The 63,707-nt window shown below is 39.7% G+C and overlaps 1 protein-coding gene across 1 annotated transcript; it reads left to right on the top strand.

Annotated features, from left to right (window-relative positions):
• Nucleotides 1-7,560: 7,560 nt before the first annotated feature.
• On the top strand, nt 7,561-43,061 carry LOC145414860 (protein tweety-like). Its single transcript, XM_080284283.1, has 11 exons — nt 7,561-7,704; nt 12,091-12,251; nt 13,739-13,850; nt 17,245-17,427; nt 20,005-20,159; nt 20,544-20,616; nt 23,417-23,638; nt 24,149-24,288; nt 24,901-25,002; nt 36,030-36,179; nt 42,752-43,061. The coding sequence occupies exons 1-11, from the start codon at nt 7,561-7,563 to the stop codon at nt 43,005-43,007; spliced, it is 1,698 nt and encodes a 565-aa protein (XP_080140409.1). The 3' UTR covers nt 43,008-43,061.
• The last annotated feature ends 20,646 nt before the right edge of the window (nt 43,062-63,707 follow it).

Here is a 63,707-nt window from a genome sequence, read left to right as displayed (position 1 = left end):
TCATCATCAGCAGCAACAGTAACAACCCGTCCTCCTCCTCCTCCTCACCTAACAAAAATTTGCTTTACCAAATCGACTGCTGAGCCATTCTAGGGAGATGGATAGTTGAATATGTTGTTATCCATGAAGAGATGTTAAGGAAATTATGTATGTCAGGTACGACCAAACTGACTGTATCACAAAAGTGGGTACGCGAGAGGGTTTCTAGGTGGATGGTTTAAAGGCGGGTGAAAATCAATATAGAATACGGTCGAAATCTAATAAATGTCAGTATTATGCGCATCACTTTACCTGCACGTAGAAATGCCATCTGTCTATGTTGAATATTGAGTTATAGCACATGACTGACAGTAGATGATGATGCTAGTTACGAAGTTCACTGGGAAAGATGCTTAGCCGTTATATTGTCATATTCTGTCACTGAACTACGGGAAGTAAGTTGCAAAAAGACGAAAATATCCACCTAGTTTTTTTTTTTTTTTTTTTTTTTTTATGTGTCCGACTCTGGGCAAAGGCGTCAGGGCCTACATCTCGGGGGCAGTAGCTTATCCCAAGGCCCAGTAGTCCTCCTACACCTCCACATATCACCACTTCGGCGCTAACACCCACCGTCCATAGTTACATTATCATCATCATCATTAGTCATCATCGTCATCGTCATCATATCATCATCATCATCATCATCATAACCTTTATTATACCCACCTACAGGGAAATAGTAAAATATTCCGTCCTATTACCCTTAGGCAAATATTACTTCACATAAACCATAGTGAAGTATTTCCTCCACATAACCTGGCGTTACACCATATTTCCCCATCAGAAGCGTAGGAGCCCGGGGTTAGGTTACAATATCTCTTTACTCAGTCTGATATTCATAGGCATTACCCGCAGTGATATTTTCCGTCACCCGTCACTCTACCCACAGTGACAATACTCAGTGAAATATTCCGTCACCCGTCACATAACCCACAGTGAAATATTCCTAGACATTATCTGGATATTCCCTCACCCGTCACACTACCCACAGCGAAGTATTCCTAGACATTACCCTCAGAGATATATTCCGTCAGATCACCCGAGGGCAAATATTCCCTGACATTAAGGTATCTGAGGTGAATGAAGCTACGGTCCTGCGCGACGCCCACCAAATGACGCGGCAAATTAGATGCAAATGCCGGCCCCCCTCTGCCACACACGCGCCTCAGCCTAGTAAGCCACCCTGCTGCTTGTATGGTGAATCTGTTGTTCTTTTTCCACGGACGAAAGGAAACCACATGGCCGCGAATAGAAATGGCGTGCACATTTACCCCCGCCTCGCGTTTTATGGCATCATCGACTAGCCGGACTGGTGTAGAATTCACTCCCATTTCTCAAAGCATAGGAGGGACACTAACGTCGCTTTTTTCTACCTCTCTGTAAGTCTGTTGGCATTTGGTGTATCCCTCCGCGGAAGTTGGCGAGGAAATGAGGCTTATCAGAGGCGTTACTGGAGGGGAGTGCCGAGAGGGGAAAATTTGTGCCAGAAGTTCGTACTGTCTAGGTGCCATAAGAGACTTCGTAGCACATCTACTTTGGCGGTTAATTTGGCATATAACACCTTTTTTTCCCCGTCTTGTACGTTACTGAGACATTTGGTCGTTACTACAAATTAATATATGACATAAATGACAGTATCAGGGTATAACATGCATAAGACCCAGAGCACTGGAACCTAAGGCGGGAAATTTTAGAGTAAATCCAGTAGATATAAACTGAATCCAGCATCGCCATTTCCTGTATCGAGTGAACCGTTTCTCTTCAGAATCACTATAAACCAGTATATATTTCTTTATCTCGAGTGAATCGTTTACTCTGAAAATCACTTTAATTATGTGTTTATATGTAGACTAGAGAGATGCTGTCGACAGGAGGTAATTTGTGATGTCTTTAGAAGGCGTCATGCGGAGGGCGGGAAATTTCCGAGTAAATCCAGTAATAGACTAATAGTAAATCTAGTAGTGCCATTTTCTTTATCTCCAGTGAACTGTTTACCTCCAAGCTTAACACCAGTATGGGGGAGTTGCCGAGAGGAGAAAGTCAGTGCCAAAATTAGGGGAGGAAACAGATATACCGTATCCAGTTTTGCCTCATTTCAGCGATATAGGCGAATAGTTACGTACACACTGGCTAACACTTTGTACTGTAAAACTAAATTTTACTGCATTTATTTCTCCCTTAGTTAACCCAGGTTTTCTTCTCTCTGTAGTTTATCTCATTTAACTAGGTGGCATAAAAAGATTTTGTTCCCCTTCCACATCCTTTCCATAGCACAATTTCGTGGCTAGCATAGTGTCCTAGTGTTAATCTGTTGTTATAACTCACCATTCAAGATGAAGAGATAGCAGTTCTAGGCTGATTTAGAGTAAAAAGAGTATAGTTGCTCAGATTCTGAATTAAGATTAGTCCCAGTACCCATTCACCAATACTGCCAAGTATACTGAACGTCAGTGTTAAAGAAATAGGAGAGAGAAAACTGAAAGAAAAGAAGTTAAAGAGACAAAGGAAAGAAAAGAAAAGATACTAGTAAGAGGGGAGAGAGAAATTGAAAGAAAAGAAAGAAGAGCTAATAAGGAATAACAGGGGAGAACGGAAAGATAAGGAAGGTAAGGAGGGAGAGGCGGAGGAGGAGAGAGATCCTGGGGACAGATGGTGAGCGAAGGTAGCAAGGGTACGGAGAGGGTGGAAAAGGAGGCATGGTGGAGATAAATATTTCGACGGAAACTAGACTGATGATTATTAATGGAGAGAGAGAGAGAGAGAGAGAGAGAGAGAGAGAGAGAGAGAGAGAGAGAGAGAGAGAGAGAACGGTGGAGGGACGTGTAAATGAAGAAGGGAAATTGGAGGAAAAGAAAGGAGGGAGAAATGGAGAAGCTGGAGAGAAATGAAAAGGTGAAGGGAGTAGGTGAGAGGGAGGGAGAGGAAGAGGGAGAGGGGAAGAGGAAGAGGGAGAATCTTAAGACGAGAGCATAATTAAGAAAAAAACTAATAAAGGGAGACTAAAAAGAGAGGAAGAAAGCAAATAAAAAAGGAGTGAGTGAGTGTGAGAGAGCATTGCACGTGGGGTAGATTGTGTCTGTTCTTTGTGAGGTGGAGGAAGGGTGCTGGTGAGAGAGAGAGAGAGAGAGAGAGAGAGAGAGAGAGAGAGAGAGAGAGAGAGAGGGAGGGAGGAAGAGGAAGAATAATGAGAAGAAACACAGGAGAGAGCGAGGAGATGTAGGAAGAAGAGGAAAGGGTGTAAGTAAGAGAAAAACAAGGAAGAGGGAGGTGCAGAAAGAGAGGGAGGGAGGGTGGGAGAGGAGAGGGATAAAAAACAAGAGGAGTGGAGTAGATTAGAGGTTGAAGAAGAGGAGAGAGGGAGAGAGGACGTGGATAAGAAATGAGAGGGTGAGTCGAGAGAATGGGAGGAAGAGAGGGAGAAGAAGTAGGAGGGGGATTGGAGAGAAGAGGAAGCGGGAGGGAGCGAGGCGGGTGGAGAAGGAGGCTTGTATAATGCATTAGTAAGCTGTGGCCCTCCTTCACTTCCCCACCCTTCCCTCTCTCCTCTTCTCCTCCTCCTCCTTCCCCATCTTTATTTTTTCTTCTTCTTCTTCTTCTTCTCCTCGTCGTCGTCGTCGTCATCCCTCTCTTCGAGTATACATACATACATACATACATGCATACATACATACATACTCGTGTGTGTGTGTGTGTGTGTGTGTATATATACTGTATATATATATATATATGTATTGTTTTCGTCTAGCATTATTTAATCTAAGACCTTCACTATCAGTTTCCTAACTAACTTGCTTGTCTACCTTACACCACAACCTCAGGTTTTGAGAGAGAGAGAGAGAGAGAGAGAGAGAGAGGAAGGGAGAAATATGAGGATAAAAAGGTATTGAGAATAACATTAAAAGGAAAGTTTATGCAAGAAAAGGGTGCTGATCATATAGCTAAAAAGGGGGTTAGAGAAGCTAAGAATAATGGAAGCCGGAATAATGAATATAACGATCTAAAAATAAGGGAAAATAGTATAACATAAGGATAAAGAATGTATAGGAGGAAATAACAGAACCCAGAGGAGAGAGAGAGAGAGAGAGAGAGAGAGAGAGAGAGAGAGAGAGAGGTCAGGAGGAGTAAGTAACTTTTTCTGTGCAGTTTATGGAAGCATGTGGGTGGGGGAAACTAAGTTAGGTTGGTTCCCTTACTCCCACAGCCCCCTCACCCTTCCCTCTCCAACATCTCCCTCTTTCCCTATCTCTTCCCACCTACTTCTTCACCTTCTCTCACCGTCCCTACCCACTCCTCACCATCTCCCTCTCCCTCTCCTTCCCCCTCCCTCCTCTTGCCTTACCTCGCCCAGTCCCTTCACCTCTTCTCGTTTGCAGACTCCCCCCACCCCGGTAGCAAGTGTCTTTGTGATGATGTATATTGTGGTTATGAGTATTGTGCTTGTTGAGTACTGTACCTGCGTTGCAAAACACCAGGTATATGAGGACGACGTCTGCTTACTCTCTTTTTTTTTTTTTTTTTTTTTTTTTTTTTTTTTTTGCTAAGTCCTTACGGTTCATTAAAAGTGTGTGAAGAACCTCCCTCCCCTCATGTAGTTAATTGGCTTAGTAATTGTGGAAAAGGAAAATGCTACGGCTCTGACATAATGCAATTCCATATATAAATACAGTGTATGTTATTAGCTTAGTAATTACGGGAAAGAATAATGTTCTCGTGACATATTTCAGTTCCATTTAATTATCTTGCATGTAGCCATTTTCTAACAGCCGCCCTCATCATCAAATAGAATAAAGCTTTGTTCCCTTGGTAGGAGATTATGATGGTAATGAAAATAACAGACATGAACAGTAAATGTCTTGAAATTGTGTTTTTGGTACCATATAGTGTTCATCCAGTCACAACTTGGAAATCACGTAGGGGGCGTGGCTCAGTTTTACCAAGTTACAGTAAACTGACTGTTGGCAGTTTCGTTATTTACTACGAGATTAAGAAACAGAATAGGAAGTATCCCTCTTTGTCCACCAGATCATTTGAGCCATGCAGTGTAGAAATCGGTGCTATATAAGAAAAGGTGTATGGAAGAAATTCACTGCCGTATTGTAATGTGAGAAATTTGTCAGTGGGTGCCAGCATATATCATCAAGCATACGAATGCATACGTATTATATTGGTCCCAGCTTCACCTGGCATGAATCCAGTGGGCCGAGGACTGAAGCTTCCCATCTTCGGCAGCCACCATCCTCCTTTTGGGATACAGGGAGGCAGTTGAGGGACGCTTGTATGATTAAATTGGTGCCACCAGGTGAAGGCGTCTATCTCCAACACCCGTGCTTATACATGATGAGAAACATGGAGAGCTGCAACGTCCTGGGGCTGTGGGCTTTGTAAACGGATGGATTGGCTAAGGGTAATTGTTGGCTGTGTCATTATTATATTGTGATATGATTGTTCCCGTAATGGTAAGGGTGTCACTGTTAACTCTAATGATGAGGACAACGTTGGTATTTTATTGTGGCTAACGTTATACGAATCTCTTCACCAGAGAGTGGTTTTATTAGAGCTGCAGTGATAAGTCCTTCAACCCAAGGACATCATTTTAAAAATATTTTTATCACATCGAGATAGTTCCTTTCATATAAGTCTTTCCTTGGCGGAATAAATCATGTGGTACGAAGGAAAAAATGCAAACTGCGTCACTATTGTAGGAATTAACATTACGCGGTTATTATTCGTGGATTTTTTTTTTTTTTTTAAGAAAAACGTTAACATTTGACTCTGCCGAATAAAATCGTCTAACGTTAACTCTACTAGAGTTATCGCGGCCATGAGTGTTTAGTATGGTTGCGGAAGCAATTGTAATGAAGAAATAAACATACTGGGCGCTTTGGTAAGAGGAAATATTCTCTCTCTCTCTCTCTGGGTTGTGTGAAGTAGCCTAGCATTAAAGAAGCGCTTGCATGTTGCACGCTCTACCCTTTATCGATCCGTGCACAGGGAGGGAAGAAAGGAGGGAGGGATGAGAAAGGAGGGAGGAAGAAAAGACGAGAAAGAAGGAGGGAAGTTAAAGGAGGGTGGAAGAAAAGGAGAGAAAAAAGGAGTGAGGACAGAGGATGAATGAGAGCTAGAGGGGGGGGGGAGAGGAAATGAATGAAAATTTCCAAAGATAAGTAAGAAAGAGGGGAAAGGGAGCGAGGAAAGGAAGGAATGGCAGACAAGAGGAGAAAGAAAAAGAGGGAAGGAGGAAAGGGAGGGAAAACAAGGGAGAAGAAAATGTCGAAGGAAGGGTGGGAGGGAGGTATGAAGGAAGGAAAGGAAATTTGAAAAGAAACAGTGAAAGTAGGGAGGTAGGAAAGAAGGAAATAAGAAAGAAAGGGGATGGAGAAGGAAGAAAGAAGAAAAACAGGTTGTAAGGGATGGAAAGTTGGAGATTGGGTGGAAGAAATAAGGGAGGAAAGCTGTGTGTGTGTGAGAAGCGTTTTCGTCTGTTATCCATGTGCTAACTGCCTCTTTCAGCTGATTCTGTCTCTCAAGCATCGTCCGGCGGTGCCAGCTGGTAAGTGTGAGGTCAGCTGAATTTCATTTGTAGTAAATACAGTCGTGTCAAGAGTCCGATGTGCACCGATAATTTACTAGCAAGGCAGCCCGGTGTTGATGGGATTAGCATTGTTAAGGAACTTATGATCAGAAAATCAATAATGATCAGAGAATCAATTCTTTTCATCCAGTATGCTCACTTTAAACATTTCAACGATTCTCCCTTCCCCCTTATTCCCCAGACATAAATAAATAAGCTGGACAAAACCTGACGCCAGCCCGCAGTGCAGTTGCAGGATAAGAATGACCTCTCTTTTAAAATGGTAGAGTTAAAAAAAAAAAAAAAATGGTGAGGGCAGAGCGTCCTCCAAGCCCCCAGACAATATCCGTCTACTGCTCGTATCTACTGGGTACTTAAGCAAATTTTAATCTGCACGCAACGAACACATTCAGTTAATTATTGTATTGATGTATTTTATTTAGATACACCTATCAGTAATTTAGATATATTTGTATGTGCCAAAGTATTATGTATAACTAGCTTTAAGGATATAGTAAATCATCGTAGCTCGATAGACTGGTATCGTTCTTTAGGCCAGTGCAATATAAACAGCCGAGTCCTATATACCTCTTCTATTTATTTCTCATTTTCAATTCAGATTTATGTTTTACCATTGCAAAGGACCAGTATGGCTATTAACGCTTGTTATTTTGAATGCTGATTGAAAGTAACAGTATCAGTTATAATGCAGGCAGTGTTCTGGTTTCTCATATATGAGTAGCAGTAATCTGAAGTGCCACTTTGGTCCAAGTACTCCATGGAAGCAGTATTGCCACTCTTTTGGGGGGAATTTTTCACAACTGTACATATTTGCATGATTAGCGCACAAATCTAATTACTTTCTGTTTCCTTGCAGATTAAGGATGCTCCTGGGTGGGTAGAGGGGGGCGGGGGGTCAGAGAGAGACGTAGAGATCGGGAGGCAGCGCGATGGAGGGGTTCAGCGAGGTGACTCAGGAGGCGGTGGTGAGGAAGGTCTTCTGGGTCGACTGGTTCCATCTCACACCTCACATCAACCTCACCCTCCACCCTGTCAACTCAACCTTCAACCCTTTCTCTCCCATCTACCAAGAGGTTAGACACTAAGGCAGCCAAAAGTGGTGTGTGTGTGGGTGTGGGTGTATGTGTGGGTGTGTGTGGGTGTGGGTGTATGTGTGGGTGTGGGTGTGGGTGTGGGTGTATGTGTGGGTGTGGGTGTGTCATTCCAAATGAGCTTGCATTTCATCACGAGAAACTATTTTGTACTTTTCCATAACTTTAGAATTGCAGTAATGTGGAATAATGAATGTTCATTTGGATATGAATGGAATATTTAAAATGTCTCATTTATATCAGCTAAGGCTTTAGAAAGACTGAATAATGTTTTTGTTATTTTAGAAGTCTGTGCAGTATGTAAGATTCAGCAACACACATTAACCCCTTCAACCGTATTATTTTATGTAGCAAGGAGGGGTTCAAAACACTTTCCATTAATCCCTTCAGCCCGAGGGATCTTTCATATCCTGAATAAATCATCATCTCCCATTTCTAGTGGTAAAATATATTCATGTATAACTAAGATTCCCTTGGGCTAAAAGACAGATATGCAGGCTTTCTGAACACTTGCACAGTAGGCCAACGGCTGTACAATCTATCTATCTATATATCTATTGCCAGACGCCTCAATCCCGTTTGGGGTGGCCACAGACAAATCGCCCCCAAGTCGCCCTGTCCCCCACCATTTCACTGCCCTGCTCCCAGCTCACACCCCCCTCTCTCATATACCTCTCCACCCCATCCCTCCATCTCATCCTCGGCCTCCCCCTCCCTCTTCCCTCCTCCACCTCACTCACATACACTCTCTTCGTCAGTCTTTCACCCTCCATCCTCTTCACATAGCCAAACCACCTCAGTGTGTTCCTCATAACGCTTCCTATCACATCCACATCCACACCACAACGCTCCTTTATATCCTCATTCGTCAGCCTGTCTCTCCATGTGACTCCACAGGCTCCTCTTAAATAACTCATTTCCACTGCTCTCACTCTTGACTTGTGTCCTTCCAACAACGTCCAAGCTTCACTTCCATACGTTAGAGTTGGTATCACAATACTGTCATGTAGTAACTTTTTCACTTCCATGCTCACTTCCCTGTTTCTTATCACTGCTTTCAAGATTGAAGAAAATGGAGTGTGAATGAAGTTTACAATTTTTCACCATTCCAGTATTGTACATCTAGGGACAGAAGTTCACCTATTACTGTGTCATCCCCTCTACTTCTCACTTTCCTTTACAGGCAGGCATGTGTTTGCTGACAGAAGCTTGGTATATTTCTCAGTTTGTAGATGATCCTTTTTGATATATTGCAACTGGGTGAAAAGAGATGAACATCTGAGTGTGAAGTAAATGCAGTGAATTAATAGGTGAACTTTTGATTCTACCTGTGTCATTATCTCTAGTATCTTATACAATATGGGTTTGTTATTGATAATATTGTGACACATAGTGGTATCCACATATCTATCTATCTATCTATCTATCTTTCTATCTATCTGTATACACACACATAGTCGGCTCCAAGTGTCTTGTTACCCCCTGCCACCCCGCCCTCACTCATGGCAGTGATGCATTACTTGTGTGGGTAGGAGGCAGACAGCAGCAATTTTCTGTATAGTTTGTGTTATAATTTTCCTAGTCCAGTGGGGTCCTTCTAAACAGGGAGGAATGCCAAAACAGGACTTGATACACCTTAAGAGTACAAGGTAAACACAAAAGCTCCAGATAGCAAGGCAAAAGATATATTACAAGTATTACACTAGCCTTTACACACAGCTTTACACTGGAGATCATGAGATCTATCTGGAGGAAATGGCCGCCGTGTATTCTCTGGAAAGGGAAGCGGGCTGGGGTTTAACTCTGCATCTGTATGGGTGTTGTAGTGTGGTGATTTAGTGGTGATAAGGCTAAGTGGGAGATTGGGTACAACTCTGGCTCTGGAAAAGTGGAGGCCTGACATCTGGCTCATTCTCTCTCTTAATCTGGTGATAGGGTTGTGTGATTTGTGCCCAGAGTGGGTCTAGCAGTGAAGTTAGAAGGGACCCGAGACAGTCAGGACAACAAGTTTATGTCACCAAGCCTGGGATTCCATTACCAGGGGTAGGAAGACACTTGCTACCTGTGGGAGGGGATGTGTGTGTTGGGGGTTTGAGGGGAGAGATGCTCCAGCTTCAGCATCACGTTGGGGAAGCCTGCCGGACTCCAGGAAGCGCGTGGTCTGGAACTCCTTCTATGTTGCCAAGCTGCCTCTAGCAAGCTCTGGGGTGCTGCATCTGGCAAGCACACTAGAACACAGGAACTCATTCTGTGTTGCCAAGCCACCTCTAGCAAACCAGGTTGTGCTTCCTTTAGCAAGCACTAAGTTGACAAGCCTTCATCACTGCTGGTACTGGTGGCTCGATCGGCAATGTGGGCGGTGTGGCAGTTCTGGGCTAGAGGGATTTTCGGCTGTGAGGTGTGCCAGCTCCCTGTGTCCTTCTTGGGTGGACACTCGTATCCCCGCAACTCGTATCTCATGACTTGGGGGTGGCTGCATGTATTTCCTCCTACCCCCTTTTGAGCCAGAACCGTGGTAGATCTTTTGATCTGTCATGTTGGGACCCCTGGTATTTTAGTTTGATATGGTAAATCGACATACAGTATTAACATGCAGTTGAATGATCCACAGAGGATACATCATAATATGGAATATGTGTAAGGGCACTTGCAGTATGGGAAGGGAGAGGGGAGAGAAGTCAGGAGAACGGGTATGCCGAAGTGAGAATGAAGTGGCAAAAAACTGAACTGCAAGGATATGAACACCCTATAGTTTGTGACCGCTAAGGCCTTTTGAGAATTTAGGGCCTAGTTGTCCCCATAAGCTCCTACTCTTTTCCCCCTGGAGTCATGTAAGACAGTGACTGAAGTGAGGTGGGATAATATCACCATTACCCATAATAACTCAGTTGATACGTGAAACATCTTCATTCCCTTTCCCCTCCTCTGTTTGTCTCCTGCTCACAATACTTTGGTGCATCACCACCACCTTTGACATTCCTGTTCTTCTGACTTTCTCCCCTCCCCTCTCTCCATTCCTTTACCCCATCCCCTCCATTGCCCTACCTCTTCCACCCCACCACTACATTCTTCATAAAAGACAATATTATATACATCAAGCAACGCCACATACACTCATTGAGAGTCCACATTATGTCATATCCTCTGTGGATCATTCAGCCACATGTTAATATGTCAGTTTACTGTATCACAACTCTTAATAAGAAAAATCTGTGCTGTCTGCCTCCTACCCACATGAGTAGTATGCTGTTGCCACATGAGTGAGACTGGGATGGCAGAGGGTAACAAGACTCTTGGAGCCGACTGTACAATAATAGAACTAAGTAATCTTATATCAAATTATGTTATACAGTGGTGGTAGGTGGTGGTGACCATCATCCACTCACATGATATAGTGCAGCCTACTTCTTCCTTCACCTTATCATTCTTTTCCTGTGTCTGCCCTCCTCTCTTCCTACTTCTCCCATTTTTCCTGTCATTTTTTGTTACTTTTCTTTCCTCTTCATGTGGCATTACATTGAGTGACAAGCCTAGTGGTTTTCTGTAAGCCAGGAAAGCATTTTCAGTGCTGGGTGGTAACCATATAACTAATCCATACATGTTCCCTATGTGTCAACAAGTGGGTTGGCGGAGGGTTAGTGCCCTTCCTCGTAAAACAATTGACGATGACAAACAGCCACTCCTTCCAAGATTGTGACAGCTGACAATAGAGAGATATGATGTTATACAGTACTGTAATTGTTAAACGTAAATTGGAGAAAAGCACCTCTGGCTGTGTTTGTGATCAGCAGTATCATGTCCTTAGTTATATTATGGCTGCAGTATTTGAATGGTTCCTTTATCGAATCCCTTTGCTTTGATGAAACTACTGGAGAGATAACCATGCAATGGCACTGATGTAACCAAGTACCAGAGCCATTGATGTGGACAGATTATAAACTTGTTATTCACAAAATTTTACCATTACCTGCATTCAAACCATGCAAGTGAAGTGTTGTTACCCAATATTCAGATCTCAGGTATCATTAATGAAGCCTGTGAAGCCCATCCTCCAGTAATCTCTGTATGTTATGGGTCTTTCCTGACATGTACTTTGTACATAAAATTTGACCATTATTCAACCCATGCAAGTGAAATGTTGTTTACCTGTTTGCAGACCTTGAATATCATGGCTAAGTAAAACTGGGCAGAGTTTAGCTGCTGTATGCAAAATCTAACCATCATTCACACCATGCAAGTGAAGCACTGTTTCCCTCGTAATGCAGAACTTGGATATTATGGCCAAGTGAAGATGGACAGAGTATACTTACTATATGCAAGTTTGTCCCTCATGTAACCCATACTCATGAACTGTTTCCTTATATGCAGAGCTTGGGTATCATTGGGTCAGTCCCGGCGGGCCTGCTTATCATAACACTGTTGGTGCTGCTGATGTACCTGCTGACCAGATGCTGCGACAACCGACCACGCAAGCCTGGATCCATCACCTGCCTCAAGATCACCCTGGTCTTCTTCGCTATACTGACGCTGTGAGTTGCATAGTTGCAACTATGGTGTTATCTTTATATATTAGTTCTGTTTTGCAGCATAAAACAAAGTTACCCTAAATGGCAGATCCAGAGGAGGGCCAAAAGAGTTTATGCCATTCCAGTAGTGCAAACAGCTTATAAAATTCATGTTGCCTAATAATAAGGGAGTTAGTCTGCTAAAAAATGGTGTTTTCCCAAGACAGATTAAGAAATAAGTGTTATTATTTACTGTGATTCTAATATCAGTCATTCATTGATACCAGTATTTTGTTAATCTTTGGACAGACACTCATGGTATGACACACTCTTACATGTGATTGCCTAGTCTCCCCTTCCGTAGATGCTCTAGCTTAGTCTACTTCATCTGCACTCACACTGGCCTTCTACCCCTCACTTTGCTCTACTCAAGAGCAGTAAAATGCAACTAATGAAAAAATCACTGAACTGTCACTGTAATACAGCCCCTCACACAACAGCGTACTTACTTCATGCACCTCACTCTCACAGCACAGGCAGTCTTTCAATGTAACCTCAACATAAGATCTCTTGGAGCACTCTGCTTCATTGGCCATTTTCCTGCAGTCCATTAGATTCACCTCCAAATGAACATGGGACCACAAAAACAAGTCTCATGATGTGACTGTAGCACTACAATAATCACACTACTTTGCCCACTTTAATTTTATTTCATATTACTGTCCCTACCGGTACACTAATCCTCCCAACATCTTGGTAATCATCCCACCTTCACAGTACCTCATCCTCTATCACAGTGATCTCAAACTATGGGATGCGACCCAAAGGTGGGTCGCGAGAGGAATTTTGATGGGTTGCAGGGACATAGAATAGGCCTAATGCTTTCAATGTATTTTATTTACCTAATTGAAATTTTAATTATCCTTATTACACTATTAGCATGTTCATAATAACAATGATAGGCTATATACAGGTTGCTCTCTCTCTCTCTGTCTCTCGGTGCCTGGGCAACAAAAAACGTTCGGTAGAGAGGCAGACCGCTGCTGTCACAGAACATGTACTCGTGGCTTGTAGTCTGCATTCAGTGCATTGTGGCAGTTGGGAAAGACATAGCTAGGTGACCGCACAACTTTGAACATTCGGTGGGGATGCATACTGATGTTTTGCCGTCGTTTGTGGGTTACAGTCATATTACTCGGGTACTGGATGTTCGTAGGGAGTGATCAGATGAGTACAGTGTACATGACTTTGACTATTCAGAACAGGGGCGGACGGATATTTTAGCACAGGTTGTGCGTTACGGCCTATTTCCTGCTAACAGCTCGAGCCCAGCGACGGGCTTGATAACAGAAAACTTCCCCGAAATGTTTATTGCTACTTTTAAAGTGTGTCTTTGATTTACTGTATTCCTGTATGCCTCATATCTTCCGATGACTGTTCAGGAAGTAGACTCTCAAAACACAAAATGTATTGATACTGTACTTTTCATGTATTATGTGCATTTATTGCAGGGGTGCACTTGGTGTGAGTGTGTGGGGCAATGAGGAGGTGCATGAAGGTGTGACACGAACTGTTCATTCACTGGACAACATTAATAGCATGGTGCACTCTCTCAGCAACCAGGTATGTATGGTATTTTGTGAGTCCCATATGTGTCAGCCCAAACATGGGACCATCACATACATTTCAAAGTTGTGTTTATCTGTCTATCTGTTGCCAAACACCTTAATCCCGTAAAGCGGGGCCCCAAGCACATCGCCTCCATGTCATCCTGTCCTCTGCCATTTCACTGCCTTTCCCCCAGCTAACATACCCCTCTTTCATATACCTCTCCACATCATCCCTCCATCTCATCCTTGGCCTCCCTCTCCCTCTCCTTCCTCTCCACTTCACTCACATACACTCTCCTCATTAGTCTCTTGCTCTCCACTTGTCGAAACCACAGTGATGTAGCTATTTCTCCTAACACTTCCTGTCACATCCACATTCACACCATAACGTTTCTTCACTTCCTCATTTGCCAGTCTGTCTCTCCATGCAACTCCACATGCTCCTCTCAGATAACTATAGTCGGCCTTGCGCCCGTAAGCGCCTGTGGTGTGGCTCGCACCTGTTTACAATGGTGCCACGTTTCCTCAACTTGCGATGTGAAACGGAAGCTATTTATGTACAAGGCATCACAAATTCGATAAATTCAGATGAATAAAACTTACACTTGTGTATTTTGATGGATGAATCAACAGTAATCTAATTATGCATAAAATATTTATACAGTAACACAGAAACATGGCATACATATTGTACAGTGTTGCTAAAAGAAATAGCAGTCACTTTTAATGTTTTTTAGCGTAGTTTTAGGGTGGTTAATAATATTACAGTTATGGATATAATAGAATGAGCCTGAAAAAAGAAGAAATATGCCAATATCCAAAGTAAAAGAAATAATTCATATAATTCTTGTGAGTGGCAGCACTGACAGATAGCTTCCCTACAGAGAGAGAGAGAGAGAGAGAGAGAGAGAGAGAGAGAGGCAGGAGAGGGGCATGCATTGAATGCATTGTCGGCATCACTAAATATAACAAAACCAAATTAACAAATGAAAGCACAATTATAAATAACTTATAAAAGAATCAAAAGTACTCAGGGTGGCTCACATTTCCCGCCATGTGGTAGGTGAATCCAGCCCCCTTCCCCTTCCCTCCCTTCTTAATCCCTCCTGGGTGTCTCAGGTCAAATCCCCCTTCACACTTCCCCTCCCCCCTGGACCACCACCCCAACAAACCCACATCCACACTCCCACCCACACCTACACCCACACCCCACTACGTCGGGGTGTATGAATCAGTAACGTAACAAACCTCTCAGCAGACAGTAACTTTGACACTCCATCTACTACTAAATATAACAAAACCAAATTAACAGATGAAAGCACAATTATAAATAACTTATAAAAGAATCAAAAGTACTCAGGGTGGCTCACATTTCCCGCCAGGAGAGAGAGAGAGAGAGAGAGGGAGAGAGATAACGGTATAGAAAACGTGGCAACACTGTACACAGGTGCGGACCACACCACAGCCGCAAACGTGCGCGAGTCCTACTATAATTTCCACTGCACTCTCTTGACTTGTGTCCTTCCAACAAGGTCCAAGCTTCTCTTCCATACATTAGAGTTGATATCACAGTACAGTACTATCATGCAGTGACTTTTTTATCTCCAAGCTCACTTCCTCATTCTTATCACTGCTTTCAAAGAATCAGCCACATTTCTTCCTTGTTGTACCCTTTCAAGCACTTAATCCTCCAAACTTCCATCCTTACTCTGCACACTACCCAAGCACTTAAATGCACTCACATTTTCCATTCCTCCTCCTCATATTTTCCATTTCCTCATCTTCCCATCTCACTGCACATTCAGTGATATCATTTCACTCGAAGACCATAATTTTTCACTTCCCTACCTTCACCATTAGATTCCATTTCTTACACACTCCCAAACTCATTCACCAAGCCTTGCAGTTCCCCTTCATCTTCACCTAACAGTACAGTATCATCTGCAAACAACAGTACAGGAAGATTCCAAACGTTGCCTTGTCTTATTAGGGCCGCTCCAACATCCACTGCTCTACCTTGTATCTCTTTTATGTCCCCATCCATATACATGACACATCCCTGTTTCACTCCAACATGCAGATAAAAAGATTCACTCAGTTCACAATTCATACGCACTGCAGCCTTAGTACCCTCATACATACTCTTCATGGCATTCAACAACTTTCCGATTACTCCGTATGTTCTTAATATTTTCCACAGTCCTTGTCTATCCACTCTGTCACATGCTTTCTCCAGATCCATGAAGGCCGCATACAACTTCTTTCCCTGCTCTAGAAACTTTTCTACCTTAGGATGAAAATCTGATCTACACAACCTCATCCCATCCTAAAACTTCCCTATTCTTCTCCAACTAATTCCTGTTATTTCCCTAACTCTGTCAGTAAGTATCCTTCCATATATATTGCCTGTTATACTAAGAAGACAAATGCCCCCATGATTACCACACATTTCTTTTTCCCCTTTTCCTTTGTACAGGGGAATCATCATACAGGTACCTGACTTCCAATCCTGTTTGGATTGTGGGACTCTACCTTCCTCTCAGGCCAATCTGCCCGTCTTTCTATCCATTCTACTATTATCTCTCCCCCATGCTTCATTTTTTCACCACACACACCATCAATTCCTGGGTCTTTCCCCATTTGTGACTTTCTTTTGTGCTTCCATGACTTCCTCCTACTGATCTCGTCCTCCCATCTCACCACCCTCCTCCCCCCAGCCACTTATACTCGCATTACTTTCATTCTCTGTGTTTAACAAAGTTGATGGAACTTAATCTAAATGGATTCCAGTGTAATCACAAAGAACTACATTAACATTAGTTGACACCAGCAAAATGATCATTGCAGTAGTATGACATCTTCACTTACTAACATCCTGAATGCAAACTTGTTTGACACATATGCAGTACTTAAAGTATGATATTTCATCTCATCATATTAAAAAGTGTCTTTGATGAAAATAAAAATTTTGTATTTTTTCAACATTGGACACACACAACACAGGAAAGCTGAATTTAACTGCATGGTGATTAAACAAAGAGAGTTATTGACTTCATATTAGACATACACATATTTTAAAATGTTCTCTTTCATATCTAGGAAGTAAAACTGGTTTCTGGTGTTGTTAAAAAGCCGATGATTTTTCCACACCGCAGGATGGTTGGGAGTCGCTTATGCCACAGTTTCTGGGCTAATCTATTGATCTCAAAATTGAATCCTTCTATCCTTGCCTTACCCTAAACCCTTCCATGCAATTAAGTCTAAACTGGATAAAAATTGTCTAAGTTGTTGTGGCATGTGACCTTGACCTTAGACCTTCTGTTCACAAATTAGGAGGTCAACTGCTTGACTAATTGTCAATTCATCCACCAGGTCTGATCCCTTACCCTTTCTTTCTGCTTCAACAGACAAAGCTGTTTGATGAAACCATTCGCCGAAACCTGCAGCCACAACTCAGCTTACTGAAGGAGAGTATCCAGTCAGGCAAAGTAAATGAGACAGTAAAGATGTCTCTACTAGAGAGCCTTTTCTTCATGCAGGGTAACATCTCTGAGGTCCTCCTCATCAATGTAGAAGACATCAATGCCATGGTATGTTTTATTAGACTGAGTACAGGTTGCTTGATTACTTTTGAGGCAGGTTTGCTTGTCAGAAAGTATTTGAAATGCATGAAGTTATTTCATACCTGGTATCATATTACTGTATGCTTCTTGCTATGCCTCAAGAAGTGTCCCAGTGTGCCTTGTGCCTGGGGGGGGGAGGGGGGGAAATATCATAGTTTTAAATACTATATATTTCAAATGAACAAGATAACATTTATTCATGTATCATCACTGTCATCATCCATACCTCTTGCACCATTGGGCTGGGTGAGATAGCATCCAGAGAGCCAGAAGGAACTTGAAGGAAAGAGTTACTTGGATAACCAAATTTTGCATACTTGAATGTGCCAAACTCCCACTCACTCACCATTCAAGCCCGTAGAATCCTGACTCCATATGATATGTCATTCTCTGGGAAAATGGGAGAGAGAGAGAGAGGAAAAAAGAGAACATTATAAATTTATGATGGTCTGCAGTTTTAAACTGGAGGAAAGGAAACGTGATTCTTTTCATTAAAAGAGTTCATAATTAGTTTGGATGAAGTATCAGTATTTAGATAAAATAAGAATCATGTTATGCATCCATTTAACAAACCTATATAATGGGATTGGCCATGGTATGGGTAAGGTTTTCTAAGGTCTCAAAGCTTAAAAGAGTGTCAAACTAGCAAATTATATATCGTACTGTACAGTAGTGCAATGAATATTTGTGCTGTTTTTAGCTGGTTTTAGGTTCCCCTGATGGTTTCTAAGGGCTTACAGAGGTAATAGGCTACCATAGTGGCATTTTGGGGGGTGCATCAAAATTATGCAGAAATTCCAAATTCACGGGGGTCTGTGTCCCCTAACCCCCGCAAAATTGGGGGGTTGCCTGTACAGTAGGGTCTCGGGTTACATCAGAGTTCCATTCCTGAAACGTGATGTAAGTCAATTTTGTATGTTACTCGAGGTTCGGACTGTACTTCGTACATTTATACCTTACATCAGTGCTTAGGTTACGTCAGTGCATATGTGGACTTTTCAGCCATAATTCGTATCCTGTACACATAATACTCTTATGATAACAGGTATGTATATGAAACACAGACTTTTGAACTTATTTTTATTGAGTTAAAAAATGTGTTGTACTCCTGGTCCGCCACATCACCCCTCAAGAGCCTCTCATGCATCACAGTCGTGGTGGTACCAGCAAGTGTTATTGTTGTCATGGCAACGGCTGTGGCAGCTGAGTTAGGCTGCTGCTTCCTCACTCTTCCATTGTCTTCACACTTGTACACACTACCAACACACATTTTATTCCTGAACATAAATGTACCCAAGTAGTTTTGTTTCTGTGTGATACAATAAACTTTACTGTATATTATTGCCTATTAAAAAGAGAGGGAAAAACAGAAGAAAAGGCAAGGGAACAAGGAGAAGATGGTAGAGTGGCAAGAGAAGAAAAAATATTAAGGAAACACAGGGAGTGAGAAAAGAGACTGGAGGGAGAGGAAAAAGAGAGAGAAAGAAGGGAAGACACAGGATGGGAACAGAGGGAGAAAGAGACAAGAGAGGAATGGAGAGAGGAGGCAGGGAGGAAATGGAGGAAGAGGGAAGAAGGTGACGAGATGCAAGACAAGAGATAAATGAAGTAAACGGGAGTCAGTTATGGGGTGGGGAGGTGATATGAAATATGAGGGACAGGGAATGCAGGGTGGACAAGATGAGAAGGTGATGAATGGAAGAAGGGAGACGGGAGATAGGAGTGAGTGAAAAGGGGAGAAATGAGAGAAACTGAAAGAATAAGAGATGACAGAGAGAAAAAAGGAGAGGAGAGAGGAATGGAGAAGGGGGAGGGTACTGTATATTAAAGGAATGGGAAAGAAGAAGGGAAGGAAGGAGAGAAAAAATGGGGGGAAAGGAAGATTGTGATATGTGGAGGAAAAGAAGGATAAATGGGCATAGGAAACTAAGAAAAGAAGGGAATAACAGGAGGCGGAAAAAAGAGAGGAATGGGAAGGGGAACGAGTAACAGATGAGGGACTAAGGATTAGTTGAGGGATTAAGGATTAGTTAGGAAATGCACGGGAAGAAAAAAGAATGAAGACAAGAAGGGGGGATAATAGAGGGAGGAGGGAGTTAAGGAAGGAAACAGTAATGGGGAAACAACAGGGGATGAGTGAGGGAGGAGAGGAAATATGGATGGAGAGATGAGAAGAGAGTAGAATGGAAAGAGACATCTTGCAGCAGACAGCAATACTTCAAAACCCATGCATTATGTTTATTTCTTCATTACAGGGTATTTATTTTTAAAAATTTCTTTGTAGCAGATTGTCATAACCTTGAGATCGATGCAAGTCAAGAGTGATGTAACCCGGGACCATACTGTACAGCGTTATATTTTTGTCCATTTGAGTCCTGCTGTTGTCTCCTAACAGAAATGAAATGATGTGGTAGTAGCCACAGTAAAATGAAAATGATTATGGGGTTTGAATTGGTTAAACAAAACTGAGTTTTTTTTTGTGTTCCCATAACACACATTTGTGCCATAACCTGTGATTATTGTGGTGTGGTATGGTGCCTTCAGGTTTCAGGTGCAGAGATGGGTGGCCTGGTGCGGGTGGGCAGTGTGTGTGAGCTGGGACGGTGGGTGAGCACACTGGGGGTCACCGGGGTGCTCATGATGATTGTCCTGGTTGTCATTGTTGGAGTGGCACGACATTCACGCTGCACTCTCATCACGTGAGTGAAACAAAAATTATTGAACTGGGCTTGTAACTACAGGTATGCTGTTTCTCAGTGATGTTCAGCAATTTCTTTTTAATAGCAGCACGAAATACATTATATACCATACACTGTCTAGTACTGTATATATGATACTATTTTCTGATACAGCGATGACTTGTAAAATAGATTTAGTGAAGTCAGAATAAACATAATTACTAATGAGGGCAGAATACTAGGCATTTTTTATACTTACTGTTTCCTGTTTTGCTTTTTGCCACATAAGCTTTCCAGATCTGTAATTATTCTTTCAGTGAAAAATTTTCCTTCTTATGAATAAGGTAATTACTACAGTTAGTCTGTTCATAATATTTTCATTCACTTATTTTCATTGTGCATCAGGTTCTCTGTGCTGGGTCTGCTGGCCATGATCCTGTGCTGGGGCCTTACGTCGCTCTACCTTGTAGCTTCTGTTGTGAGTACTGACAATTTACAGCAGGTTCCTAAATGTGTTGATTATTTTATAATTGGTCTTAGCTGCATTTCAGATATTAGTGTGTGAGGTGTGGGAGGGGGGGGAAAGCTGCTGTAATGGGATTGAACCTGTGTTGGTTTATATCCAAAGGGTGGTTGGGGTTTCTTGCTCATGTAATGCCATTCAGGGATGAGTGAGGCTGGTCACTTTCATCTTAAGTGTCAGGACCAACTTGCCTAGGCCCGGGCTCCTACGCTTCTCATGGAAGGGCTAGGCTTATGATGGAAGAGTTACGAGGAAGGATGGGAATATAGTGTACTGGTGTTGTGATGAGGAGAGGTAGATTGAGATAGTAGATTGTGATGGGGGATGGCTTTAGGGTGCAGAAAGTGGGAAGTGTGAATGATGTGGGTGAGGTTGTGAGAGGCAGACCAAAAAAAGACCTGGGATGAGGTCATAGAGTGTGACCTCAGGGATAAGGGACTGGATAGGGAGGCTGCCAGAGATCGAGCAGCATCGCGAGCTGCCGTTAGGTGACCAAGGCTGATGCCTGCAAGCATGTTGGAGCCTTTATAAACTAAACAAAACCAAATGAAATGACAACTGCTGTCCGAGATTTCTCAGACACACAACTTAAGGAGTGAAAGAGCATCATCACAGATCGCATAAAAATGCAAGTCATTAAGCAGTAGTGCATGATCAGCTGTGTCAAAAGCCACAGACAGATCCAACGACCAAGAGAGAGGACATTCTGCTGCAGGTGTTCAGAACCAAGTCATCATGAATCATCATTAATGCAGTGTCAGTTGATTGGTCATCATCATCATCTTCATCACCACCACCACCACCACCTCCACCACCACCACCACCACCAGTCATCCGGACCTGGAGCGGTGGTGTCTTCATTGTGGGTCCACTCCCCAGAGGCTGCTAAAGTGGAGGAGGAGGTCAGCATGGAGGCCAAACCACTGCCACCCCCTCTGGCCCCTCACGGGAGAGATGTAATTGCAGCGTCCATCCAGGAACCACACCTCCACACATTTCTCTGCATTTTGCTGTGATGAGGCTTTGTCAGTCACAAAGGAGCATTAGTTCACTGCATGGGGTGGCCCTGCAGGAGTGAATGGTAGTCTGCGATTGGTGGGTGTGCTTGGCCAGACAGACTGGGGTTGCTCAACAACAACAACAACTCTTGCAGTTTATAGTGCTTATTTATAGGGAATTGACAAGAGTATCTTGTATAATTGGTAGGTTTTCTTTAACCACCCTTGTTTAATATCCCTACTTGCTAGTTCATGGGGGTCTTCTCTACCTTGCATTATGTTTTTAATAGGCCATGGGAGTGGAATGATATCTTAAGCAGCATTAACTCTGATTTCTGCTTATATAACACAGGATCAGTGAAGGTTTTTGACAGTTGCCCTTGATGTATTGGAATTCGTTACCTTTTTACAAATGCTGGTGAGTGCTGTAGTGATCGCTGTCAAAGATGAGTCCTTGTTTAAAGTTGTTTATTATGTTGCTGATAGACTCACACCTTTTATTCTCTTAAGACATTATGATTTATTATAGAGTGGTGATTTTTTAGAATGTTGTTTAACTCTACTATCTTGAGTTTAATTTGTAGTTTAACTCTACTATCTTGAGTTTAATTTGTGTTTCATCTGAGGTTGTTTCTTTTCCTCAAGTTAGTTATGATTTATTATAGAGTTTATGTGATATGTATGATGGTTTGTCTGGGGGCCCTCGAAGTGTTTGTTAAATCTGATATTTGGTCTTGTGGGGTTTGGTAAAACAAGGGTTACTGTAATAATAACTTCATTCCAGACACTTATATTTACTGAACAGTATTATTGGTCCATATCTTAAAAACTGCCCTATGATGCAAAAAGTATATACTGTATTTTTTTTACAGTGCATTATAAGTGCTCCGCATGGAAGAAGATGGAGAGTTAGAGACTGACAATGAGAGTGTATGTTAGTGAGATAGAGAGGGGGAGACTGAGGATGAGACGGAGGGATGGAGTAGAGAGGTGTATGAGAGAGGAGAGTTTAAGTTGGGGAGAGGGCAGAGAAATGGCAGGGGATAGGGCAACATGGAAGCAGTTTGTTTGTGGCCACATCTTCTGGGATTAAGGCATCTGGATGAAGATAGATAGATAGATGGGTTTATAAGCAATTTTATCTCTCTGTCTGTCTATGTACAGTGAGACACCACAATCCCTTAAGGGATGGCCATTTGTCTTTGAGGCTGTTGTTTTATGGGAAGGGGCACTAACTCTTCACCAACCCACTTGTACAAGTAGGGAAAACATAAGCGATTTTAACTGTACAGTATAATATTGAGTTTAAATTGTGTTTCACCTAAAGTTGTTTTGCTTAAAGCAGCATTTTATCCAGCACACATCTTAAGACTTTAAGTGAGGACTGGCTGTATATTGCATAAGTAAACTTTGTACAATATTCTGCTACTGTATTTGTAGTGATTACTGTAAAAAGTTAAATAATCTCTCCTTGTTTCCCCCACCTGAAAAGTGAGATAACTCATCCATCCTCTATGTAAAAAGTGTAATAAACCCTTCTTTTCTCCCTCCCATGTGTAAAAATTGAGATGCCCTAATATCTTCCTTTTCCTTTGGGAAAAAGTGAATATACTTCTGCTTCCCTCCTCCATGTAAGAAGTGAGGTAATACCTTCCACTCCTTCATTAAAAATGAGATTGCATCTCCCTCCGTTTTGTAAAATGTAACAAAATTCTTCCTCATTCACATAAAAAGTGAGAAAATTCTTCTTCCCTCAGGGCTTGTCTGACTGGTGCACAGACCCTAATCCATTCTTGGAGGACCAGCTTGGTGGAGTGGTGTCCCGGGAGGTGGTGAGGTACTACCTGCGCTGTGACCCACATGTCCTACCCTCACCCTTCACCCGCTACCTCACACATGCACAAAAGGCTGCTGACTTTGTTTTGGAATCTTTGACCAATGTCACTCGACTGGCAGATCTCTACTATGAACGGAAAACAGTGAGTAGTATAAAATGCCCACCAAAAGTAAGCATAAGGATAATGAGATGATGTGGTTATTTTTGTGGAATTTTTTATCATAGAGATGACTAAATGGAAAAGGTCAACTAAGCCTAGGAGGTTTGGTGTATAAAGAAAGTGACATTCATGATATACAGCTCCTGTTAAAATATCTCATGATCATACCTCCACAAATGTTATGATTCCACAATTATGCCGGATTCATTTTATGTATATGTATGTTTATATACAGTTTAGAGATATATATATATATATATATATATATATATACTGTATATATATATTTTACAGGTGCTCATTAAATTTCCACTGTCCTGAAGAACTTAGAACAGTTTTTGGAATTTTCTGGCTGCTTTAAATGGAAACATTGTTTTGAATATCAGCACCTTAATTCTTTCTGGCTACTCACTAAATGTTGTGTGCAAACAATAGTTCATTTGTTTTTTCTCATGGAACATGTTTGTCAGCTAATCGTTTTCTGTCTCCTAGATTCACCCAAGATTGGACCACCTTAGCGCATATGTGAATCAGTCCCAGCGGAGTCTGGGTGGTGTTGCTGCTCTTCTCCAGTGTCAGTCTCTGCACCATCATTACACTACTGCTCTCTCCGCTACATGCCATCAGGCCATGTTTGTATATACAGTATATTCACACTTAATTTTTGTTAGTGAGGAAGATGGTAGTTGAGTGGTTAGAGAAGTGGTTTGGGGTCAAAGGAGGCTTGTTAAATCCTAGAATGGGCCAGGGAACAGTTTAGTTATTAACATTTCATTAAAACAGATATTTGTAATTTTCCACAAGACCCACCAGCATATAAAAACATCCTTGCTAATATCATTACATGTCCTGAATGAGAGAATCCTAGCATGGATTCACTATGGATGGTGGATTTTAGTGATGAAACGATGACAAGGTAAGATGTGTGACATGTAGGAGGACTGCTGGGGCTCATGGAGTGGTTTGCCATGTCTAGGTCTTCCATTATGTAATATGGCAGACAGTATTACACAAACCATACAGGAAAATACTGTACTGACCAGTTCTGTTCATCATTATACTTGTACACCTGTTTGACAGTTACTTCCTTCTAATGACTAATCTTGTGTAAATATTGAACCTAAATGTTGGAAGTTATACTTATATGAAAAAGGGAAGATCACCTTCCCTAGGTACTGACTGTAGTGAGAAGGGTAAAACATGTTTTCTTGCCTAATGAAATAGTTAATGTTATGTCTGGCCAGGTCTGGGGTGGTGTACCTGCTATTGTCTGCTGCTGGGAGTGCTCTGCTCTTCACTATTCTTGTTTGGTTCACCTCACACACATGGATCTACCTCAACCACAAGTAAGATTGCTTTTAATTTTTTCAGATGCCAGTGTATTCTCATTTACTTGTACTGTCTGACTGATTGGAAAGCAAGGGTAACAGAGAGGCTGGTACATGGTAACATTTTATATGAATTCTGGTCACAACTCAGGAACTTTAGTACAGTATAGAATGGTGCAGACCAGTGCTTTCACAGTTCTGCAGCATTGTCTCTCACTCTCCTTTATGCATGCCTATATTATTGCTTGTTGTCTGGATCTAGTTTTAGATGATAGTTGAAGGTTACTTCTGACTTTACCTGTAGGACCCTGTCATGCATTGGTCAGCATCAGACATATTTTGAAAGAATATCCAGTCATGCTGATAAGGCAAAAGTGGGAAGAACAACACCCAGTTTTATTAAGCCATGTTGTGGGGACTCCAGTTTTTAGTCCGGTAAAAATTTAGTTGACAGTGAGAAATGGAATGGCTAAAAGTGGCCTTCTGGAACTTAGTGTTGCCCCAGTTCTTTCCCTGGCCTACAGAATTGGACAATTTGCATCAGAATACAGTGTGTCAGATTCTGACCTCAGTGTGATCATGCCCATACTCATCTGTAGCAAATAAGTGGAGGATATTTTATTTAATTTGCTTATTTATTTATTTAATTTTTTAATGGGCTTGGACACTGCATGTTAGTTCTGCATCCTGACCTGCTCATGGAGAATGCATGTCAGGTCTGGGATAAAAGTTCACTTACAATGCTATTCTATCACATACTCCACAATTCTGACATGTCCATAACCTTCTTAATTTATCTTATAGAATCTTTATTGGGCAGGAAGCATACAAAAGTCTTAGTCAGACTTGAAATCTTAGAACAGTAGAGGTGAAATATAAGGGAGACTTTTGTTCCCAGCTGTACAAGCAAACCAACAGATGTGTACTACTAGTCATTAAATTAGGGAGGCATTGTGGAGTTAATATCCAGAAAGGTCTGAAACATCATCAGGAAAGCATGGAAAGAATACCAGACTACAGTTCAGTAAATGGAGATAATGTGTGGTAGTTACTACAGTCAGTCCTCAATGTAAGAAAGGGATGTGTTCCAGAATATCACAGCTTTTTAGCATACAAGTGTTGCTGCAAATCGGGGCACTCTGGCTGATCAGTTTTTTACTGTTGGTAACAATGGAACTTTAATCGGTAATTCATCTGCAGTTTACCGTGGACATAACAGTAAAAAAGAACCTAAAAAAAAGTGATTCACAATGTAGACAGCCTGTATTTGAGGCATTCTTTCTCCTTGGATCACTTGGCCGAAAAGATAGGAGAGCCATAATTTAGATCTTTCCACCACATGTAGAAATGGAATATTGAGTGATGAGGATGAGGGATATAGTAATGTTGTTATCTTTGATGAGGGTAAACCTATTGTTATGAAAATTTTCAGTTTTATGGCATTGATTAGATAAACTGGGATGAACTGTGTACTACTGTACACTTCAGTAGTGCTGTAATTTCAGTATGTTTTGTCCTTGTTGCTCTCAATGTTCTCACATCAGTCTCTGTCAAGTTTGCTAGTGTTTTCTAGTTTCTAACTACCTCTATTGCTTATTGATGGGATTATAAGTATCCATCCAAGTTTTCTATTTCATTTCTTCAGAAAATATTTAAAGATTTGCTAACAGATTTCTGTATTTAATTGTTAATGTTCATTTTTGTACCTTTTTGTAGGCAAGTACATACCCTTTTCAAAAATTATTTAGTTCCGTGTCATTTGGATGTCATGTATGCCATTATCCCAACAGTGTATCACACTAATTGCTTTTGTTCTGATCTGTGTTGTACACTGTTTTCCACTTATCACCTTTGAACAGGGTATCTCATTTGTATTTTATTCTTGCTGCTACCAGACAGTTTCATTCACTTTAGGAGAGAATGTTGGTTTTGATATAGTTAATGATGGCTACAGTATATCTAACCTCTGCAGTTTCAAGTGTTTCTGGAGCTGAAGAAAATTATCTGGAGAGAGCAAGAATTAAACATAGATGATGTACTCAGACTGAGAGGGTTATTTTCTGTTTCTTTTCGGGTTAGGCTGTATTCTTAAAAGACTGGTTTTGGTGTCAGACAGGTACAGATACCAGATGACTTTCCTTCTCATACTCTCTCTCCCCTCAAACTTTCTCACCCTTCATACTCACTCACCCCTCACACTCCCTCCTTCCATTTTCTCCCACCTGCACTCTCCCTTTGAATTTTCACTTCCCCTACCCCACATACTCTCTGCCTCATATGCTCTGTCTCCCCCCTTTACCCTCCATTCAGCTCAATGCTGTTTGTATGTATAGGAGCTAATTAAACTGTGTTGTGTTTTGTGATATCACAGTGCCATGAATAGTTCAGATGGAAGAATTACTGTATACCCGTATATGGAAAAACTGTTTATTGGGAAGACATAAATGTACCTTCCCAGTAAACAGCTTTTCAGAATGTGAGTAGCTGCAAATCTTCCATTTAAATCATGTTGTTTGGAGATGTTTGACCTCAGACTTTTTTCCCCCCATTTAATCAGCTGACAGACAGTGGATAGTCACAGCTCATCTGCAGGCAAACAGATGATAACTGAGTCAGTAGCTCACCTTTTTAAATTGGCTCTCAGTTTTCTCCAGTTTCCCATAAAGAGTGTTACATTACAGTGCCATGCCTCCCTCCCCTTGCATCTGTCATTATCTTTGTAATAACTCTCCCCATTAACACAAAAGGTTTTACTGGTAATGCATTTTCTTTCCAGTGTTTTTCTCCAAGTAGCAATACATTAAGTGTTACTCATAACATGATCTTGATTAACTCCTTCAGCTCTGGGACATCTTTTTTACTTAATGCTGGCCACTTCTAATAAGACATCCCTAGACTGCAGGGATAGAAGCAATCTCAGTAACCTCTTGCTTCTTGGAGACACCTTTTATATTTTTTTGTGACTCATGTCAGACAGTGTTACTCACCACAGGTAAGAAATCCCTGCGCTGTAGGGGTTAATAATGTTGGGAAGTAATTCAATTAAGCAACTTGGACATGGTTCTGCCAAGGTTAATAATAATGGGAAGTAATACCTTTAAGTAAACAGGATGTAGCCTTGCCAAGACCTGTTCCTGCTGAGAGGATTCCCAGAGGGAACAAGGTGTTGGAGATAAAGGCAGTGAAAACGTATTAATTTCATGAGTGGTGAGGGGTTAAGCCATTCCTAACCAGGCTTGCTTTAGACATGTTAGCAGGGAGCTGTCATTATCAGGAGAAGGCTTAGGGTTTCCATATTAGCTATCCCATGGAAAATCAAATATCTTACCTGTAAGACAGTCAGTGGTTACTACACCACTGAGCTAATGGATTTGACAATAAAAATGACATAAGTCAAGATTGTGTAATATACAATATATTTATATGGGTAAATTAAATTGTACCTCACCAGAGCAGTAGAGCAGTTGTAGTGTGTGTCACCTAGTGATATGTTTGTTGGATGGATTACAGTAAAATGTAGGTACTGTATAGGGATGATGTTAAACACAGAAGTCGTACAGTTTATGAAAGCAACATGAATTTGATTAGGTTGTTTTCATTGAGGGAGTGAAAGACTATTTAGCACTTTCTTCATGATTTTGAATGATTATACAATGTTATGAGTATTTCACCTCTCCTTGAACAACATTAGGCTACTTTCTAGCATTGACTGTATTTGGACAGAGCTAAAAAAAAAATAAAAATAAAAAAAAATGATATTGATTTTAATTGATGAGAACTAACTGGAGGAGGATTAAGCATCAGGCTGTTGATGGAGAATTACATTTCACAAACAAAAAGTTAAGACTGTTATGTCAACCATTTTCAGTCAGGCTGATTTATGATTTGGGATTTTTCGATTGAGATAATTGAAATTTAATGTTTATGCTCTCTGACTGAATTTCTGACTTTGTATGTTACTTTGTTTTCTTTATATTTTTTGGATACTAGTAGGTGTAGTGGAGAATTTTGCAGGGTTGAATGATGAGTGTATGGATATACTGTATGACCCAGCTGACTGGAAACTATCGATAACATCTCCCACATCATTGTTTTCCTCCTCCCTCATCTGGATTCTACTTTCATTAAAAGGGTGGGAAATAGATTTAGATGGTGATGGTGATGCTTCTTTCATGTGCCTACTAGAATGTGTGTGTGTGTGTGTGTGTGTGTGTGTGTGTGTGTGTGTGTGTGTGTGTGTGTGTGTGTGTGTTTGTTTGTTTGTTTGTTTCCTCTCTCTTCCTTGCTGCTTCGTTGTGTGAGTCCAGTCAGTCAGTGAAGGAAAGTTGCTGTGAGAATTTCATTTTCAAAGATAGGTATGGACAAGAAAGCACACTCTCCCTTTGTCCCCACTCGTGTTTTATAGTGAACTTGACGATGATATTTCCCTTTCTAGGCGTGATGAGAGAATGATGGACTATGACTACAGAAATGCGAAAACACTCGCCAGTAACTCACCAATGGTTGCTGATGAGTCTGAGAGGCCAACTGATCCTGGATTCATGTACAACGTTACCATGTATTAGCCTCATTATTTACCTTGCTTTCTTGTCACCTCCTAATGTTCAGAAAGGAGAAGTTTTCATGTCAGACCCTCCCACCTGTTCCTTGATACTCACGATAAATGTGTTTACCATATGTTATTTTTTATATTCATGATTTTCCGTATTTGGCTATAATAGTTCTCTTCTTCAGTTCCAGTTTTTGCCTAATTTAATTATATTTTACCTTTTTTCATTATTTGCATTCTGAGATAAAGAAGGAAATGGATGTCTGACCCATTGAGTGCTTAGGGCTTCCCTCAGCAGAGTAAAATTGTCTGGTGATAACCAGCGTAAAATCCTCCAGTGTAACAGAGCACTGACAGGGATAAAGGATATGCCTCCTCTTGATAAGAGCATCATTTAAGGAGGAAGATTATCCTTACAGAGAATGCCAGTGTTCCTTACCTTCCTCACCTTTGCATGACTAGATGGGGAACTGTGGCTTCAGCATTGGAAGCAGACCTCATTGGAAAGTTGATAAACTCGTTCAGTACTGATGCCACATTTCACCAGCCTCACCTTCATATCAAGCTGTGTTGACAACTACACTGTGACCTCCAACAGCTGAAGGCACTGTCACATAATGCACAGTACTCTGTTTAAATTTTTGTTGTAGACTTTTGGCAGAGTATCACTGTCTGCATTCAACACCTCCAATCTATAAACAAAAAAAACAAGACACCAGACTTATAGTATTTCTCACAAGAAAGGCTGCAGCTGTTTATGTGCCAGTTACATACCTGGTATAAGAAGTAAGAAGAAAGGAAATGTTATGCTCACATTTGCAGTATTTATTGTCTGTTGCCTTTCATTGCAATCAGGCTAAATTTTGACCTTAAATTGAAAATACAGTATAGTTGCTCCCCAACTTAGAAACTCTTGGAGATACTGAATAAACTTTTAGCAAAGCATTTACTGAGGAATGATGTACAGTGCTACCCTCCATATGAACTTTCATAGGTACAAATTTTTAGGGAAGCATTTATTGAGAAGTAAAGTTCAGTCATTCCTTCACTTACTGACTTTCGTGTATCAAATTTTCTGAGATACAAACTTTCTCTTAAAAGTATTGACTGAAGTTTGACCTTTGTAGAAAGACACAAAGCAAGAGTAAGATGAGTGGCAATTAGTTACTGTATTTGAGGGATGGATGTGGAGTTACATGGTGACACATATAGACAAATGAGGAAGTTAAGGAGTGGAAATTACTTATTTGAGAGGTGTATGTGGAGTTATATGGAGAAATATAATGTGTAGGCAGATGAGGAAGTTAAGGAGTATTGTGGTGTTGATGTTAATGTGCTGCAGAGGGTTAGGAAAAGTACCCTGAGCAGATTTGGTCATGTAGAGAGGATTAAGAGATTGACTAGGCGAAATATCCTAAAAAGATTTGGCTATGTAGAGTGAATGCAGAATGAGAGATTGACTAAGAGAGTGTATGTTGGTCAAATTATAAGAAAGGGCAGGAGGAGGAGACTGAGGATGAAGTGGAGGGATGGAATGGAGAGATATACAAAGGAGGGTGATGTTAATTGGAGGGAGGGCATCTTCATAGCAGAGGACAAGATGATATGGAAGCAATTGTTTGATGCCACCACTTCCAGAGTTAAGACATCAGGCTGTGGATTTAGATATATTTTTATTCAATTTTTTCAGTGACCTACAAAATACTCTACTCTGTACAATATATATAAAGATTTAATGATAATGATACAAATGATGAACTTTACTTGAAGCAGTTGGTACAGCAATAATATTTCAATTTCTGCCTGTGATTATGAGTGCAGCAAGCGAAGCAGTGCTTACTATAAGTTCAACTGAGAAGTGAGCGACCCGACACTACTCGGCCCAGTCTTACACGACACTGACCAACCGCATTGGTTTTCAGAGGCTATTAATTTTTCTACTATGTAAGATAGAGAAGAGATTTTTTTCAGCAGGTAGTAGATACACTTAATAAATATTGTTTGTAGCCATATGCTGTATTTACTCATGAGACCAAAGAAACCCCTTGGAATCTCAGCTTTCCAAGGGAATGTACCGAGGGCTTCAACTGACATGCTCCACTATGAAATTAATTTGAAGCTCTGTGAAAGTGACACATACAAAGTATGAACTGTTTCATATATTTTGTGTGTGTGTGAGAGAGAGAGAGAGAGAAAGTAAATATTTTAGCTCAGTTATTCTTTTGTTAATGCCCAGATACCTCACCAGACATGTTGGAAGTTTACATGAAGATGAAATTCTGATAATAGGCGTATGTACACATGCTTGCTCATCGCACGCTCACAGAGAGCACTTTACTGGTCATATATGCATCAGTGATTTGCACATACAGTATTTGGGCTCAGGTGTTAGTGTATTTTGACTTACCAAATTTTCAAGTTACAAATCAGTTTTGGTCTCAGTTAAGTATATAAGTGAAGGATCATCTGTAATGCACAGTATATTTGCTTTCACTTTTCATTTTATGTTTTTACAGTATTGTGCTTGCTCTCATCCCTTTGTTTAGTCTAAACAAGTGCCCACCTTTTGTTTTCTTTTTAGTAAATGTTTATCATAAACTATTGGCTTCTGCCATTACTGTAGATATGTTATTTTTCTTTCCAAAAGTGGGCACAAACACACACCTTTGGAAGCAAAACCTGAAGAAAATACCATGATATACAAAAACCACGAATGTAGGTCACCTGTCATTTCATGGTCATTCCCCTTGACAAGGCCTAAGTTCTTAAAAAATGAAATTGTGAATTATAATTTTTTTGCTACTTTTCTAATAGGAAATGACTGTGAAGTTTTTATTTTTTACAGTGATAATGGTAAAAAAGGCTCCTTTGTATGAGAAAATTGTGCTTTTCCGAGAGAGTGAGAGAGAGAGGAAAAAAAAATGAAAATATTGTAATTAATTTTTGCTATTGTCTAATTTTCTATGATGACAAGATTATTTACTTCAAGCAAGGTTTTTTGCTAGTATATATACACTAGGCACATGTACACTGTTTGTTGTCACATATAGGAAATACGGTATTTGTACAAAAACAACAGGCGTGGACGTAAATGTTTTCTTTGGTTGTGGACTGTAGTAGCCCGATGTGTTATGAAGAATAATTAGTAGGGCGACCACAGTCACCTAATGCGGCCAAAGGGTTAGCAGTTATGTATTGATGGTTAAAAGCTAGCAGATTTATAAGATTTTGCCACTTTTCTTATATCTGGTCACCTTGGGCAGGTTGACATGCAGTACAGTATGTGAATTTCTATCCCAGACTACTTAGAGACATACACACAAACATTTAGCTACCACAGCAATTTAGAATCATCAGCCAAACAGTACAGATATGCTGAAAGAACTGTCTGTTTAGTATACAAGAAATCTATATATATACTTAGGCTGCTTCCCCCAAAGAAGGGGAGGTAGCCGAGACAGGACAACACACTCCCAATTTACTCATCCAGACACACACACATTTATTTTATATCTTTGCTCAAAGGGGAGAAGGGACAGATACTCACTGCACCACACTGCACGAAATACCTCAAGAGTATACATCCTGTACAAAATTCATTTCACTGTAAGGTAAGAGTTTACCATGGCAGGCTGCAGTACAGTATGTCCATTACCCATCTTGATTCAAATACAGATACAGAATATCACATACACAACCCACTTGCCCTCACTGTAGTACACTGTGCTGTCCCTTCCTCTCAGCATATTTACTTATCTCTGTCTTACAACATAGACATTTGTCATCATTGTTGTGATTGTTACCGTAATTGTTACTATAAAATAGGGTAGGTACACAGACAGTCTTTCAATGTAATCTTGACAGAAATTATTGGGAGTGCCTGGCTGAAGCACAGTAGCTGGATTTCTACTATGCAATGGATTTGTGTCCTTGTGAGCCAGGGGCAACAACAATAAAACCTATCATCATAAAAAATTGTAAACAGCAAGCTTTTTGGTTCATATAAGTGTTGAATTTCAAAAGTTAATGCTAAGTATGCCATGTGTGATAGTGCCTCTGACCTCTTCAGTCCCTTTTTTCTTTTTTCATTATCAGCAGGCTACAGCCAGATGGTTTTATTACACTATTTCCTTTTGCTCTAGCACTGAAGGAAGTGATTAAGTCTCTGTGTAACCTTTCAGATGCAGAAAGTCTTACCTTAACTGGACAAAATCATCTGAGAGTAGCAATAATAATGAAAAAATACATCATCAGATAGAAGACAATAATTTTGTTCATTTTACACACTTGGATGCATCATACTGTAATCTCCTTCCCTTACAGTGATTTTCTTTTATTTCTGGCCCCTCTTGCATATCCTGTGTTCTCTCCCAACTTCCCGCTTGTGTTAGTACTGTATTTATTTTTGTCATAATACATACATTCTTTGTCTGTCTAAGTATGATCATAATATTGTTAAATAAGTTCCCTTTGGCTTTTGTTTTTGGTAGATCTTTATACAGCATTTCTTTTTTAATTTTTATAGTATTAATGGCAGCTCAGTTATTTCTTTGCTAATTGGCTGGAAAACTAATGATAATACCTTACTTGAATGCATGAATAATTATTATATGTCCCTAATTTTAGAGATCAGTTGCTGAAACCATGTCCTTCAGTGATAGTATAGTTGATGTTTTAGGAGTCAAGAAATCTCTTGCATAATCCATTAGTACTGTAGGTAGCTATTAATCTTCTTTGTACAGTATATCATATGTTTTAATGCCATATTTGTTTAATGTATCTTTATGTTGCATTGTTTGTTAGTTGATTTTCTATTTTGCTCACTTTATGAGGTACTTTTTGAAATGATTAAGTTTATGCTGTAATGATATAAGTTCACCATAACAGAAGAGCTCCAAGCTAACCCATCCTTCATTCCCTTTCCCCACCTTTATTATCCTTTCCCACATCACCCCACCTCTCATTTTGCCCAACCATATCCATCTTGGTCACACAACAAATCTTCTCATCTCTTCCTATTGTACCCTTTCTTATGCATCAAATTCATCCTCCTCTGCTATACCTTACCTGTCCTTTCATCACATCACACTTTACCCTTCCTTATTCTTCCTTCTTCTGCCGTACCTGACCTAATCTCTCTGTACTCTATTTCCCTCCTGTATTCCATCACTTTTCCTATACTGTACTGTACTTCTTTTTCTTCTTTTTGCCATTCGCCTTTTCTTCCCACTTCCATATTTGTTTCTTCCATCCATTATAATTCTTTTTCCCTCATCCACTGTTCTCTCTCTCTCTCTCTCTCTCTCTCTCTCTCTCTCTCTCTCTTTCTCTCTCTGTCTCATCCACAATACATTTTCCCCTTCCATCAAACCTCATTTTTCTCTTTCTCTCTCTGTCTCATCCACAATACATTTTCCCCTTCCATCAAACCTCATTTTCTTCTTCATCATTCTCCCATCTGCCACACTTCTTTTCATCATTCACCACTCTCATACTCCCCATTTACCATACTTATTTACCTTTTTCACCATACTTTTCCATCTGTCATACTTTTCCTCTAATCCACAATTGTTTTTCCCCACCTTACTTATATTTGGCATGTCCATCTCCCACCTCCCCCTTTATACATTTAAAATCTGCTCTTACTTGACATGCTTCATTCTGTTTCTGTCACACTTGTCATCTTCTCCATGCTTTAACCCCCCCATCCCATCATGCCCACCTGGTTCTTGCCAACCATCCATCCTATCCCACCCCATCTGCCTCATTCCCCACCCACTCTGTCCCACCCCATCTGCCTCATTCCCCACCCATCCTGTCCCACCTCATCTGCCTCATTCCCTACCCATCCTATCCCACCCCATCTGCCTCATTCCCCACCCATCCTATCCCATCCCCTCTGCCTCATTCCCTACCCATCCTATCCCACCCCATCTGCCTCATTCCCAACCCATCCTATCCCACCCCATCTGCCTCATTCCCTACCCATCCTATCCCACCTCACCTGCCTCTTACCCCACCCATCCTGTCCCACCCCATCTGCTTCTCACCCCATCCATCCTATCCTACCCCATCTGTTTCTTTACCAACCTATCCTGTCCTTCCCCATATGCCTCTTAACTCACCCATCCTGTCTTTCCCAATCCTTTTTGTAATCTTCATTCTGTTTTGCTCTATCTCCTTTTACCCATATGTACCATACCACCCTATCATTGTTGTAACCCATCCACCCAATCATCCCCTACATACCACTCCCCACCCATTCTATCTTGCCCATCTCCATTTTAATCCTTCCATCCCCTCCTGCATCATTTTGCTTTTTAACCCTCCCATTCCATCCTGCATCAATCTGTTTTTTAACCCAACCATCTCATCCTGTCCCATCTGCCATGCCTGTCCTCAACTTGTTTGCCCTGCCTTGCCCTGTCCCATCAACCATGCTTCTCCTGACCTTTCCTCACCCTACTTGACCCACCTTGCCCCGCCCCACCCACAGAGCTGAGCCCGGGGTGTGTGAGGAGCGGGACCCGTTCCTTCCGGGGCGGGGCTCGCGAGGCGGCACACTGACCTCCCTCTCCGGCCCCGGCTACTCCCGACCCCGCCACTCGCACACTCCCCCGCAGACTCCCCCCTTCCCTGGCACCTTGTGAGTAAACCAACACCCGATGACAAAGTTTGGGTTTAACTCAGCGGAACCCCATCAATCTGGTGATGTATTTTGTACTTTATTCTTGCTATTTCCAGAAGTTTTTTGTTCAGCATAGGGAGACTTTTTGAACTAGTGGGGTTTGACATAGCTTTTAGTGACCTCTTCGGTACAAAGGGTCTCCCCTGACCTCAATAAAATAATCTTAAAGCAGCAAGAACAAAATAATAAAATACATCACTGGACTGGAGGGTATAGTTTACCATTTGGTTATATTACAATGTGTTTGCAAGGAGGCTGGTTATTCCTTGCTTTATACAGTAATTGCCTGTAATTTCTTTTTTTATTTTTATTTTCACTCATAAAATTTGCTGGTTTATTTTGCTTGTTATCCAGCATTGTTTTCTTTGTTTATTTTTTTACCATGTGTCCAATACTCGTAAGTGAAATACGGGTATCTGTATTGCATAGTTTTTAAAAAAATCTGTATGATCATTTTGTGCGATCAGGTATGAGTTTCCTTTTTTTTTTTTATTTTTTTTTTATTTTTTTTTTTTATTTTTTTTTTTTTTAAGGTAAAGGTATTTCAGTGCAGTACACTTGACCCCCCATATTCACCAGGATTCCTTGAGCAAAAGTCAGTGGAGAATGATCTTGTGGATATGGAAGTTAACCTTTTCAGTCATTTTCTTTTAGTGCTGCGTAACCCTTAACATTTTTGTTTTTCAGAGGAGGGACTCCTCAGTTTAAAAGAGTTAAAAACAAGCTCTATTATCTCCTCATCCAAAGGATATCTTTCATATGTTATGCTGGCCTAATACCATACTGTTTTATATAGCTGAGGCAAGCCCATCAAGCTGAAGGGTTAGAATTACCTCCACAAACTCCCTATACCATGATATCCATGTTTTATGTTGGTCAGTCCCAGAAGGTGTTAATTTGGCTGAGCAGAGACCCGTCAGGCTGAAGGGGTTGGTAACTTAAGGGAGAAATAGGGTAGAGCGATCAGTTCACAATATCTGTCACTCCTTTTAGCCATGTGTGCCCTTCCTGCACCACCCTAACACAGCACTATATGCACCCTACCAATATTACTTGATACAAAATAATTACCAGTAATGATATCTTTTTAAGTGGAACATTCTGAAGGATTGGGAACATAAACAAAAGAAGTATTGACTTACCTGTATCTGTTACAGGCAGCCAGAAAGGGCATAGCTGTTATTGTAGGAGGGGCTTGGGGTTCCACACAGTAAACATTCTTTACCCTTACAGTTGAGAGGGAGGTGAAGGGAGAGGATTAGGGAGGAAAAAACAGTAGTATGATCATTCTCCATGGAACCTCTCGATAAGTGCTGATATTTGGAATGGTCTCTCCAAAAGTAGATACTGCTGCCCTTGTGCTGATGTTTCCATTGATGTGATGGGGGGGTTAAAAAAAAAAATTGTGAAGATGAACTAGATATGCCTCTGTCTTAACACTCAAGTACAGCACATAAAGGAAATATACTTAATTCAGTCAAACATGTAGTTCAAGGCTAAATAGTTTTATTACTAACATTCTTTCTTGTAAATTTACGTTGTATGAAAATGGATCATGACACATTTCTAGGTTCCAGTGGTGACATACAACAACAGATGAAGTCACAGTGGGCAAAAGCATAGATAGTTTTCATGAAAAATTTCAGCACTGATATTTTTAAAAATAAAGTTAGCTCACATATGAGGTTGGTGTTGTAGTTCCTTAGGGTGGAAATTATATGAGAATATGTAGAGTGATCTCAAGATCCTTGAAAGCATGAATAAGGGGTGGTTGAGTTTTAATGGTGCAGATGGTTTATTTAATGGTTCATGTATGTTTATTTTGTAAAGTTTAGTTGGTAGGTACAGGTCTTTGTTGTGTAATTGTGGTGAATGTGAGTTCATTTTATTCCTTTTCATTTTGAAAGGCTTAATGTTTTATCATTGTGAATATCATTTCAGTTACTATACAGTCTTATTTTTAATATTTTTAATGAACTTGTTTGAATATATATATTTTTTTCTTTGCTTGTTTGTTTTTGTGGTTTGAAATTTGTTTTACTTTTTAGGTCTTGTATGTAAGGAAGTGAGTAGAACTACACTCAGTTTTTTTTATCGAGGCAGAGATGCACTTGACAGGTTGGTGATGATTGGCTGAATGCAACATTACTTCATAGTCTCTTTAATCATTAGCATTATTAATTGACAACATTTATCTGAGGGGGAAATTTGGGTTAGTAAATGATATTTTGACATGCTGCATTCAGCCAATCATCACCAACCTGTCAAGTGCATCTTCACCTCATTAAAAAAAAAAACTGAGTACTGCATAGTGTTGCTTCATTATCATTATGTTTACTAGTTTCATGATATTTTTTTATGATATGCAAGTTTTGACTGTAGTTGTAAGTAGCTGTAGTGTGTTAAGATTATGGCGAAGGTGAGACACTATTAAAGTAGTAAATATTTTGTCAGTGAAGGGTACCATAGTTATTATGTTCCCGCTGCTGCTTTTGTATATGAGAAAGTTCTTAGTTTTGTAGTATAGTATAGTACAGTGTAGATATCTTTTCCATTTAAGATTTCAGGTAAACTCTGATCAGAATAGAAAGTTAAAAATCCTCTAGTCAGTGATATTTCCCAGTGGTGAATATTTTAAGAGATTTAGACTGTACAGTATGTCCTCATTATTTTTTGTCCCTTTTTTTTTTTTTTTTCTGTAAAGTACATTGTCTATTACAAAAACACTGCCTGTTAAATTCTGTTGTAACCTGTAGAGCTGATTTGTCAGTTCCACCAATATTACAGCACTGGATATTGAGTAAATTGTTCATATTATTTTGAACATTTCCCTTACTGTTAATGAGGACTGCCTGTATAGTGATATAGTAAGTGATGCAGCCAGAGATGAAAACAACCATGAATGAATCATAACCCCATCAATCTGATGACAGTTTTTATATCTTATTCTTGCTGCCTTCAAATGATATTATTCAGCTTGGGAGGAGATAACAAGTTGTGAAAGGGTTAATAGAGACTGTTTCTGACCCAGTTGCCACTGGTATTCTCTTCAAATTCCTTTGTGCAGTGACTGACATAACCGGTGACTCCACTGCCTAGCTCTGCAGATGTCCCTCATCTCACTATCTCCCTCCCCTGAATGGAGGATGGTTGACTGCTGAAGGGCACATTTAGCTTCCGTTCCAGTGGGTTTGCATTCAGATGAACCTGGGATTGCTATAGCAACAACTACCTTCAGACAATTAAATTCAGTATAGGGACAAGTGTTAGATTGTGAAAGGGTTAATGGAGACGGTTGATAATGAATGATATGTCTACAAATAATTTCTTAAAAGCTCAGCAAATGGTCTGGAGATAGCAAGAATAAAATAAAATGTACATCATGATACTGAGTGGGTTAATGATGTTGCATTTATTTATTACCAACACTTGATCATGGACTGTAACTATTGATGGTCTCATTCTCCCCCCCTTCTCCCAATCGCTGTCGGCAAACCTTGGTGGATTCTCTGCGTAAGTTTCCACTTGTCTGATACCAATAATGCCAGGGAATATATGTATTAAAAGGCCATTGCCATCTTTGGAATGCATATTGAAAACTCCCATTAATGCTAAAAGATTTCTTCTTTACTTTTATTTATCATATATACGTTATATATTGTTCCCTGGGGTCAGTTATTGTGTACTGCAATGAACTCCATGCATGATTTTTGTTCCCCTTATGCCCATTGTTACAAGTGGGATGCTGCAAGTTACTTAAGTGTTTGAATTTTCAGACCATTTTCAGACAATCAAAGGCCTGTATTCTTGTTAGCTTAGGAGGCTTTGTAGCATCATATCCTTACTTGTTTATTCAGCAGACATTATTGATCTCATATGCTGTTTGTGTGATCTGTGTTCGATATAGAGAGAGAGATAAATAACACATAAGAGAAACTTAAGATATACAGGAATTTCTCATTTAAGGGCTAATCAGTTAATGATATTTCCCATTAATGATTCTGATTATTTTTTTTTTACACACCTTCTCACTCTCTGCAGAAAGTGAGACGTGTTAACGTTGGGGGTAGGGTTGTGAGAAGCAGACCAAAAAAGACCTGGGACGAGTCATAGAGTGTGAGGTATTGAACAGGGAGGCTGCCAGAGATTGAGCAGCATGGAGAGCCACCATTAGGTGACCAAGGCTGACGAATGCAAGCATGTTGGAGCTATTATAAGTGAAACAAAATGTAATACTTTTCCTTGTAAACCCCTCGTGCACCGTAAGTTTTCTGTGAGTGTGTGTGACATGATCAGAGAAAATGCCACAAGGGCAGGCTGGACTCGCACTCAAAGGAAAACATTCCCATGTATTTTGTTTTGCCCCAGAAATTGGTTATAATGGTATAAATTGTATACCATCATGTTCCCTGATGTTTACACTATATGATAAGCTAATAAAAACACACAAAATTATGAGTAAAAATACTGTGAAAGTACTGAAATGAGGTGAGAATACTTTTCTTCAACAGTGAAAATAACTGCCCTACACTCTAGCACAAAATTTTGCCCACATAATGCAAGAGCTAAGCATATGTCTAGATGCAGAAATTCAGGAGCTTTCACACAGCATTGTCAGAATTCTGATACGACCAATAGTTTTTGAGTAAATCGCCAAAAATCGCACTCCCCCCTCTCCCCCTCCAAACTGAAAACCGAGAGAATGCCAACTATTTGAGAGTGTTGGCCTGGAAATAGACACCCTCCTCTGTGACTCACCAAATATTGATGCATTTCATGCTGAAACATAATTTTTGGTGAATATTTTTGTCCAGGCTTGCCTAATTGGCATCCCTTACAGACCAACACTGACAAGTGCGTCATAGTGCGTCACCGGTTCTTCTTCATATTAACACCCTTTGATTCGTTTTGAGTCATTGTGCGCGAAGGGGTTAATGATGCCTGAATTTATTTTAATGATGGCCAAGAAGGGCAGAAATCTGATAAATTATATTTTGGGGCTGTAAAGTGTAAGTGAGTGATGTGCATAAAACTGAAGTGTTACCAAGAGTGAATACAAGTGCAGGCTGGCCTGGTAAGTCTAACCATCACATTGCTTCAAGTGTATTTTTTAAGTGTCACTTTTCAAACCTATATATTACTTTCATATATGTACAGTGGTTTATAGTGACTGTGTGTAGTGTTTTAGGTGGTTATGAACATTATGTAGGTTGGTTTTGAACTTGGGTTAGGTAACAGTATCCCCCAGAAGGCCAGCCTGTGAACTCCCCCATCCCATTAACATATTCACATTGAACTCATGTGATGGCTCTGGTAAATGTTAAATTGATTAATTTTAAAACACTTCCAGTGTAACCCCATCATTATGTGAGGAATGTTTGCAAGAAGGAGAATAAATCACTAAGGAATAGGTGTAAGAAAGTTAAATCGTTTAAAGTCATGATTGTTAAGCGCGAGTTGCCAGGGATATGTGGAATAAAACCTAAGGAGAAGGTGGAAGAAAGCCTCCTAATCCGACTAGAATATGGTTCAAAAGTGTCGTACATAACTTTGTGTGTTTGGAATGCCTCAGATGTCCATACCCAGAGTCCTCTGTTGGTGTCATTTCCTACCTCCCAGTGTTACCTTTAGGCTGTGCTCATTAAAATAAGAAAAAGAAAAAAGAAAAAAAAGATATTTTTCTACAAATCTTTTTCCAGTTTACAGAAATCAAATATTTTTCTCCATAAATAACTGCCATAGCCTCTTATTTTTGGAATATTGCAGCAGTGTTGTGTTTTCCCTCTGTTGCCATACATCATAACAGTTTCTCACGTGTCAGGTCTTATGAGGAAGTTTCAATATGGAAAGCCAGCTTCCTCATGCTCTCCAATTATCATTCCAAAGTTTGAAGGAATGGTTGTCTCTGGTAAAGTACTTAAATACCTATCTATGAATCATAACCCTTTCATTCCATTGACATGTTTTATTTTTATATTCCTTGTTACCTCCAGATGATTATAGTTGGCTTTGGGGAGACCTCTTGTATTGAAGTGGTAAATGAAAGCTAGATCCAACCTCTTGAATTCAAAAAGTCTCTCCGATAGCTGAGTAAAATTGTTAGGAAATAGTAAAAATAAAAAATACAGTACATACAGTAAATGGACTGAAAGGGTTAATTAAGAAGGAACTTTCAAACAGTAAAGTCAGAAATAATCTTGAGCATCCATGCTTTTGAAAAAAGAATCAAACCACTGTGAGGGGACCTGAGTGCTTGCTTGATCTCAGTCTTGCATCATCATTTATCCTTGTCTTTCATTATGCCTCCTCTTCCTCCACGACCCTTCTCCCTCCCCCTTCCAATACATCTAGGGGCAGGAGGAAGAAGGGCCTGAGAGGGATGGTATGAGGGAGGTATATTGTGGTGGAGAAGTTTGTGTCTTAGCTTTAGAATGAATGTTTAACGTGCATAATAATAACATAATGATAAACTAGAGAGGGTCACCTACGCAAGCTAGCGACGTCATGTGTTATCGCCACGGCTATTGCAGAAATGGACGGCTCTACCACAGTGACGGAATAGGCGGGATGGGCGGAGGAGGAGGGGGTGGAGGAGGAGGTGGAGGAGGCGGCGGGGGTGGAGGAGGGTCAGCCCCCAGCACAGTCAGTAACCGGGACAACCACCACCACCACCATCACCACAACCACCACCACCACTCCCACAGTCACTCCCTCGGCCCCAACCATGGACAGTATGCCACACTGTCCAAGCAGTGCAAGACCCTCGAATCATCAGACTTCTACTAAAAAATTAGATATATAAATAAAAACAAAGGAATGCCGTGGGAAGTGGATGTTCATAAGACCCTCGAATCATCGGGCTTCTAAAAAAAAATAATAATAAAAAGATGGAATGCTGTGGGAAGTGGATTTTCATCTCCATTCCAGGGTCTGTCATATCTGCACCCTTTTCCGGACTCTTCTGTACCAGTTTTGCTTGTATTTCTGTTCCTTCTTTAAGGCTCATGTTCAACCTTCAACCATCCTCTTATATGCTGCCATCACCTGGACTCCCACTTCTAGATTTAGTACTTTCTTGCACTATACCTTGTGTGAAAAATAATGGTAAGAGAGTTTGAAATCATGGAAGTGTTAGTTTTCTTAATCTTGAGGGAAGGTTATGTAAGACTGTGATTGACAGGGTGAGGTATGAATGAGAAGTTAATGAGTGAGAACAGTTGGTTTTTCGTAGAAAAGGATGTACATTATGGATTAGACTGTTTGCCTTGTGATGATGATGTGAAGATGTGTGCCAAAAATAAAATGCTGTATACAGCATTCATTACTGTAGACATAAGAAGGAAATACAGCAAAGTGAGTAAATGATTTTTGACATGTATTTCCCAAGCAGATAGCTGTGTGAAAGGAATACAGAAGGTAGAAAAGTATCAAAGATATCTGGTAAAGTAGCTGGTAAAAATCAGTTATGTATTACATGGATGTGTATGTAGATTATAACAAGGAAATGAGAAGAGGATGATTTCTGGTAGTAATTATTAGTAGGAGGGCAGGCCTGATTGTTGAAGAAAGAAACTGTGAAATAACAGAGATACGATGTATTGATTATGGTATACTGTAAGTGGATGAAGAAAGGATGGCAGTTACTAGCTGATAAATTTGTAAGAGCATTTGTTAAATTCTGGAAGCAAATATTGGAAATGGAGAGTAATGATGTTGAAGAAATGCAAATGCAAACTGCATAATCAGATAGAATGGGTTGGAAATGGAATGCTTGAGGACAGTTAATTGTAGTACCTCTGTACTGAGATAGGTAAACTTAGATAGTACCAACAGGACTGGAAGCAGAGTGCAGCAAAGTGGAGGTATGGGTAGCACTGAAGCCTAAAGAAGTGTTTAATGTATCTGTAAATATGATGGGATGATATTCTGCACTACTCTCTTCTCACAAACACTGTCATGCAGAAACAGATCAGTTGTAAGAAAAGCATAGATGGGGAGTGGGGGAATTTATTTAGATGGACATTTGAGGTTGCCTGAGAGGTACAGTGTGTGTGGGCTGTGTTTTGTAAAAAGGGATGTAATAAACATGTATTTTAGAGGTGTTGTGTGAAGCTACATTTATCACTTTGAATGAATGAATGCCCAACTGTATGCGTAATAGGAAAGTGGATGGGAAGTAGGGTAAGTTAGATCAAGAATGCCATTGAATTATGTTGAGTAGTTTGGATGGATTGAGTGACTGCCTTTAAGAGATACTAAAATTTCTATGGTGTCTCTGATTACAGTATCTTGTTGCTTGGACAAAAGGTAGGTAGATATCCTATTTCACACCACTTTCTTATTTTCATCCATTTCCATCTCTTTCCACATCTACTGCCTCGTTTGAGTAACTGCTTTAAAAGAACTTAATTGTTTTTGCTTGTGGTGTTAAGCTGACCCTGCCAGCTCACCAGTGTTTTGTGTTTTGGTGTTGAACAAGACAAAATAGATGGCAGGCTTCAGTGAGCTCAGGATTTTTGGCCACTGCTATATGCCATAGATGTAGTTTAGTTCTCTGTTCAGGTAGCATATTTTTTATTCTCACGTTCTGTATTTGATATTTCACTTTGGGATGTTACATATGAAAATGATTTTGCTATCATGTTCATTCAGTGAGCTGTAGGGTACTGTATTAAGGAATCTTGGAAGAGTACAAGAGTGTTCACTTTGTCATAGCAGTTATTCCTAAGATCACGTGATTAAATCACATTATCTCCCACTGTATAAAGAATGTTTTAGTTGAGCAAGGAATCAGCAGACATTAGTGACTCCATAAATGATGTATGAACATTCGCATCTTGAATCTGTTGTCGGCATTTTACTCTCATATGAAATATTTTGTGGTTAGAAAGATATGTACATATGATGCACCTCAGCATCAGGGAAGCATTGTTGTGCAGTGTTTTGAGTTTTTTTTTTTTTTTTATGCTATCAGTGTTATTGTAAATACAGGCAGTTTATATTGTGTGATAAGGTGCATTTACTTACAAGGTAGAGAAATCCCTTTGTCTCCTCTAGTCTGTCCATTTTTTGTATGGAGGCCCTTGCTCATATTTGTCATTACCCCTGGTGCATGAATGATTTAATGTTTATGTTGATCCATTTTATAGCTTAAGATGTCCTAGCCGAGAAGTGTTTAATAGAGGAGAGCAAATCCATTTAAGATCTCTGTTCTTTATGTTGCTTTATGTGGGTCTTACATAGGTCAGAATTACTTTATTTTTGCATTTTGTCTGTGCTGAGACAAAGTGATAGATCAGTATAAAGGTAGTTTTACCTTGTATAGTATTTCAAGCTGCATTACTTCCAGTTTTTTTCTTGTTGAATGAGTCGTCACCACTAAGTAGTTACGGCATATCCAAGCTTCCATTGCATTAACAGCGAAGATGAATAACTTTTTACATTACCAAACCTTACTTCGTCATGTGAATATTGTAATGATTGAAAATAGAACTCAGCCTAAGTGTTTCTTTGGAGGAAAGCATTAAAGGTAAATACTTAGTATCAAGAGTTGGATTACTGCTCATGGTGTGTTTTGTATAATCTGGTATGCTGATAAGTTTTTACATATTTCAAAATCATGAAAGATTTTTGTGAGATATTCTGTGAGATATAGGTGTCCAGACATCATGAAGTGAATGGATCTTGAATTTGTCTCCCATTTGTTGTTTTTCTTGGAAAGAACACTGTGAACTTTTAGTCTTTGATTCTTCTTTGCATTAAAGGAAAATCTGTGAGCTGAAGTGGAAGTTAATGGCATTGCACATGTTCATATATACAGAACACAAATCAGTCATAATGTTTATCAGGTGGTACACTGTATACCAGAAACAGTTAGACACACACCATATACCTGTATATCTCATGACTTTTAATTTTATGCATGACACCATAACATGGAAGAATTTTGGAAATCATCTCAGATGTATGGTGCAGTGAAATATTCTGTTAATCATGTAAAGGCATCCTTGAGAAATAATTGATGGCATTTAGAGTTGGTCAGTGTCATGCTGTCAGCCGTAATAAACAATGCAGTGTTATTATATGCCACCTTCATTTAAGTTTGGGCAGTCATGAGGACCAGTGACAGTGAAGCATTTGGATTTAAAATGCAATAATTCAAAATGAACATGAGTCTCTTTCATGCTGAGAGTGAGTTATTTGCACAGTACATTATGTTCGCCATGACATAGACATTTCTTTGTGGAACGTCTGCTTCCAATGAGCTGGTTTATAATACAAGACTGGGAGTGGCTGTGGGAAGCTTGGCTACTTAGTGGTTGCATAAGAATGAGCTTTTGTTAGAGATTCAATAACTCATGCTTGTAGCACACTGCTTTCAGTATTTATACTATTTCTTTATGATGAGCCTACATTATCCCATTACCCACTTTTTATTACAAATGTTAGTCAGATTTGTATCTGCACTGATTTATTAAGACTAATTATAATGAATACTACTAAAGTATTAACAACTCATACAGTTTTTAATCCAGACGTGCTGACACATTCAACAAATGAAATTTTTTTTTTTTTTTTTTTTTTTTTTTTAAATACCTTGTAGCTGGTATTCTAGGTAATGTTTGGGACCAATTATTTGTTTTATTTTTTGCTATATAGAACCAGTTTTATACTTTACTGTAGGGTGCATTATTCTACTTGTTTGCAATTCAGTTTTGAAGACTTATCCAAAGATGGCAATACCAATATTTAGTACAGTAATCTTATGTTATTCGCACAGAATGAACACTTACATTGAATAGTTATCATCAGAAAAACTGAGCATGAAGATCCTGGTTTGACATACTGTAGCTTGATAGTGTTGGTTTTCATGATACTGTACAATGGACTTAGCAACTAAATAAAGTGGTTTTACCAGTTTATGTACTGCAAAGTTAACATACAGTATTTTTTCATTGTCTTGTACTATACAAAAGAATCTGGTTAAATTTCCTGTACAGTATATTTGTTACATCTCTCTCACCAAACCAGGAAAATGTTCAGTGTTTCACTATAGATTATCATTGATTTTGTGGTTATAGATATAGATAGATAGAATCTCATTAGCAATATTTTAAGTTACTGACCTTGATTTTTGAGTGCCAAGTTTTACTTCCGGAATTTGTAATCAGGATTATCCTTTTCTTTGTCTCACCAGTATGCATTGCGCAATAAACAGTGCCAGTTAGCTTGCCTTGAACAGTGGGGCAGTAATGTTTGTCTTTTATGCTAGTTAATGTTTGTTCACAGTTAAGTAGGTAGCAAGCTAATGCATTCATATCTTGTGAACTCAACATTGTAGTAGACCTTCACTGTTCATGGTTGTACCATCCTCCTCCATATACAGTATACAGTATATATATATATATATGATAGGAAGCGTTGTGAGGAACACACTGAGGTGGTTTGGCCATGTGGAGAGGATGGAGGGTGAAAGACTGACGAAGAGAGTGTATATGAGTAAGGTGGAGGGTGGAAGAGGGAGGGGGAGACCGAGGATGAGATGGAGGGATGGGGTGGAGAGGTATATGAGAGAGGGGTGTGTGAGTTGGGAGCAGGGCAGTGAAATGGCGGGGGACAGGGCGACTTGGAGGCGATTTGTTTGTGGCCACCCTAAACGGGATTGAGGCGTCTGGCAATAGATAGATAGATAGATAGATATATATATATACACAGTATATATAGTAATCCCTCAATTATCCGATGTAATAGAGCCAAAGGCATGTCCGGGTAGTGGCAATGTCTGGATCATGAACAATATCCCCCCTGCTATACCCAGACCCTACCTGTAACCAACCTCTAACCTATAACTAACCTATTTGTACAGTACCTCTGCTTACGTTGGCAGTGTTTTCTGGTCATTCAGGCATATTTAGACATTAAAACACTTAAGAATATCCAAAGTAATGCTAAACACCAAGAAAACCATGCAAAAAAAAAAAAAAAACACTGAAAACCAAAAAACACCTTACCCCTAGACTACTGTTTGTACGGTACCCCTCCTAATTTTGCCACTGTTTTCAGGTCAATCTGCCATATTTAAACATCAAAACACACATAAGAATATCCAAAGTAATGCTTAACACCATGAAAACCATGAGGAAAAAAAGAAATTGAAAACCAAAAAACACCCAACCTATACACTACTTTATGTACAGTACCCCTCCTAATTTTGGCACTCTTTTCAGATCAATCTGCCATATTTAGACATCAAAACACACATAGGATGATCCATATTATTCCTAAACACCAAGGAAACAAAGCATACAAAACAGACATCCACCAAAAACCTGAGGACAGTTGGAAAATCAGTTATCTGACACCAGTGATAACTGCTCCCGAGCCACAAAAAGATTTTAGGGCCAAATATGCCTCCAAAAATTGGTTAAATTGGTATAAATTGTATACCATCATCTTTGCTGGTGTTTATACTATAAGATAAGCTAATAAAAACACAGTAAACTGATAAGTAGAAGTACAGAAATGCAATGACAATAAATAGTGTTCAAGAGTAAAACTTACCTTCATTTCTCACCGTTCTAGTGCAAAGTTTTGCCAGCTCCTTCCAAGTGTTAAGCACATGCCTAGATGCAGAATTTCATGAGCTTTCTTGTGATCGTTCAGAATTTCGGTACTACCAGTAATAGTTAAATAAACTGCAAAAACTTAAAAAACTCATGAGTCAGTGCTGTCAGCATGAAGGAGGGGAGGGAGTGAGGGAGGAACTGGGAGGGTATGGAGGAGGGATGGGAGGGGGGGAGAAGTGAGGCTGTGGGCAGGATTTTCACCCTCCTGTCATGAGGTGGATGGGTGCTTTTATTGTACATTTACTTGTGGCTTGTGGTCACTTAGACACGTGGTGGGCATTTGGACACAAAACTCCCGGTGACCAAGCAACTTTGGACGTTTGGTAGAGAGGCAGACGGACAGCTGCTGTCATTGAACATGTACTTGTGGCTTGAGGTCTATGTTCAATGCGTGGTGCCAGTTAAGAAAGACTTAGCCTGGTGGCCACGCGACTTTGGACATTGGGTGGGGATGCATATGGATTGTTTGACACAGTTTGTGGGTTACAGTCATATTACTCGGGTGCTGGAGGTTCGTTGGGAGTGATTAGACCAGTGCATGACTTTGGCCATTCAGTACAGGGGCAGATGGACATTGTAGCTCTGGTTGTGGGGTATGGCCTATTTCCCACTCATGGCTTGAGCCCAGCAGCCATGATACCAAATGTTTGAACATGTCATCTGGCTGGTCGAAGTTCTTGGGGACTTTTACGTCTGAATAAAAGCAGGTAAATTCTGATAATGGTTTAATTGAGCCAAGGTCCAGTATCCGGAAAATGAATAGGTCTGGATACTGCACATCCGGATAAATGAGGGATTACTGTATATACTGTATATACATATATTTAACTTGTGGGTATTTTTTTGTAGTAAAGGGGTATTAAAAGTCCTTCATGGACAGTAGTCATGAATTGTTTAATTTCTGCTCCCCTATATTTTGCACACCTGCCCTGTAAATACAGGATTTGAGTCCATACAGTTCCCTTCACTTTTTTTTTCACGGTAATTTCTTTATGCCTCAAATAACTTGTAGACTTTGGCTATTCAGAAACAACATCTTGTGATTTTTAAGTGATAATGATATTGTACATTTCTTAATGAATGAGATTGGGGATTAGTATTTTTTCTTACAAATTTTGTTATCTTAAAAGATTGTAATGTTACTCTCAGTGGTCCTACTTTTCAACAGTATTTGTTTAGTCTCATTTTCTAACACACCTTTAAATTTAAATGTTTAGTTACATCATTCATCAGTGCTTTGTGGATTGTAACACCATGAGCAAAAAAGAGGCCTACTATATTGTTATAAGTATGGTTTGCAAATATATGCTTCCTTTTGTTCAGTTCACAGCTTTTAGTAATTCTCTCTGACAGTGCATTGTCAGTCATTGTCTTCAGTTTCCTCAGCCAGTGAATGCACAAAAGAAATTGAAAGCATACAGACACTTTTAGTGTAGAATGGACTGTACAGTGGTTCAGGTAGTATATCTTTGTAACAATGTAGACTTGTACTGTACATATGTATTTTTTTCCCCTCCCTGTTTTAAAGCTTACTTGTCACAGAGTGTTGTCAGTATCCCTGATCACATTTTGAAGATCAGAAGAGAAGAAATCTGCATAAAGTCAGTGTTAGTAGTTTAAGCACACAATTAATCTAGTCATAGGTTGTCTGAGTGCAGGATTTAGTCAACTACAACTCAGTTTGCATAACTAGGGTGCTGGAATGTAGTATGTTTGGGACAGATTGTTAATGAAGCTAGATACTCTCCTTAGGATGATGATACAATAGCATTGTCCCACATCACGTCTTGGAAGTGGCTCGATAAATAGGCTGGTAGAACTGAATTTCACTGACTTACTAACCTTCCTAAAAGATCATGTTTACTTGGATATTATTATAGTTATATATATATTTTTTTTTCACCCACTAACTCACTGTACATTATATATATATATATATATATATATATATATATATATATATATATATAATTCATCCAGCCTGAACTTCTCATTTAGTGAGAAAGTTTTTTTTAAAGTATAGTTTCATGATAGAGTAAAGAAAAAAAACTGTCAGATAGTAATGGACTGTATTTTACATGATATCAGAAAAGAATGAAAACAGTGTGAATATAATGAATATACAAACTAGACATTGGTTTGCATGATTTTGATGCACACTCAATAATTTAGTGAATTTAAGGGAGAGTTTTTACTTGATTTTAATGACTGTTTTGGTACAGTATACAGTATGAGATCAGTTTTGTATGACATATGACAGCATTGAAATATAGTATTATTGTTGTATATTTGTGCTCACAGCACAGTATAGTTACTTGAAGCAAGTTTCTTTGGCAGTATTACTTGTCTTTTAGTAGTGATGATTAAGGGCATGAGCACTCTGGATGTTGACTGGGATGTCTTGCTTGTGACTGTGCTAAACTTGATACGTTAGTGGGAAATTTTTTGTGAAGAAGGAATACAGTAAACAAATGAGACAGTTACAAAAAGTGGTGGACACCTAAAGTGATGGATGGTAACTAGTGAGTGATGCTTTAAATATGGTGGTGGTGGTGAGAAGAAATTAATCCCTGGAAAATAGGAGGAATCAGCTCAGAATATTTACAAAGATGAGGTGCATCGGTTTGCAATATCTCCATGGATCTGAGTGTTTGTGTGAAGTAGCTGTGACAAGTTGGCAAGACAGTTCTCCAAAACAAGACTTTAACCAAGGAGAAATATTCAGAAAGGCCTTTAAATCTGTGAACAAATTTAGTACTTTTTTTTTTTTTTTTTTTAAATAGAATACTCTCTAGGTGATAAATAGCATCCCCCATTATGATGACCATGAGTGTATTATTAGAGAACATTTGTTAGCATTTAAAGCATAAACTTCCATCCTTTGAAGATTACTTGATTGATTTAAATATGGAGGATGCTATAGCCCAGTTGTGTTGTAAATGTCCCTTGTCAGTAGTTAGGTGTTCATAGTCAAGATCACTCATATTACTAATAATACCTGTAGTGATAATCTTGTACTGTACGTGTTTCCCCTACTACTGTAAACTTGCGTGTTGAGGAATGATGCCACGAGGAAGTGAAAATATGTAAAATATTATGTATGTAATGAGTCATAAGCAGTTAATCTGTTTAAATTTTTTTCATTATTAAGTTGCTGATGAATCAACCCTTTCCTTCTCTGCGAGTCACTAGTGGTTCTTTACAGAGATGTTTTGAAGTCAGAAATTATATACAATATATATATATATATATATATACTGTATATATATATATATATATATATATAATTTTTTCCCCCATTTTCTTTTTTCTAACCACTCATTCATGAACCATTAGCATGCCTCATTAAAGCTGTATACTTAGAGTTGCATTTTGCCTGCACACTTCCTAGATTCAGAGTGAAGACTGACCGTATGCAGGTAGTAGTTTTCATCATGTCAGATGTATTGTATCTTCCATCTCATTATCAGCATTTCCTCCACAACTCGATCTGTTCTCTTTCAGACTTACCATTCCTTGCATTTGTAGCGTTTCTTTACCTTGGTTGTTCTTGTGTGCAGGTTTTTGTGTGCATGTTTAAGCTGAGTATGAATGCACTGGATGTAAATATGCAGTGCATTTATATGCACAGTATGTGGAATTTTTCTATCCATTTTAAACCATGTGTAAGGTTGTGTGAATGTACGCCTGAAAGGAATAAATAAATAATTCTCACAAACACTTTCTCGTGGATCTGTCCATTCTTAGTAGATTGTTAATCCCAGGTCCCAGGAACATAACTGATATAATTCTTTATATGGACTATATTGTACATGAAACTTTTTTCTCTTCAAAGAATAGAACTCTGAAAAAATTGTTGTGAATGAAGTGATCATGAACAGTGTGTCCTCTTTATTCCACTACCATACTGTTCCATTGTGCCAGCTGTACCACTTCCAGTATTGCTACAGTCTGGTATTTTGTGCCTGTAATTGTTTCTGTCCCCAGAATTTTTCTCAGTTTAAAAGGCTTTCTGTCATATATCCCATAGCAATTTATGTCTCATACCAACATAGAATGTATACATAACATACAGGGGATTACTGGAAGGCTATATGAGGCGTCTAGAATCATAACATCGTAAGCATCACTTTTTAAAAAACGAGAAAATGCCACCTAAAGTTACTGATGTGTCACAACATAACTATTTAAGGTACTGAAGTGGTTTTTGTTTCTTTAAAGAGATATATCCCTTAGATGTTTTTACAGTCAGTTTCATTAAATTCTGCACCTGTGCAGGTGCACAGGTGCAACAGAAGTATGTACAGTATAAGTTAGCTGCAATACATTCAAAGACATCGACATATTACTATAACAACACTGGAAAATGTTCATAACACACTGCTGAAGGAAAACAGTGGAGAAGAGGTTACTTATGTGGGGCCCTGTATATTCATGACAATATTAGTATTTTAATAATATTGTACTTTTTCTGCTGATTATGCAAAATAACGTGTTGAGAAAAAATTAATGTTGTTAACATACTAGTTTTATCTTTCTTTTCTTTTTAGTCACAATAATACTAATATGACTGGAAAATAATAGTAACCCATGAACACTGATTTTCATACTCACCATAATAAACTTCTTTCCTCTGCTCAAGAACTTGAATGTGTCAGGGAGTGGGGTCCTCTTCCTAGTCGTAATCGATGAGGTGATTGTCTTCCTTTCTGACACACTGCGTACTCATTTTTTCCATGGACAATTTTTTATAATATTGTCTGCTGAGGCCAGGCGTCCCCTCAACAGGCTTATGGTGATGCTTTACTGGTACTGATTCAATAAGAGTCTGGAGGTATGCTGTCTGTTTATCATAAGACCCCAACGCCCCCAAATTCTTAAAACACTCCTCAATCACTTCTCGAGGAACCTTATCAAAACACCCGATATTGCATGGGGGTCCAATCACACACTTTTTTTTCCAGTGTTACAACTAACATACTCCTTCCCTGTGTCACGCAAATGCTTAGTTTTGTGTACTTTCCACTCACATTACGCTTTCTTTTCCTGACAATGGAGGGGCCAGGCTCCTCTATTTCTCTCTCCTCATCACTAGAAGGCACTTCTACATGCTCAGTATCACTCATGGTGCATAATAAGCATTACAACACTCGCAAAATATGCAAAAAAAAAAATTAGGCATAAATGCAGCATGTGTTGCAAAAAGGTTGCCTCCATTAAACCTGCATAAACACTTGGCAACGCTACCCGTTTCGTGTAAGCTGCTCCCTGATTGGCTGACAGCATGCAGTATTCCTACTTTCAGTCAGTAAATGCAGTCTAGAAGGTATAAGCGCACGACTCCTATTGGCTGAACCACCATTGGCTGGCTGTGGGGGTGTGTCGGACTTGTGCTATTGTGATTGGCTAGCAGGTTTCCCACGTGAGTTACATTTTTGTGTTTCTGGTGCTCCATCCAGGGAGAGTCTGACAGCAACAAGAACCAGGGTTCTATACACTTTGTATTAAAAAAACGACCCTATTGCTGTGAGCACATAATCGTAAATCCATCATGACGACAGAGCAGGGTTTGGGGAGTTGCCTTGTAACACTAACTCCATTTCACCCGCGGCGTTGCTTACGATGTTGTGATTCTAGATGCCTCATATGCAGAAGTAAACTGGTTTGGAAGAGCCTCCTTAACTGATGAGAATACATCTATATGAAATGTGTGTATCATAACAGGCCCTAGTAATCCAAAACTGTAAAGCAGAAGGGACAATGAGGGAAGTTAGACATGCCCAAAATATACTGTTAAAATCAAGATACAATATTATTTTGTTCTACTTTATATCATAGCTGTTTTCAACCTGTAATACCAGTCCATCATCCACTCACTTGATGTAGTGCTGCCTACTTCTTCCTTAGCCTTTATCATTCTTTTTCTGTGCCTGCCCTCTTCTCTTCCTATTTCTCCCATCTTTCCTGTCACTTCTTATTGCTTTTCTTTCTATTACAGGTGGCTTTACATTGAGTGACAAGCCAAATGTTTCCTGTAAGCCAAGAAACTATTTACAACGCTGGATGGTAACCATATAACCAAACCATACGTGCTCCCTACGTGTCAACAAGTGGGTTGGTGGAGGGTTAGTGCCCCTCCCTGTAAAACAAATAACTCAGAGTCAAATGGCCACCCCTTACGGGATTATGGCGTCTGGCAATGGATGGATGGATGGAATACCAGTTTTTCATTACTTATTAAACCAAACCACCCTGTCTGGATTGGAATAAAGGGGACTTGCTGTAATCCATTTTTCTTGAGTCTCCTTTGTGGAGAAGAGCATTTAGGGCTAGTTTAATCAAGAAAAATCTGTTATACTAATGCTTGGATATTAAAGCTTTTTACATCACAAGATTGCATAAACTGTGATAATTGATACCAGACTTTATAGGACAGAGGGAATTTGTCTGATCTTGCGAGAGCTACTGTACAGTGGTACGTCCATTACTTAATAATATTATTGGTAATGACAATACATTATATATTATTTATTCTTTGTTTTCACACAATATATTATCTTCAGTCGGTAATATAGTCCACAAATTGCCACATTTCTGCTCAGTTGAGTTATAAAGCTAGCGACAAATACAGCAAACTTTTTGGTAATATATATTGTACCTTGAGAGAGTGTCTTGGGAGCATTTACAGGATACAACTGAATTAGGGCATTGCAGGCCCACAGCCGGGAGGGAGGGGTGGGGCGAGAGGGTCAGATGACCCTCCCACCTGCCTAAAGGTTCTCTTTTTCACAGTCTTTTGTTTAATATCAGTGCAAAAAGAGTAACTCTCCATTGTTCACAAGTTTTGTGCAACTTCTCAATGTCACTTATGCATACATCCAGTCCTCCATTACAAGCATGCAGCAGACCTTTGACAAGCCAGCTGCTATGCGAGTCCAGATTCAGCAGAAAATGATCCCCCACTTCAAAAAGTCTGGCTGCAGGCCTGTATAGTATAAGCAGATAATATGGCTGTGCTGTCTTAAGGTATTCCCCAAATGTTGTTAGTTAGCCTACCAAAGAAAGTATCACAGAAGTTCAGTTTTCCATATACAGTACCTGTTTATCCAGAAGCTAACTATAAAGGTACGTCAGACATCATAAGTGTTCTCTCTCATATAAAATTTTGGGGGACATACTTGTATCATATGTCAAATTTATTTTTGTGTTGCACCTGTCTGTTACTAATATCCTGAACTGAAATCTGTGTAGAACATTTCCATACTTTTATATTATAAGAGATTGCAAAGTTGTAGAAAAGTAATTTTTTTGATGGTCATTTTAAGTGTGAATCATAGGGACAAAATATACCTTGCCTCTCCGCCATATTAATGATTGTTCTGTAATGTGGCATGCAGGCTAACCACACCTTATTCTTAAAAGTGTTTCATATATTGCCATAACAGTTTAGAGGCTTGCTTAAACCCTCATGAGCTATGTTTAAAGAATATGGCCATTAGCACTTATATGATGGGTTATGTGTGGTCTTTTGGTTACAGTACGGTGTATAGAATTCAGTGAGGTTTGATGGATTTTTTTGTGTAATTTTTAAAGGCATATTAAGTACTGTACCTGATATGGATTTCAGTTTGCTTTAATAATTGTAGGACTTCTTCCATCCGCTATGAGATACGAGTGAGAGACCAGTAGTGTATATGAATAATTGTAAGTACTGTAGTTTGCACAGTGCCTCGCTAAGATTGATTTTTCATCCTTTTCATCTGTTAATGTATATAACTGCACTTAGACTCATACATGGCCTTTGATTACCAAGCTTTTAACCCTGTTAATCTCGTTAATGTCTATTTTCATTTATTCTTGTGCACTTAAAATAATTTACTGAAATCAGGAAAGGTCCTTATTGAAACTGTATCCAACCTCTCCATTTCATAAATCTATCCGTGTTCTGAATGAAATCATCAGGAGATGGCAAGAATAAACTGAAAAAAGACATTCTCAGGCTGAATGTGTAAAAAGATACAGTACTCTAAGAATAGACACAAACCACTTTAGTGTGAAAAGAATTAGAACCAAAAATGACATGGTATCAAATATAATTTGAAAACTGAAATAAAAAAAAAGTATTAAAGATAGTGGCACTGTCATATATATATATATATATATATATATATATATATATATGCTTATAATCTGTAGTGGGCATAGCCAGAAGTAAGCTTCATTACTGTGCTGGTCAGTGTGACAACTCAGAATAATCCTGAAGAAATATCCAAGTTACAGAGGTGATATAACTAGCCCTATTGCTATCTCTACATCACTTATAACTACAATACCTATTCATTATAATGTATGTAAATAGACTTTTTGTATTAGCTGTGGATCAGAAATCTTAATGCTTTTATTTCAGATGTGTAGAAACTTAGAAATATAAAAACTGTTATTGTTTGGAGTCAATAATAATTTGGTGATTATTTTTTGGAGCATTACATATGAATACTTTCATACTTTGTTGTATAAAATGATCATTTTGATAACTTGATCGAGATCTGTGACATGATACTAGTTAGGGTTCTATAATTGTACAGCAAAATTGGTCACATAGAATTCCTAAAACATGTAACTCTCCACATCTCTTGGGCCTGTATTTTCATGGACTTAAGAACTTCCCTAGCATCTCTTTCTTATTGTTCCTTGATGCATAGGGCTGATTAGATATTATCTTGTTTATTATTTACAGAAACTGTGTTAATATTTAAATGATATAAATAACGGACAAAGAAACTATTAAAGAGTAGCAGGCAAAAAAGCATGCTGAGGATGAGGTGCTAGGGAGCATTCTTAACCAACAAGAATACAACTCCTGAGTAGTGTGTGTTCAGCTTCACCATGAGCCCCTAACTTACATCACATGTCATGAACTCTGTGTAAAAATTCTAACACAAACATTCCACTTATTTACCCTCAACAGAAAACACAAAGTATAAGCTCAATGTGCAATTTCCATAGTGTTTCTGAAGTGTTTTATAACTAAATCCATTAGAAAATAAACACATTTCACTGTACATACAGCATTTTTTGCTTAACCTTTTAAGATTTTCATATTATGAAAGGGAAGTAAGCACAGTTCACTATAAAGTTTATACCTTTTCACATCTAGGTTTTTTTCACAGAGATATAGCAATGTTTCTATGGACTGAGAGGAGTAATGAGTGGCACACTTAATACCAGTCCAATAATGTCTTTTAATCTGGCCACTACTAAGTATCTGTATTCAGCTTGCAGCAAAGGAGTTAATGAAGGCTGTACCTTACCTCTCCAGGATGTAAAACCTCTCCTAACTTGAAGTTCTATTTGCTTTCCAAAGGAGGATGACCCCCAAATTCCCAAAATTGTTTACAAAAATATTCATGACAAAACTTACAGCATATCCATTTTAGTTCCCTTCAAAGTACTCCCCTTGAGAAGCTACACACTTGTCCCAGTGTTTTCTCATTCCTGGAAACACTTCCTGTAGTCGTCTTTTGTCACCTTGTCTGGAAAGTCCTGTGATTTTTCTTGGATTTCTTTTAAACTGCCAAATCTTCTACCTTTCAGCTCTAACTTAATCATGGGGAACAAGAAAAAAAAAAATCACAGGGAGCAAAATCTGGCAAGCACAGGGGGTGCAGAGCAACAACAATGTTGTTTAGGGCCAAAAATTGCTGAATTGACAAAGCGGTGGGGCATTGCCGTGATACGGGAACCATTTCTGGCTGCGCCACTTCTCTGGATGCTTGCACCTGAAGCTTACCCGTAGACTCCTCAGCATTGTAATGTAAAACTGCTGGTTCATAGTCTGTCCTTGGGAACAAATTGTTTATGGACAACTCCCTCAAATCTGCCATTGGTTTGAGGACAAAAAACAGAGAAGTCATGTGCACGAACAAAGGAAAGAAATGCCAGAAATACAGACTCGACCCTGTCAGTGTGATGTCATGGAGCAGAATAATTCACTAGACTGCACCCAAATGGTACCTACTGGCACAACGGGGAACTATTTCATTTTCCTGAGCAGTCAGTCTATTCCAGGAAATTTGGGGTCCTCCCTCACACTTGCTCATCTTTTGAATATCATCCTGAAAGCCTACATACTTGTCCATAACAAACGTTTTCTGATTTTACCAGCAACCATCAGCATTATCAAGCCATCCTGTACTGTACGGATGTATTTTCTTACCATGTAGTTCCTTCTTGTTTCACACCTAACTTGTCAATCATTGTTTTGATGCTGGTGTACTGATGTCAACTGTTTTTTATTCCAACTAGAACCACCATGAACATTTAGTACATATTGGCCAGAAGTACTCAGGTTCCCTGAGAAAAACCACACCTGGGTAGTTATAAGTGGTCAAAAACATCAACAGGAAAAAAAAAAAAATGTGACCAATTGCAGCTGGCTATAACTGCTCAAATAGCAACAGAAAAAAGCAGCTAATCCTTCACAGACCCTACACCTAATCAATAGGAAGTGAAATTGGTCAAAACCAATTATTCTGTGACTTCTGAGGACGATAAGTAATTACGTAACTAGTCAAGTTGGCATCAGGAAAACGCGATTAAACTGTAGTTAGTGGTCAAATTTACTAATTCTTATGCATTCCTATCAGGTCTCATCTCATATTTCCTCATACAAACAATACAATATATGAGCTTCATGCTCAGACACAATACTGTACAGTATATGATATTCAAAAGGTTGATACAGTAATTCTAAATACAGCACAATTAGGATTAAAGTCCTTCCACACAATCAGCTGGCCTGTGCACTGTGTAGGGCTTTGAACAGGGGGCACAAGTGGATGTGGTGGGCTGGCCGATGGCCTCCTCTGTGTACATGGCCTCAAGTCTATGCTTGGCCACCCTTGCGTCCATGCATTGCTGCTCTTCAGGATCACACGGCAATGTCACGTAACCTGCGGCCAAGGGTGTGACCAACCTGTAACCACTACTGAAGCACCTGACACTGCGGGCCCATGCCTCGAACTGGGATGGCGACTTTCTCATAGTAGCTTTATGGGAGTTGCAGGTGGTGCCAGCACTTGCCACTGGGCCAAGGTCTCCGGATGCAGGGTTGGTGCACCGGCTGGTAGGCTGTCCCCATCCCTGGAGGTTGTAGCTGGGGTGGTGGCACATTGTACGTGTTGCTGTGCATTTGGTCTCCCAGCATCATGCGGTGGAACCAGTCCTTTGCCTCTGGGTTCGCCTGCTCAAGCACTGGCGGCACTGCCCCTGGGTCACCCGTAGAACTCCACCGTGCCATGTTGGGGTGAGAACCAGGAGGGAGATAGAAACAGCGAGGCCAGCTTGGGATTTATTCTAAAAGGTCTAGGCATGGGCGCTCCTATCACTTGCACGGCCTGAGTCAGACTGCCTGCCAAGCCCAAGGAGCGGGCCGGTGGCACACATAGGAGCTCAGCCTGGTGGGAAGAGTTCCCATGCAAACACAAACTCCAACACTACAAAAACAAGAAAACTCTGTATATCGAACAATCCTTGAAGGAAAAAATAAAGCTATTAGTGGACTAAGAGAAGTGGGTGCTTCACTTATATAATAAAAAAAATGACAAGGACAAAATTGCAGTATTTACACAGAATAATGAAAGATGGAAGTAATAAAATACTGTATGACAGAGCTGAAAAATTGAAAGAATCAGGAAGTAACAAATGGTTGAAGGAACGTGAAGAAGGGCTGAAGGCAATAAATATCAACCTGGGGAAACTGAAAAGTATTTCAGGGCAAGAACTTTTGGACAGGATATACAGTACTAATGTGAATGGGACACTAAGATCTGGAAAGGTGAAATGGAATGTAAAACTACCTTGAAGATTTATAGGAAATGGAAGAAACAGTTGGGAGAAGAGGAAATACATGATAACACCAGCTTCAATAATTTTCTTCAAATGCAGAACAAATAAACAGAATCTGGGTCACAAAAAAATGTTTAGACAATTAAAGAAAGACACAAAATGCAGGATATGTGGGAAAGATCTGAGAACTTAAAGCACTTTATATTGGAATGTAAAGGATACAGTGAAGAAAGCAAAAATGAAAGAATTGCAACAACACTATATAGAATATACAAAGATACCTGGAGAATTGCTGTTCAAGGGTGACTGCTTTGAAATTACAAAGGAATTTCTAAATAAATGTTGGAAAATAAAAGAAAATAAAGGAGCTCAGCAACCAGAACTAAAACAACAAAATGAGGGGCCGTTGAAAATGCTATCCCTCAACATCACCGCATCGCATGGCATAGCAGAAGACCTAGCATCAAATTATCACTTCCTCCATACTCAAAGAAAGATTATCACCTCCCTCCATACTCGAATTCATAGTAATTATCGACACATTTGAAAATATGGTGTTAGTGTGTGTAATGTGCGCTGTATACCGTATATTAGTGTTTTTTTGATCAGTAAAAGCTCCTAGCCTACCTTTATGATCATCAATGTATAGTTTGCGTGGAAATTATTTTACACTGCTTTGAAAATACAGTGTTCTGGCAAGGTATGTGGTGTAGGGGCATAGATATAAATAAGCCTAGATGCTGCATAACACTACAGTACTTTCGATGCGTCTGTGCAGCCGCCATCTTGGTACGGTCAAGGCAAACGATGTTGTGTTCCTGACAATGGGTAAAGTTGACCACTATTTATCTAGAAACGCCGCAACACTACTGCTTTTGGGGTGTAGAAAGCGTCGGAATATATCTGTGGTGGCACCGATAACACGAGCGGCTCAACTGTCTGGTTATGCAAGCGTCCCTCAGGTACTTCCCTATCCCCCGGAAGGAGGATGGTGGGTTGTAGAAGGGAAACTTAAGCCTTCAGTCCACCGAAATCATGTTTCAGATGAACCAGAAACCACAACCATCACAACAGCCACCATCAGGACAACGACCACTACAACCACCATCACCACCAACACAACCACCACCACAACAACAATAACCACCATCACCACCAACACAACCACCACCACAATAACAATAACCAACTTCACCACCACCACCACCACAACAACAATAACCACCATCACAACAATAATCACCATCACTACCTCCACCACAACAGCATTCTGAATTAACTCTAAAACAAGCGCCACAATTACATGCTTGACCTCTCCAAGATGGCGGCCGCACAGACGCACGCCACTGACCTGCCTAGGGTGCAACTAGGTTTATTTATATGTGTAGGATGTATATTAGTCGTTGGCTTCGTTGATGGAGACAGTGACATTCTGACAATAGATGGGGGTACTCAATCGAGCTTACTGACAGAAAATGGAATAAAGGAATATAATCGTGCTAAAAGGTAGTTTAAGTGCTGTTTTTACATCACCAAAGAGATTTTGTGGGTAGGTAAAATATACAGTACACTGAAATTCGGTTTTATTTTCACAGAAAACTACGGTTTATTAATGATTTTTTTTCCAATAAAAAGATGTGCTGTTAATATATTTAGTTTTTGATCGATTTTGTAGGTTAACTGTTTTTGGTCTCAGCTTTCTTGAAATGGTAACTACTGTCAGCGAATGTAATCGGCAACACAGCCTGTGGGAAATCACGTCATCGTTGTCGGGTAAAATTATCGTACGAATATTACGTAATCCACTCTTCGTTGATACAACGTGCATGGCATCATTAAATTTTTCATAGCCATTTTATTAATCCCTTTTATCAGGTTTTACATTTCATACAGGCTTAATGACAATTGAACCCATAAAGAACTGATCAAACAAACATATACACCGTGTAATTGCTTGTAGGAGGAGGGTACAGCTTATGTACACTGAGATTTCTTTTAATCAGCTGTATATTCAATAGTCATTGGACATCAAACTTGCGTCTAATTTCTTCTTATATTGATTCCTTGCCTGCCACCATCGGACGACGATGACGTCATAATGTTGCTCATCGAAACTAATATGCAACATTATTGTCACATTTTTAGGTTGTATAAGCGATGATGATCTGATATTGTTATAATACAGAATATATCATTAAATACTGAATGTATCTATTGTGTATTTTTAAAGAGTACCTTTAACTTAAAGGTTATAGGTGGTTGGCATCTCGTCTGTGACGTCACAACACAACAAGTATGGCCGCCGAACTGTTGTAAATATGCGGAAAGAATTGCTGTTTTTAAAGTGAGTTGCTGTGTTCAGAGTTCCCATGGGGATCAAGATGAAAAGCAGAGTGGCTGGGACGATTAATAGATCTCACCGCTTCGTCAAGGAAGGGATGGTGGTGAGTACTGAAGAATAAAGTGCATGGTAAATAGGGACAACCTGGCCTCCTAGCTTCATTCATGTCACACGGGATAAAATCTGCGCCAAACTTCCTTGTTTAAGAGGAAGTTTGGTGACATATTTTTGCTGTGGGTTTGGAAAATTAGACAATATTCAACATGCTGTGTTACTTATCCAGTTCAAGTGATTTTTATGTTCAAACTTCCCCCTGAGAATGTCCTGGACTGTGGGGTGTTGCAGTTTTAATAAAATTTATGGTTAAAGTAATGTAGGACACCCATGTTAACTGCAGTTGTTAGCTGATGCCGATAAATAGAGAATAGGAATCCGAGTAATTTGCATTACAACATATACTGGTTAGATTAAGGAAACATTTGTGGGAGGTCTTCTGCCAAATATGTTTCGGGATCCAGTGAACCGAGTGTCCATCTGGATAATATGACCGGCTAGAGGCAACCCAGAAATCGGACAGATTTGAAGTACAGTATTTTTGGTGAAGTTTTAAGTCAGTAACAAATAATCCAATATCAAAATCATCAGGTACTGAGCAAGCATTCTTTTGTATTT

This window comes from Coenobita brevimanus, chromosome 101 (assembly GCF_032717465.1).
Source record: "Coenobita brevimanus isolate Jiangsu-jjx chromosome 101, ASM3271746v2, whole genome shotgun sequence".
Taxonomy (NCBI): Eukaryota; Metazoa; Arthropoda; class Malacostraca; order Decapoda; family Coenobitidae; genus Coenobita; species Coenobita brevimanus.
This window is presented reverse-complemented; position numbering and strand designations above follow the sequence as displayed.

Bases quoted from the DNA above. Each gene is read 5' to 3' on its own strand.
- LOC145414860 (XM_080284283.1), top strand. From the start codon at position 7,561: ATGGAGGGGTTCAGCGAGGTGACTCAGGAGGCGGTGGTGAGGAAGGTC. The intron at 20,160-20,543 runs GTGAGTGAAACA...ATTGTGCATCAG, and splicing joins TCACGCTGCACTCTCATCAC to GTTCTCTGTGCTGGGTCTGC. The intron at 20,617-23,416 runs GTGAGTACTGAC...TTCTTCCCTCAG, and splicing joins TCTACCTTGTAGCTTCTGTT to GGCTTGTCTGACTGGTGCAC.